This window comes from Vanessa cardui, chromosome 4, assembly GCF_905220365.1.
Source record: "Vanessa cardui chromosome 4, ilVanCard2.1, whole genome shotgun sequence".
Lineage (NCBI taxonomy): Eukaryota > Metazoa > Arthropoda > Insecta > Lepidoptera > Nymphalidae > Vanessa > Vanessa cardui.
In genome coordinates, this window is record NC_061126.1 from 15,170,589 (window position 1) to 15,242,169 (window position 71,581).

The 71,581-nt window shown below is 32.5% G+C and overlaps 9 protein-coding genes across 9 annotated transcripts in view; 4 read left to right on the plus strand and 5 right to left on the minus strand.

Moving 5' to 3' along the window:
• Positions 1-499, minus strand: part of LOC124544524 (FGFR1 oncogene partner 2 homolog) — a 4,779-nt gene extending 4,280 nt beyond the window's left edge. Inside the window, exons 1-2 of the mRNA XM_047123122.1 lie at positions 329-499; positions 121-255 (exon numbers count right to left, since the gene is read on the minus strand). Coding sequence (XP_046979078.1) covers positions 121-255 — 135 coding nt within the window. The 5' untranslated portion in view covers positions 329-499. The remainder of the gene's footprint in view (positions 1-120; positions 256-328) is intronic.
• A 2,048-nt stretch (positions 500-2,547) lies between these two features.
• Positions 2,548-15,442, minus strand: LOC124544389 (epoxide hydrolase 4-like). Its single transcript, XM_047122917.1, has 6 exons — positions 15,151-15,442; positions 8,023-8,147; positions 7,363-7,475; positions 7,032-7,200; positions 5,750-5,901; positions 2,548-2,941 (listed from the first exon to the last, which is right to left on the minus strand). Exons 1-6 carry the CDS (start codon positions 15,349-15,351, stop codon positions 2,676-2,678), a joined length of 1,026 nt encoding a protein of 341 aa, XP_046978873.1. The 5' UTR covers positions 15,352-15,442; the 3' UTR covers positions 2,548-2,675.
• A 466-nt stretch (positions 15,443-15,908) lies between these two features.
• LOC124544320 lies at positions 15,909-23,837 on the minus strand. The gene is made up of 10 exons (XM_047122816.1): positions 23,698-23,837; positions 23,500-23,620; positions 23,088-23,276; positions 22,521-22,669; positions 21,690-21,862; positions 21,193-21,319; positions 20,590-20,777; positions 20,055-20,168; positions 16,900-17,017; positions 15,909-16,622 (listed from the first exon to the last, which is right to left on the minus strand). Exons 1-10 carry the CDS (start codon positions 23,835-23,837, stop codon positions 16,301-16,303), a joined length of 1,641 nt encoding a protein of 546 aa, XP_046978772.1. The 3' UTR covers positions 15,909-16,300.
• Positions 23,838-24,861: 1,024 nt separating this feature from the next.
• LOC124544281 (thymidylate synthase) lies at positions 24,862-27,521 on the plus strand. The gene is made up of 5 exons (XM_047122757.1): positions 24,862-25,075; positions 25,175-25,432; positions 25,568-25,688; positions 26,794-27,019; positions 27,232-27,521. The coding sequence occupies exons 1-5, from the start codon at positions 25,003-25,005 to the stop codon at positions 27,439-27,441; spliced, it is 888 nt and encodes a 295-aa protein (XP_046978713.1). The 5' UTR covers positions 24,862-25,002; the 3' UTR covers positions 27,442-27,521.
• A 140-nt stretch (positions 27,522-27,661) lies between these two features.
• LOC124544282 (protein ILRUN) lies at positions 27,662-30,022 on the minus strand. Its single transcript, XM_047122758.1, has 5 exons — positions 29,566-30,022; positions 29,379-29,492; positions 29,001-29,227; positions 28,587-28,696; positions 27,662-28,076 (listed from the first exon to the last, which is right to left on the minus strand). The coding sequence occupies exons 1-5, from the start codon at positions 29,748-29,750 to the stop codon at positions 28,047-28,049; spliced, it is 666 nt and encodes a 221-aa protein (XP_046978714.1). The 5' UTR covers positions 29,751-30,022; the 3' UTR covers positions 27,662-28,046.
• A 549-nt stretch (positions 30,023-30,571) lies between these two features.
• On the plus strand, positions 30,572-33,103 carry LOC124544101 (gastrula zinc finger protein XlCGF8.2DB-like). The gene is made up of 8 exons (XM_047122537.1): positions 30,572-31,044; positions 31,250-31,362; positions 31,444-31,617; positions 31,697-31,848; positions 32,311-32,434; positions 32,532-32,631; positions 32,802-32,937; positions 32,980-33,103. The coding sequence occupies exons 1-8, from the start codon at positions 30,940-30,942 to the stop codon at positions 33,042-33,044; spliced, it is 969 nt and encodes a 322-aa protein (XP_046978493.1). The 5' UTR covers positions 30,572-30,939; the 3' UTR covers positions 33,045-33,103.
• Positions 33,104-33,683: 580 nt separating this feature from the next.
• On the plus strand, positions 33,684-43,553 carry LOC124544404 (putative neutral sphingomyelinase). The gene is made up of 7 exons (XM_047122936.1): positions 33,684-33,987; positions 34,067-34,240; positions 34,430-34,613; positions 37,727-37,881; positions 38,459-38,645; positions 39,365-40,047; positions 43,442-43,553. Exons 1-6 carry the CDS (start codon positions 33,950-33,952, stop codon positions 39,815-39,817), a joined length of 1,191 nt encoding a protein of 396 aa, XP_046978892.1. The 5' UTR covers positions 33,684-33,949; the 3' UTR covers positions 39,818-40,047; positions 43,442-43,553.
• Positions 43,554-45,500: 1,947 nt separating this feature from the next.
• On the minus strand, positions 45,501-49,042 carry LOC124544345 (transmembrane protein 184C). The gene is made up of 6 exons (XM_047122850.1): positions 48,543-49,042; positions 48,225-48,464; positions 47,430-47,711; positions 47,219-47,321; positions 46,662-46,836; positions 45,501-45,794 (listed from the first exon to the last, which is right to left on the minus strand). The coding sequence occupies exons 1-6, from the start codon at positions 48,800-48,802 to the stop codon at positions 45,535-45,537; spliced, it is 1,320 nt and encodes a 439-aa protein (XP_046978806.1). The 5' UTR covers positions 48,803-49,042; the 3' UTR covers positions 45,501-45,534.
• A 372-nt stretch (positions 49,043-49,414) lies between these two features.
• LOC124544049 (zinc finger protein ztf-16) lies at positions 49,415-58,919 on the plus strand. The gene is made up of 6 exons (XM_047122444.1): positions 49,415-49,721; positions 49,990-50,112; positions 51,066-51,577; positions 51,665-51,966; positions 52,057-52,184; positions 55,855-58,919. The coding sequence occupies exons 2-6, from the start codon at positions 50,038-50,040 to the stop codon at positions 56,233-56,235; spliced, it is 1,398 nt and encodes a 465-aa protein (XP_046978400.1). The 5' UTR covers positions 49,415-49,721; positions 49,990-50,037; the 3' UTR covers positions 56,236-58,919.
• The last annotated feature ends 12,662 nt before the right edge of the window (positions 58,920-71,581 follow it).

A 71,581-nucleotide genomic window follows, 5' to 3' on the forward strand; every position in this document is an offset into this window, starting at 1 on the left:
AATTACTTTAATTTACTTCCTTTAATATATCAATCATGATAAAACAAAACGAGGTAGCAACCAAAAATTGGTTCCAAAATATTATATCTGGTGACAGTAAGTACGTGCTCATATCCTCACCTGTTTTATTGTATAGATTTGTCTGTAAGCTGTTTGAGTTTCAGTCAACAGAGTATCGGCTTCTGTCTCACGTTCTTTGAGACGGCCAGCGAGTCTTTTAGCGTCCAAAATAATTTGTTGTATGGTCAGTGACATCTGAAAAGACCAACAATCTACAAAATGTTCGATTCTATGGATAATGTTTCTAATAAACCTTGAAAGCACAAACCCTGAATTCCACACAATGTAATGACTCGAGTAACGTTTCATCTAATAATTATTATTGAGTTTACTCGGTAAGGTCACTAAATGTAAGTAAAAACCCCAAACGATGCACATCAGCTGTTTCGTGAATAGAGTTCGGCAGCCATTAGCTTTCAATAGAAGCTGACTATTATGACTACAAATTTGATTGACCTTCAAATCCAAAGTGAAATTTCTTCTACGTAAGGCGTTACCTTAGTGTGATAAAGATAGAATGAGTTCACTGGTGTTTCATGTGTCAATTTTATTTATCCTGATAATATTTATGACATGACCTTGATAGCATTTACAAAGATTATAAAAAGTGAATGTAAGTTTCCTTATTTCAGAAACAGATAAAGAATTTTTAATAAAAAGAAATATTTATTGTAAATAGATTAAACATATTTTCATTAATAATTTCTAATGTCGAAAAATAAAATCAGTCATATTCGTGTTATATTGCACAGTGTCTCGCTCTTATTTATTTAATTAATAATCAGTGTATATTATCAGTTTAAAAATGGTTATTAACTATCGAAAGTTGTAAATAATACTTAATTTATTCAAATATCCATAAAGAAAAATGAATTTTTCAAACGTTTGTCACGTGACACAAAACGCTCCTGATTGGCCGGGCTTATGATGAAGTCATTTTCTTGTAACCTTGCTTTTCTACTATATGTACCACAGATTAAAATACAGGAAAGTGACGTCACCGACCCCATTGTAGCACCATATTGTCCAAGTAGCGTTTTCGCGCGTTATTTTATGGAATGTTTAATATTATGTTTTTCGGCAAATATGTACAAGAAATAAAAAAAGCAACTACTAGGTTCCTTAAATTCTACTAAATAATATAAAATTGATTTGATTTAAAAACCAGTCAAATAGCATATTATGTATATACAAGAGCTAGGTTATGGTTATTTGCAAAGTTTGAAAATATAGTTGCGTTTTTTAGTTTTTATTTTATTATTAATATTATTCCATTTCGTGACCAACGCTTCGATCAGATACTAAATTTAATATAATTATAGAAAACCTATACGTATTAGTAACTATACGATACGAATTATTGTACTAGTACGATCTAGTATTACCTACTATACATCATTTAATTAATTATTTATTATTTTTTCACATCACACATAAGCGTGACAATAACATGATAAATAAACAATTTTGACATCGCTTTGACGCGACATAATTTGTACCGGTAAGGTTTTTTGTATTTTAAATTTACTCATTTGATTGTAAACTAGAATAAGCAATGAAAGGAGGTACCCGAATTCGATGCAATATTTCAGTTGTACGGCAGAACGCTTACACAAATAATCTTTATTCTATATAGTCATAGCCATTCCGAATAATTATAACTGTTGTTATTGTCTTTGCGTAAATAATTTGGATAAATTTGTATTATAACACCATAAAACTATATACGTCATTTTCCCTCAGTATCGAGATCAACTAACGAATCGAATATTTTAAGTAGTTATAAGATTCGATGCCTATTCGTGCTTACATTTATTATTGTATTGTCTATGTTTTTGTTTTAATCCAATCAAATATTGATAAATAAATTATTGACTGTATTGAAATGTGCTTTCTAAAGAACTATAATCCATATTTAATGTAAGGATTACGCGATAGATCGAGCACATTACATTTGTTACTGTTTTGTTTAAAGTTGGTATGTTGATGGAGTTTATTATTTTATTTGGAAAATGCTTTCATACAATTTCCCTGTCGGTTAGGAGTGATCACACTTTGAAAATCAGTAGTATATTCTATGATATTTTATGACTGCTTCCGTTTTTTAAGCTCACCGCCGAGTCGCCTTGACTCCTAAACGGTTAACATCGTGACCTTCAAATGTGTAATATATTTTATTTTGATCCATAATAAATAACTCTACTTCTTTTAACATAATATTATAAAAACTTTCTATCTAATCTGGTGACCTTTGACTTTTATGCATCAGTGTTACATAAATAAGAATAATTGCAGAATTTCTATAGTAGATACATACTTTATCACCTTCAAGGTGTACTCAAAATTAAAATATTCTCTATTCAAGTACTTCTAGAAGTTTAGAATTAAATGTAAGGCTGAATTCAGAGTATCGTATATCTACAAAATTTGGTAACGTAACTGAGTACTTTTTCGTACTGGAAATTACTATAAAATAAATACAACGGAAAATAAAAAAATGCTTTATTTAAAAGCAATATTATAAAATCTCGATTTTATGAAGTTTTTTGTTACAGAATGATATAATATGACAATTAAATATATGTTGTAACTTTAATGAACTAGGTACACAACAATTAGAGATTGTACTTCTGTAGGAAATCTCGAACAAGTTTATTAACTTTTTCGGGTTCCTCTTGCTGCATGAAGTGTCCACTCTTTTCGACCGTTGCCGTTTCTATAGTTGTATATCTCGCCTTCATTAAATCATGACATGAATGACTTATGAACTTCTCATTCTCTCCGATGGCTAATAAAAACGGTATGTTTTCTTCATACAACTTTTCTTCCCAGGAGTAAGAAAAATTCGCTCGATAATAATTGAGAGGTGATGTTAAGCCCGCTAAAAACAGAGTAAAAATAGTTTATTAAAATGTAGAACAAATGTCATTAGCTACTATAAACTATTTAGTACGTAAACGTTAAAATTATACGATTACACTTGAGTGCAGAATCAAAAGGGCTACCCCTCTTGATGAATGGCAAGACAGTATATCCATTTTGGTTTTTTCCACACAGGAAATGCGCGTTACGTGTTTTCCCCACTCAAAGTATGGGAGAGAAGGTATGAGAGATTCACTGGTGCCCTGGATGCTTAGCACACCCTGGTAAACCTAATAGCCATTATAAAAACCAGCGGTGTCCTCTCCTTCTCTTCGCCCGGCGTCAGGGGATCGCTTTTGTATGCTACCGTCACGATGTCTATTTTGCCTATGCAATCATTAATTATTGCGGTTTGACGGTAGATTATAGAATTAACTACTAAATTTAGCTTTTACAAAAACCATCAAGTGACGTCATCCGTACAATCTTTACAAAGGAAAATTAACATAAACCAACTTTATATCGTTACAAAAATAGCTTATTTTTTATTAGATGTATTTTTTCAGTGGTATTCGTAATATTAGTTACTAAGAATAACAAAAATATGGCTAGTGATGATCAGCAAACATTGTTATATTATATTCGGTTCGAATGATTAAGCTAAACTACAATAAATGATCTCAGAGATAAGTAAATCTTACGACTCATGATTACTTACTAAAATCAAAGCGTATAATCGTAGCATCTGTGATTAATTGACGTGATTATCTATATTACTTACAAAATAACGGATCTTTATGCTTACAAGACAAAACTAGACATATTTAGTATTGTATTATCAGTCTACCGGAAGAAGGGGACGGCCAGAATAAGGATCTATAAAAAAGTTTGTAATACATACTACATATAAAATACATCTCTACTGCATTTATGTAGGTATTTTTTTTCATAGGTATTTGATTTACTGATAACTTCAACAATCATTTAACACGTTCACTGCCACCTAAATTTTTCCTATGCTCATAGCGATGCCGCCATACATAATGCCGCGAACACGCTAGGCGTGTCCCCGGCATCGCAAGATAAATTGTATGGACAAGCGTAGCGTGTCCACTGGCACAGGAACAAAAAAATGATTATTTTTTTGTTAAAACGGTCTTTGTTAGTTAATATTTCTTGTGTTATGCAATAATTAAGGTGTTTAGAATAATGTTGTCAGTGTTTTATCCTGGAATTATGACAAAAAACCGCTTTTATGGTAAGTAAACATCATAATGTAATCAGTGGTTGTAAAACTTTTTAATAAATTCCCACATATCATATTTATATTGGTGTCGAATTTGATATATACTTTTTATCGCGTTATGATTTAGTTCGTATTTCAATAAAAAAATTGTTCATGATATATACTTTTACCTGTTATCTACTGTTGTATCCCTGCAAAGGACGCGGGTCAGTTTGAAAGTAGCAAGGTATAATCAAATAAAATAAAATAGAACTTTCAATACAAATTAAAACAGAGTTTAAATTTGGCTGCATAAAGTGTCCATAAAAATCCACCTTCTTTTTTTGTTTTCTCAAATACATACTTATTAATTTCTAAAATCAATTTTTATCTCACTTGTTTCGTTCACTTTCTTATTAGTTGCTAGAAATGTTCAAAGGTCATAGGATATCGATTCGGTGCACATGTCTTGATATAATAATAAAGAACAATTAAATAAGTAATAATTAATAAACAAATAATTAAAAAATAATCAAGCTTCTTGTAAGCTAAACTCGTTTTATTGTTTCATTACTTCAATTCTTGTAACACGAATTTGAAGTTGACATGAGTTTACATTTTTAAGGTAAATTAGCCTTATTTAGTGTTTAATTTTATATATTTGGTGTATGTATGTGGTAGTTAATGATTAATCGAACTAACATATAGGTACTTGTAATACATAATCAGTATCAACATAACACAAAGTAAGACAATTTTGTATAAACTTTGTCATTAAATAGGAATGGCAGAATTACGGCTTATATAGTTTTCAACCGACTTCCAAAAGGAGGAGGTTATCAATTCGATTCAATAACTATAACTACATTATATAATCGTAAATCGACTTTTAAGTAGTCTAATATTTTTCATTTCATTTAACTTAGGAAGACTCTAAAAAATATGTTGAATACGCAATTATTTTTATTACTTTTTCGTGCATATTCATTTGTTTTAAAATAGTGTTTTGTTTGAAGTCGGTTTTTCTTTTTGTTAAAATTTTTATTTATACTACAAAGGTGTATAAATTTTTATAATAATAGATATTTGTACAAAAAAAAAATGTAACAAAGTTCCGCAAATTTGAGAAAACAATAACAAAATTAGTTCAATTTTCAACAAATTGGTAATAAGCCATAAATAAAATGTGGTTTGTTGAAAAAACAGTTTGACAATCTATGATTATCCTTAATAAGTGAACAAGCCTAGCGTGTCGCCGGCATTACGAAAGACATTTTTTTGTAAAATAAAAAAAATATATTATTTTTAACGGGCCACTTAAAAACTCAGTAGCTTATCGCTTGAAGATTGCACACAATTAGTTTGAATGAATAATTTAGCCTAGTTTTTAAGATATCACTGAAATTCTTAGAACAAGCCTAGCGTGTTCGCGGCGTGGCTATAGAAATTCGCATGAACACGCTAGGCGTGTCGCTGGCACTGAACGTGTTAAGCCAATTTGTACAAAATAAACAAATGATACATCTACAGCCTGTAAACCTTCCGCAATCATTACTAAAATTATAGTTTTTTAAGTACATTTACACTTACACACAAACTTACTTTGTTTTCCAAACCAGTACTTGTAGCATTCCATATCTTCTTTAGTGATAGTATCTTTGCCTTTAATTAGCATGAAACTGTCCAAAGATTGTAAATTATTCATCTGCAATAACAACTCTGGTATCATCGGTGTGCGAAACATGAACACGTATCTGGGAAAAAACTTTGACGTCAATTTTTGTACAATGTAAAGATTTTTATAAAAAATATGGAGTACCTATAATTACTTCCAATGACGAAATAAAGATAAACAAACAACCTTGACCTTCGACTGACATGACATCATTGGTCGACTTCTAACTGATGTGTGATATTCTTATTGATAAAGGGAAAGTATTTATATGTATTTATCGATTAGTTTATATATTATTTACATATTTATTGATTATATATGTATGTTTGCCTGTGTATATGTATCTATTTATTTTTGTATGTATATTATTGTATGCACAAATATACTCGTATGTATGTATATTGAATATTCCATTTAAAAATTGTACACTTGTGCCGTTAATAGACCATTTCCTCTGCCCCAGGGTTGCCTGGAAGAGATCGCTCTTCAGCGATAAGGCCGCCTTTTGTGCCATGCTTTATTTTGTTATATTTATTTCCTGTGTGTTATACTTATCTTGGTGTACAATAAAGAATATTATTATTATTATGTCTTATATGTGAGCAAAGTTGCTACCAGATATTTGAAAAAAATAAGGTAATGTCTCAAATAATTATTTCATCATCCTCCCGCCCTTATCCCAATTTTACTTGGGCTCGGCGCAACATCTTCTTCTTCCATACTTCTTTGTTGAACATCATCTCACAAGTAACATTTAACTGTCCAACCTTATCGTCTTTCACACAATCCATTCAATCAATCGTTTCTTTGGTTCTACCTTTATATCCATCCACATTCATGCTCAAGACCTTCCTCACAACATGCTCCTCATTCCTCCGCATAATATAAAAGAAGCTCAACAAGAAGAAGCTATGCTCCTACCATGAAAGAAGGTTTCCACGTAGCTTCTCGTAAATAATGATGTAAGTATTTTTCATAATTTGTCCGTGGTACATAATATGAGAAGCATGGCTAGGAGCAAATCGCACTGAGTATGTAAATGCGCAGGTTTCACATCTTCAGTGTGTGCATATATGTGATAGAACTATTCAGCAAAAGGTCGCTTCTAGCAATACTTTATTCAGAAACAAACTTATTTTACAAAGTAAATGAAGCCATATCATGTGTATTTAATTAAGTAAATTAATTTGATTATTAAAAAATTCTTACCCCGATTTCTTTCTCTGTTCCGTCGTTGACCAAATCTGACGAAACCAGACATCTTTAGATGCACTCGACAACACAATGAGAGCATGTAAAACTTCAGGATAAGTTTCACGGAGCTTGCAAGCGATCACACCGCCCCAGTCATGAGATACCAGGATACATTTTTCATGACCTGGAACAGTTACATATTAGAACAAGATAGTCGACAATAGCTTAAATGAATCAGAATCCAACATACGACATACATCGCATACAACATAATATCGCTAGGCAATTCATATACAGTGTGCTATTGCGAACAAAATGTATTATAAAATAACATGCAAAATATTACCCAATGCACGTATAAGTTCCTTGATGTCATCAACAAGATATTCTATTTTATATGAAGAAACTCCGTCGGGTTTCTCAGAATCGCCGTAGCCTCTCATGTCCACGGCAACAACTCTAAAAATTCCCAATTAATAAAATGCTTAATAGTTATTTGGTTTTTTACACAATAAACGATTATTAGTGCGATATTCGAATGTACAATTGAGATAATGAATAATGCTAAATGCATTTTGGCAAATTAATATTTATAATCTAAGTATTTTATGACATATCTAATGTAAGTGATATATGTAATACCTTCAACAAGAAATGCTATTCTTGCATACAACTACCATGATATTGTTAATAAAAAAATAATAAATTCTCATAATTTCGATGGTCTAAAGATGACAGTCGCAGGTTATTGATATCCTAAATCCTCAGCTTCACGCTTATCCCTAATCCATGGTTCCATTGTTACCAATCGGTAACAAATATTTTGTATTTAAAATTTGTAATCGACATGATAAGTGTAAAAATCTCTCATATCACCGATAAGTCTTGAAAACTGAGATTTTATGTCCTTTGTGCCTGTAGTTAATCTGATTCTCGAACAGTTTATGATTTTTTTCAATATCATTTTATTTAAATATATAAATGAGACATAAAAAAAATATATTACCGATAATCTTTATTGAAATGTACTATTTGATGCCGCCATGAATACCAAAACTCAGGAAAACCGTGTAAGAACAGCATCAACGGTTTGGAAACATCACCGCTTTCTACGTAATGCAATTTTATATTCTGAAAATAAAACATTGTTTAAATTGCAATAATCACTATATATTTTCACTCATGAAAAATCCCAAAAGGAAGTATAATTACAAATTCTACATAAATTTCAAATAATTCCCTGTTGTTCATAATGTTCAGTTTCCATATATTTGTTATATTAAACCTTTTTATTAGTAAAAAGCTTTCTTCATAAAATGCAAATTGGAATGTAAATGCCAGCCTGTAAATGGTGCACTGTTCATAAGTAAATTTTAATTCAACCACACTGCACCAATGCAATTCGCATTAATGGTCTATTAAAGAAGGTATTGGTATCGCGTTTCGTTCGAAATTAGCAGTAACTATAAATAGTATATAGTATAATATAAATACATAATATCCTTTTGATCATTAAATGAGGTCTAAGTCTGAGAACCCAGTAATATTTCGTATTTTCTTAGACAGCAACCTTTCTCTCTGAAAGTAGTTCGAATGCAGTCATAATGAGGTTATAAGGGATCTAGTTTTGCTGCGCTTATTAATAAATGTATAAAACACACTTTTTACTTTCTACATTATCTATTGCTCTAAATATAGTTTTTACGTTTATTTTTTTCGTCATATATCTAGGTAGGTCTACTGGCAAATGGGCCAACAGTTGTTAAGTGGTCACTACTATCTGTAGTTTCTACAAATAGGCCACTAACCTTAACTAAGATTTTATGTTCCTTGTGGCAATAATAACTCTGTTACGCTCAATCACCCACACGGAACACAACAATACTTAGCATTGCTGTTTGTGTAGAGAATATGTGATGTGTAGGTTGTACCGAACTAGACGGGTTTGCCTACCCTACCAAGCAAAGGTTACTTGCCTTTTAATATATAAAACAATAATATAATACATGTGATTGTATTTTCAATCGGAACTAAAAATAACTCGTTAGTCTGATGTTTGTGAAACCAGTCACATCCCGGGTAAGCAGTAGCAGCCAAGAATAAGGAAGATAACAGTATTACGCATACGTAATACAGTGACAGTGTTAGGAACTTCTTCTACCGCCTGACATTTGTCCCATCGCAGGCAGCGACAAATAGGACGACGGCAACTCCCGTCAAGCCAAAGGACCATCGGACAAGACACACCAGGACTAAACAAGAAATACCACTGGGCCAAATAGGCCCCAATCCTACGGATAAAAATTAAACGACATGGTAGCAGAGACCACCGAGGAGAATCAGCTTGGGGAAGGAGAGCAACCTCGAGAGGCTCATACTCGGCTTGACCAAGCAGGAAGACCAGCACTCATTGTCTTCCCATTGTACCATGAAAATGTAGGAATCAAGAATGCATCAGTGTAGCTTCGTAGCTCGCACACTTGTGCGCCACTATATATCTTTCACGGTTGGCTAGTATTCGAGATTGGTGGAATTCTGCCGTGCGAAAATCCTAATGAATATTTAAAAAAAATCACAATGATTAATCACAATTTGCTCTGTGAAATACATTCATAAATACTTATAAATGTGTAGGTATTTCAATCCTACTAAAAACTTAATACACAAACCGAATTGAGGTGATATAATTCGAGAGTACTCACTATGAATTTGCATAATATTTCGTCCGTTGAGGAAACTGTTATCGGTACTTTGAAACAAAGATTGAAGTTGATATAAGTTGTTAAGTGTAATAGTACTATATCATCATCATTATCATTACGTAGTATTAAACAAAGTCGCTTACTGCTGTCTGTCCCTATGTATATTTATATCTTTAAAATTACGCAGCGGATTTGGATGCGATTTTGTGATTTAAATAGATATAGTGATTCAAGAAGGTTTTTGATAAAGTTTTGATATACATAGACAATATAATAAAGAAACACTGATAATTTTAGAGCGCGTGATTTCGTAAAAAAACAAATTCTGTAGTATATTTAGTATCAGTATTGAACCCGTGTAAAGCCGGGCGGGTCGCTAGTTATAAATTAAGCTTTTAGTAATCCAAAACAGCTTAGCTATTAGCAGATTTGATGGTATGTATACAAAAAACTAAGTTTTATTTATATTAATTATTACTTAAATTGGAATAAGTATGTATAAAAAAGTCTGGCATATCATTTGATTTCGTTTTTTAAACCACTGGTTGTAAATGATCATCATCGTCTATAGTAGTTGGCGCATAAGATGTTATTTCTGTTGAGTCTGTAGTTACACTTTCACGGGCCCTTTAAACCGGAAAATAAAAATAATATATGTTTAGCTAACCCACTCATTAGAGCCCATTTACCAACATCTTTGTATTGTCATTATTTTTGTCCGAAAATGTTTTATTTTTACAATCAATGGAGTATTGTGAAGTTAATTTTTAAATTTGACTTTAAATAAGATTTTATTTTTATTTAACCGACTGAAACACTATCTGATAAAATAGGAAATTATCTGTAACTCTAATGACACATAATTTTATAATCAATAAATCTGCTATAATCTTTTTTTTTAAAGATACTTGATAGTCCAGACATCATTACGTAGGTATATAAAAAAATGACCTTCAGATTGTCTACGTCTGCTGGATTTTAATGATGTCACAAACGACTGTGACTCTCAAGTCTTGAATCTTAATTTTGTGTCGTATTTGGTCAGCGTTTTTACAGCAAAGTAACTATGTATAGAAGGTTATGTTTGAGTTGTCATTACGCGTTTCTGGATAAAATTAATGAGAAGAATGATAGATACTTATGTTGCGTAGTACATCGTTTCTGTCAAATGAGTCTCTGGGTACCAAACCTTCTGTGAGTTACTAGTAACTTACTGATTCCTTAAATTAAACATTGAATTAGCTTCCTAGTTCCAATTCTGTCACATGTATTAATTTTATAATTAAGTTTTAATTTTTTTTTAAATTCAATTTAAATTTTAAATATTTATTTATAAATTTAAAAAAATCTAATTGAAGCTCCCGAAACTTGACTAAATAGTCGTTTTTCTGGTTAGTAAGGTACCAGTTCAGTTTGGTGTGGATGTAATGATAAATAAAAATTTTAACAAAAAGAAAAACCGACTTCAAACAAAACACTATTTTAAAACAAATGAATATGCACGAAAAAGTAATAAAAATAATTGCGTATTCAACATATTTTTTAGAGTCTTCCTAAGTTAAATGAAATGAAAAATATTAGACTACTTAAAAGTCGATTAACGATTATATCATGTAGTTATAGTTATTGGTATATTTGGAGCCGGTGTCAGCCACGGTGCCCTTGCCCCAACAATCAAAAGAAAGAAGCGATACGAGCCCCTTGATTGATCCAGTATATTATTGTGTAAAAGGTAATTTGTAAAAAACATATTTGTTAAAGTGTTCTCGTATTGTTTTTTGATAGATATACTGTAGGGTTTTATTGGCTGACACCGACTCCAAATATAACAATAATTATAACTACATGATATAATCGTTAATCGACTTTTAAGTAGTCTAATATTTTTCATTTCATTTAACTTAGGAAGACTCTAAAAAATATGTTGAATACGCAATTATTTTTATTACTTTTTCGTGCATATTCATTTGTTTTAAAATAGTGTTTTGTTTGAAGTCGGTTTTTCTTTTTGTTAAAATTTTTATTTATTTTTTGTTTTTAAGTGAAGCTGATGTTGACTATTTTTTTTTTAATATGGATAGATTAAGCGTTCCGTTTATATGAGTCAGAAACTACTTCGAGGACAATTTCAAAGGAAACTTGCGAATAAAGCAAAAATAGACTTTCGAAAATGCGGATTTAATACGTCACGCGGCGTAAACTACAAGGATCCCTCGAAAGAGCTGTAATCGAACTCAGCAAAAAAACTTTGAAAAAGACCAACTATATTTCGGACATCATATGACATCACATACACAAAATTTGATTAAAGATAGTAAGAAATTCTGCCCCATATCGCACCCTAACTGCGAGCCGTATAGTAGTTCCATCACTACATAGTATAAAACAAAGTCGCTTTCTCTGTCCCTATATCTTTAAATCTACGCAACGGATTTTGATACGGTTTTTTTTAAAAGATAGTGTGATTCAAGGGGAAGGTTTGTGTATATAATACATGAACAATATAGTAAAGAAACACTGATAATTTTAGAAGTTTGCGATGTGATGTCGTAAATACACAAATTCTGTAGTATATTTAGTATCAGTATTGCACCCGTGCGAAGCCGGGGTGGGTAGCTAGTTGATAATAATATTCGACTATGATAATTACATAAATATAACCACATTACGGAAGGTGACTCAAATATCCAAATAACCTATAAATAAAAGATTCGACTGAGTATCGCTAACGTGCTCCTCAGAATTGTTCCGTTCCCTTCCGTTCCGTTACTTTGTCATGGATCCTGTGCTCAGAACCTTACCAAACTTTCACCAAATTACCCTTGAAGTATATATTTTATAATAAAAAAAGTATTATCAAAATTGGTTAACGTGATTTTCAGTTATTCACCTATTTGTCGCGCATATACATAATGCAAATTTAAGACTTATGTCGTTTTCATATGGATAGCATCATCCAAAAAAAATAAAAAAAAAATGGGACCCCACGGGAAGCACTACCTTTCAAACAAAAAAAAATTATCAAAATCGGTCCACCCAGTGAAAAGTTATGAGGTAACAAACATAAAAAAAAAAAAAAAAAAAAAAAAAAAAAAATACAGACGAATTGATAACCTCCTCCTTTTGGAAGTCGGTTGAAAACAAAAAATATAACTATTCAAGAACTACAAACGTTAATCAAATTACAATCAAAATTAACTTTATTCAAGGTGACTTATATGTAACTTGAACGCCGTTAGCCAATGTAGCCTTTTTGAATTTTGCCATGACGAATTTTCTTATTCATAATTGCAAGCACGTTCATTTTTATACACGCATTAAACATTTAGCGAACGCGTCTATTCGAGTGTGCAGTACAGAAATATTCAACTGAAACTAGAGACACGTAATTCGTTCCGCTTTCTGGAATTAGAACTCTTCCGGGGAGTGGGAATTGTGAACCTGCTTTTGCAACTGCCATTATACACTCTTGTAAAATTTTGGCCTAAACTCTAATTTGTAGGTAATATTATTTGCAAGCATTGTTACGTTAAATAACGTATCCAAAACATGCTATCTGTTATCACTATATAGTATAAAATAAAGTCGCTTTCTCTGACCCTATATCCCTATATTAAAACTACACATCGGATTTTGATGCTGTTTTTTTAATAAATAGACTGATTCGAGATGAAGGTTTTTGTATATAACACGTGGACAATATAGTAATGAAACACTGCTAATTTTAGAAGTTTCTAATGTGGTGTCGTAAATAAACAAATTGTGTAGTACATTTAGTATCTAAGCGACCTTTGCATCTAAGGGAAGCCGGGACGTGTCGCTAGTATAATATAGATTTATTTCTAAGATTGCTAGTCTAACTTATCAACCAGTTCAATTTTGAATGGACTTTGATCTTTTTATCATAATCATTTTATTTAACTATGCATTTTGTTACAATATTTATTTTAAGTAATTATTAAAATTCGACCTTATTTAGGTATGTTTAAACAAATATTACAACTGATGCTTGACTAACGAGGTTGTGTGGTCTATTATAGGTGTCACTGACCTCTACTTCAATATCACAAGCTGATGCTAAATATGAAAGATGCCCATAAATTGACAATACACCTAATGAGTCTTTTCTACTAAGTATCAGTTATATTCGATGAGAAAACTCTTACAAACAATAATGATGTGCTATTCTTGCAAAATTAACAACCATTTTATATAAATTCAACAAAAACATGCGGTTTCTTACTAATTATACATGATGCGCCTACAATAATTGGATTACAAAGAAGTTTGACAGGAGAATAATTTGATTTTTTTAAAACTTTTTAGAATGTTCAAAGGGTTTGTGTGTTAGTACGGATACGAATGATTAAAAAGTCGAGTCAAAAGACATTTTCAAAGCTATATGAAACAGAACAATACAAATTATAAATAGGTTACTTTTTAGGCTTAGGCTTAGGCTTTAAAGGCTTATTTTCTTTTTATTAAGGTTTTAGAATAAGTAGCCTACCGTAAAAAAAGCTGAATTCTTTATACACTTACGTCCGATAAAAATATTACTTATTTATACTAAGTATATTCGTAATAATTGGAAGACAATTATTTTTTATATTCAATTATATTCTTCTTTAAACGGTCATGTGTCTGTTTTGTATATTATATAAAATGAAGCTGGCGAGTATAGCTAACACATAATCTATGACATTCCAAAACAAGGAAAAGTATACATTTACTAACATGAATTAAACCCGTTGTCTTTGAAAATAAAAACATTTATATACAGGCCTAAGCCACAAGCTTATTAAATAAATACATGAAACTATAAATTATACCACAATACACACAATACACACTTATAGTTTCTTAAAATGCAAATATAAAACCGACTTAATAAAACAGAATATACATTAAAAATAAAAATAACCCACTTAGGTTTTTTATTACAATTTTTTACATATACTAATTTTGGAGTCGTGGTGTGTTCTCAGACCTTGGTACTAACAAATTATAATAGCGAACAACAGCTTCATATAATTATATTAATCAAAATCAAAATAAACTTTATTCGAGTAGGCTTTTACAAGCAATTTTGAATAGACATTAACAACATTATCTGTGAGTATATCACCATATACCAGTACCTTCTTTAAGATGTTTCACGTGTATTTTTAATGAAGATTGCGGGTTCACACCCGGTCTAGCATGACTGAATTTAAATTTACTAATTATTTATTTTACGGTTGAAGGGAACATCGTGAGAATGAAAATCTGACATCCCATTAGCGTAGCAAGGTGTAATAAGGACCACATCTTCTTCTTAAATGGAGACGAGGACTGCAATGGAATATTAACTGGCTCTTTCTTTTTTTTTCATCATATATTGGAATATATAGGACATATAACATGTATACTTTTATGCTATTTGAAATACTTACATTAACTTTGATATACTTGTGATCACCATATTTTGGATCCGTGAGATTCGACGGCGGTACCAAATTCAACTTTTTCGCCCATTGATTTTTAAACGGATTCATAAGAACATTGACAAGGATACCCAGCAGTGCTTGGGCTGTGTATAATAGAGTTAGCGCATTGGCTACAACGAAACGATTACATATTGTCAAGACACTCATGTTTGAATACACAACAGACAACCAGCTATTACGGAGTTGCGCTCCTAACTGACTAACACCAATGATAAAGTAATGAATGACGGTTGAGCGAAGACAATTGCGGATAGTAAATATTAATGAAACATTGTGATCTTTATCTTTAACGCACTCAATCAGAACTCAAACAATGTTTATTATACATGTATTAAATGTCTATGATACTAAAAACCTGTACACATGAAATTAACAAAAAATATCTGCCGAAGCGTGATAAATACATAATTATGAAATTCCACCGAGCATTCAATCTTTGCATTATTCACATAAATGTATATAATAGCCATATAAAAAAAACCTCGCAAAGTATAAAAAATACATTTTTTATTTGTATGCTTCTATAATAGCTAGTATCAGACATCATTTTGGTACAAAGTTTTTCAATAAATTACTTTGATAAATTTGGAAATATCACTTATAAACATCGGGAACAGAAAAGATAATATTTCCTAGACGAAATAAAAGTCAAATATGAAATTCTTACTTTATTATTATTATATTTATTTAAAACATAACAGCCATATATTTTTTAACAAATTATTCGATCAATTTTCCTGTATTAGAAATAACAATATAGTATATCTTGTTATATCTCTGTAAAAACGTAACTTAAATGGAATAACTAAAAAGCTTTTTTTGGAATTGACTCCATTAAGTAGTCCCTCAATGTTTTTTCAGTGTATTATTTAGAAAGTTCTTAAAAATATTTATGTGCGCCAAAATTTTAACTGTGATTGACAATAAATACTTATTTATTTTCTATTAAATCAACAAGGTCGTGTTATTTTAACAATTCGAAATTAGGTACGTCGTTACTACATGACAAAAGACAAAAATATAGTTTAAAGAATTATAAATCGCTTCACAATATCTCTTGATATACAAAGTATAACTCTAATATCCAGAAAACAATCTATTCTAGGGAATCATTATCAGATTCTCTTCTCCTTGGATTAATCGGAACTAAATTTTTAAACAAATCATCAACATTGTTCGGTGGATCACATGTTATCAAATCTTGCATCTCTTTCCATAATTCATAATCTCCAGAAATACCTCTAGAGAATATTCTAGAAGGATCTGACGTGAATGCATGCGTTGCATTTTGACCAAAATCGTCTGTGTCATTATTTAGTCTCTCCAGCGTTTCTCTTTCAATTCGCTCTAGGCGTTCGATAACTTTAGAGGGATCTGTCTCCTTCGGTCTCTCATTGAAGTCTATATCTATTTCAATTCTGTAATAAATCCTTATATGTCCAATTAATCAATCAAAAATACTTAAAAAATAAAAATAATTTAAATTGTCTTGGTTATTTTAATGACTATGAGCTCCACCAAATTAAAATAAAAAAAACATCCCGTTTTAAATACTTGTAGAATAGATTTTATAGATAAAATTTTAGTCAGTGAGTAAATTATTATCCCTGACCGACATTAAATCATTAGATAAATTAATGAACAAATCGTTATACAAGAGATCATAATAAATAAAATGTTAAAAACGAAAGTTACCCAGTTTCTTGTTTAAACTTGGCCCAGTCTTCGGAGTTGGGTGCGCACGGTATTTCCGCCGCGAGTGCGCGACATGCCTCTTCCATTGTCTTCTCGACCATTTCCAGTTCAGACTCCGCTTTAAGAAAAACATATCCTGCTAACTACACGTTACTTTAAACATCTGTGTCACTGTGTGAAACTATACGATTGGAATCTCAAAAAAACTTGTGAGGTTCAGAATACTGAGTTGTAGGTTAAAGAGAAATTAAACCATGTTAAAAAATGGTTAACCCTACATTGACACGGATATGTTGTAACTCATATATAAATATGTACATATTCATATATGAGTACGAGTATGATTATTCCACGAGTCGAGATGGCCCAGTGGTTAGAACGCGTGCTTCTTAACCGATGATTGCGGGTTCAAAACCAGGCAAGCACCGCTGATTCATGTGCTTAATTTGTCTTTATAATTCATCTTGTGCTCAGTGGTGAAGGAAAACATCGTGAGGAAACCTGCATGTGACAAATTTCATAGAAATTCTGCTACATGTGTATTCCACCAACCTGCATTAGAACAGCGTGGTGGAATATGTTCCACACCTTCTCCTCAAAGGGAGAGGAGGCCTTTAGCCCAGCAGTGGGAATTTACAGGCTGTTGTTGTTGTATGATTATTCCACAATAATACTTCCACTTAGTTGATAGTAAATATTCGTAAAAATTAACTAGACTTGTTTGACAAAATAAGAATTGTAAAATTAAATGATTACCCACGATGATAAAACAAGTAATTAAAACTTGGCGCTTCTGCTTGATATCTTAACATTATATTTTTAGTATTTTAATAAACATTTTTAAAAGAAAAGTCGCAGAAACTCTAAGGTATGGCAAAAATACGGGCTTCACCATTGGTTACCATACCATAAAGTTCGAAGTGTACCTAACCTACCTAAGCCAAACAAAGTATAAAAGAGAAATTTCTCTAAATATGACATGACACACCGTCTTAGAAACTTTTGTTAGGCCATTCATTCAATAGAGGCCATACGCATAACATTACATAAGTTATTTAATTTTTCCTTGTCTATTATGGTTCAATATAGAAATCATGCAGGCGTAACCAGTTTCTTATTTTTGGGAGGATCTGGAAAATTCTAAAATGTATGTCGATAAAAAGAATTCTTACATTAGAAAACAATAAAATAAACCGATAGTTGTTATAGAATCGGCTGTCTCTCGGCAATTTTCAGCCTTCTTACCTAGATGACTTACGAAATGTTAACTTATTAGGAGACAAAAATGAACAATAACTACCTTTCAACATGGAATAAAATATAGTTTTAGCCTCAAATTTACTAAGAAGAAGATTTATAACTTAACAAAAAAAAACACGTAATGTTGAACTAGACATCTTAATTTAAGAGCAAAATTAGATATCAATCTATAAAAATAGGGGCTGTTTTCATGTTAAATTATATAATATTAAGAAAAACGTATGAGAGATACATAAAAAAACAAACAAAAAAATGGCCTGTCTCTCTTAGTTCTGGGTAATCTTCAAGACTTGTATATAGCAAATACTACAGGGCCACAAGCTGCCAAAATAAAGTATAGGTGGGCCGCAGTCATGATATTAACCTTAGAAGCCCAATATACCTACGCATAATAGTGTTAATTAGTAAAAGAAATTTTCCATAGAAAAAAGAAAAATGCTATTGAAAATTGTTAAAAGATACAGAATTTAATTCGTACACATAATACTTACATTATGTTTATATGTTTGGGCTTAGAAAAACAAAAGAAAAATAAAGAAATAAAAACTAAATAGGAAACTGGCTTTACACAAATTTTATTGTGATGTCAGTTGCATTTGGGACGCTATTTCTTGTATGTATAATAAATTTGTCAACTTTTATACAAAACATTCACGGGCGGCAAGGAAGATGTTCGCGGGCCGCGTGTTGCCGATCGCTGCTTTGAAGAGTAACTTGGGCTAGTCTTATTTTCAAACGAATGGTTATACAGAAAAACTAATAAAAGATTTAGGCATATACAAAATGACTAGCTTTTACTAATATGTAATATTCCTCACAGTTATATGAAATGAGAAACTCATACTTATCAGGGACATACGGTATTTCACACGATTCGTAATGGCGAAGACACGATAGCAAGACTATTGTTATTAGTTTTTACTCAACAAACCATTGCTGATATAGGTAAATAGCTAACTGGATATTGTGTTTATACCTTTTACTTAAGTATACACATACTTCATGGCTATTGAAACAACATTTTATTACATACGTAGCTAGAAATCTTTTGTAATCGTCTTATTACTGAGTTTTCTCAGTTCGCATGTAGACAAAAAAGGTTTAAACAATGCAAAGCAATTTATTACCTTAAATACTTACAACTTTTTGTGAACTTACAATACCTACTAAAACTAAAATTAAAAATGAATAAAATTTATATTCAAATCATATCAAAAAGTGCTCATTGAGAATTACATTTGAATGATCTCCGAATCTTCGACTCGATAGGTGACAAAGCTTTACTCATCAATATTTTAGTTTCTTCACTTATGTTAGTAAATTCCTGCCTGCAATGTTCAAAGGGTCCCCCCTTTATCAACAGGAGGTGTTTACCCCATATAGGATAGCAATATTGGTAAAAAGACATACTCAGTAATTTTATGTTGCGGTTCAAAGATTTTGTAAAAATGGGCCAGCGTATCTTCAGACAAGGAATCCTGATTCCTTTTTTTGTTTAGCACACAATATACGTCTAATTTCAGATTACTTTAACTAGATGATTAAAAAAAAGATCACAGGCTCAATAGAAATAGTGCAGTTTTTATATAAAGATATCAGCCACCATTATAGTTTTTCGGAATTCCAGAAGATCAATCCCGTGCCTCGTCTAGTATGTAAATTGTCAAATAAGCAAAACATTAGTAGGCAAATCAGATACGAGTGCGTCTGAACTCTCTGTAACCTAACCAAACTATCGGTTCATTTGTGTAAGAAAACTTTAATATCTTTGTGCAAATAGAACTTATTAATTCTCTAAAACGCTAAATATTAAGTTAAGTTTAGAGCAAAATTTACCCAACTATTAGGTTTTTATTGTTAAATTAACGAGAATACATACTACTTAAGATACTTACTACTGGAGTTCAAATGTTTTGATATTCGTTTCGGTCGTCGTAATGCTCTCGCTAAATTCCCAGAAACAGCTCCATGTGAAGTCAGCTTGCTTCCACTACAACGCCATTCATCATCTTCAACAGATTTGACAACTATAAATCTTAGCGAATAAAATTTTTGACCAATAGCTTTCTATCGTCACATATTAATGTTCTGTGCAGTTAGATAATTATGAGCTGATTGATGATGATGAAGTAAACTTTCCTCCTATGCAAACTGACTTCTAGACGTTGATTTCCTTCACCGCCAATCATGAGACGAATATATTATAAAGACGTACTAAATACATGAAAATTCTATAAGTTACAGACTGTTTAGTCACTGGTTAAAAAAGAAACGATATAGCGCTAAAATACGACTTTTGGGAAATAGGGTTTACTAATTTAACCTCAAACTTCCCAAAAATACCATTTTAGCAATTAAGTGTTTCTTTCCCAGTGACGATATCATCAAGTGATATATACAAATGACGTATGTTTAAGAAATTAATTTTACCTAACAATGTGTTCATAATCTGCAGTCTCGTAGGGCCGTCGATGCTCCGCTCCAACGCTGTCTTAGGTCGCCTTGATATCTCGCATCGGGGCCGGATCCCAGCGCATTCAGTTGTCGCTGGACGCCGACGAGTTAGCTTGGAGCACTCATTAGAAGGTCTTTCGTCAGGAACTAGATCATTTTCCTCACACTGGGTAACAGTTACATATATTATAGTTATAAGATGTTGAAATCCTTCGGACCGTTTATGGCCAAGGTCTAGCTACTCTTTTGAATATGCCTTTAAAAGTGAAACTAGACACTTGCGCAGGACAAATTTAGAGCAAAAATATGTGCTCAAACACAAACGCAACCTAGTTGAAAATATTGATAATATGTATTATTAATAAATAATTAATAACTTGACACTCGTGTCTGTAATAACACTGATTATTTCAACTTTCTGGTAGAAAAGCAGCAGTTCAAAGTATTGCTATTTAATGAAGAAATATAGAATAACGAATTTTACTCACAACGGATGTTACTCACCAAATGTCTTGTCAAAAATTACGATCTCACGAAAGGTTCTACCATTAGCCTGTTTATAAATTAATAAAATACTTTACTTCAAACTTCGAAGGACCAGGTTGTGGCTCCTCTTTTTCTTGTGTATCAGTAATCCCTAGTTCACTTGTTTCAGAAAGACTTTCAACACTTTCTGAATCCGATGGAATTTCGTAATTCCAATCATCTGCAAACTCATAAATGATATCATATTCATTAAATTACCATTTTATATTTTCTAAGGATTAGAATGGTAACCAACGTCGTATGGATGAGACCCTTAATTCCTTACCATAGGATCAATATAATATTCTTTTTATACTTTTGATTACATTGCGTGTATTCCGATTAGCCTTCATACGTCTAATGAATGGTTGCTTAAATCATTTTGTCACAGATCCATATGCTGAACTTTACATTTGATCAAACGATAGTGAAGTTTGATGTTTGAGTTTTTGTTTTATTAATTATAGCTTAACATATGTAACAATATAATGGAGTTATTACATATAATGGAGATAACTATTGTTAACAACATTAGAGATGCTAAAACAAACCTTCATTCGAGTTCAGCGGTCTGTCGTCCAAAGTAACCAGCATAGGCAATGCAGATGCAACAAGTGAACGATAGTTCATAGAATCAGCGATCGGAGTCCCGCTTAGAGTCAGCTTCCTTAATGAACAGCATACGCCCAATGTCCAAATGCGACTTGACTCTTCAATTGGGTTACTGCAATATTTCTCGGTAATCATTTAATATCCTGTAAATTTCCCACAGCTGGGCTAAGGCCTTTTCTCCCTTTTAGGAGAAGTTTAAGAACATATTACACCACGCTGCTCCAATGCGGGTTGGTTGGTTGGATTCACATGTGATAGAATTTCGTTGAAATACATATACAGATTTCCTCACGATGGTTTCCTTAACCGACTTACCCGAGATGAATTTTAAACACAAATTAAGCACAAAGAAATTCATTAGTGCTTGCCTGGGTTTGAACTGGCAATCAAACCCAGGCCATCTCACGAACATGATATATTTAAACAATAGTTTTATGAACAGCAGTAAATCAGATTAAACTTTGTTGATTCATTTGACTACAATATGACGGATAAAAAAATAATTATTACGCACAGCCAACCATGCAATTTGAATCATCATTTACAAGATTAGATTTTTCCTTATATTTCTAACAAGTTATACATACACAGTGGGCTAGGTTTTAACAATTAATTGCATTCACAAAAACCTGACTACCAGCCTAGTAGTAGCCTTTAATAATTGACCGGCAGTAATGCTGCCAGAGGCTAACCCACCTAGTACAATTCCAATATTTATTATTATTATCGCATATTACAAAAAGTTACTTATTTAAAATACTTATACTCACTTAGCCAAGTTAAGAGTATGTAATTTTTGTAGGGCCGCTAAAGCATGTAAGTCATGAAGTCGATTTCCGGCAGCATACAGTTCTCGCAGAGCGCCGAGACCCCAAACTCCGTCCAACGAGTTCAAACCACATCGATTAACGCTGAGACTCTATTAAAATTATTTAAGAAACATCCGTTTTAAGTAACTTTAAAAAAAAATTTAACACTTGTGTGTATTTACACTTTTAGCAACCATAGCCTCTTTTGGCACAAAAAAGTTTTTAATATGGCTATATTTTTACAAATTTCAATAATAATTTTTCGTTCCTCGTTCAAAGTTCAAATATATTCAATTATATTAAAGTGAAAAAACAGTTTCCATTATTTGAATGAAGTTTTTGGGTTTGTGGTAATGGGCATTCCCCACGGTAGAACAATGGCGAATGCAAATTTTAGGACCATTTTTATTTTTTATGTATCAATTCATTATTTTCTTATATTACACTCAGGTGCTAGTAATATTGTATTGTTTGCTGTTATAAATTAGGTGCTTTGGTGTTGCCGACGATAACTCTGCATGTACCTACTTTTAGCTTAGTCAACCCAATGCCAAGATCACGCAGCGATGACATAGCGCTTCCATCAAGTACTAAAGTTCTCAAATGGGGCGCGAGAACATGTAACCTTCGCAGACCAACGCGTTCCGCAACAACCCGTAATTTTGCTTCTCGAATCCTCAACACTTCATCATCAGTTGTTACACCACTGCTTTGTTTCTTTAAAGATATATTTTAATTGTTATTATGAAAGACGAATGTTTATTTATAATTTTGAAATTAGCCAATATTCAATACAATAATAATTCTAACGTTTTATTATTTAAGGTATCGATTAATTTCATATTTTAATAACTAATAATAGAGAATAGTTATAGAAGAAATGCTTATAATGTAGGTTTAACATTGCACATAATTTTGAGTAAACTGAATGAAACCTTACCAATAGTTCAATGAGTGTTAATTCACGCGGAATCACAATACGTCTATAGCCAGGTAATCTACGCTCTAACTCATCCTGGCCAGGTGGTTGTTCTGGTTCGGGTGGTGGCAACGCTAAAACTCTTAAAAAAGTGATAAATATTACAAGTTCCCCTTGAAGATAAAAAGAAAAAACAAATGTAAATAAAACCTTTTCTACCTGAAAAGAGGAGTAGCTTGCACATTTTGTATTTCTAAGGAGCTAGCACTCGAAACCTCTGATGGTGATGGTGACATTATAACACTTGGAGTACGAGGAGCAGAACCAAGTTCTACACATGGTGCTTCTAAATTAGGCATTTTAAATCGTTCCCTTAAATCATACAATTTGTTTGAGCAAGTATTAATTTATTATGTCATGCAACATATATTATTTCTTTGTAAATATAAATATTAATGTTATAATAAAAATCTTAATAAAGTTATAATTTTATATCAATGTTTTTAATAAAATTATTTGCCACGAAATATACAGAATGTCATTCAATAAATAACAAAACATTAGTTGCTATAGTTATTATTTCAGTTACGCTCAATCGCTGTAGGCTTTATTTTACGTCTAAAAATCAAACTTTCCTAAAAATATCATGTTTAAATTGTCGAAAGTACAAGAGTTAGAAAATTATTATTCCATAAAATATTTAGGTATCAAACTAACCAAATCAAACCTAATCCAAACTAAAATTATCTATTTAAAGTCGAAATCATATTCTAATATGGAATTGAAATCATTAAATTCCTCAGCATCATCTGATCATTCTTCATAATGGAATAAGCTTCAGCCGTTCTGCTCAAGTTCAAATAAAACGCGCCTATTATGCGGGCTAGTATGTAGAGACTAGACATAATTATGTAGCAGAATTTCATCTGATACTTGGAGGTTTTTTAAGCGTCGGGCTAATAGTATTAATGCAAATTAAGTGTAGCTAATTAAAACTATACATATTCCTCCATAAAAAACGCGTGAGAATTACAACCAATAATTTTTTTCCCATACCTACAATAAATAAATATTTTTAATTGAATATGTTGTTTTAAAAGAGATATTATTCTAAAATTAATTATGTACACCAAATTATAAATCTAAATATATATAAAGTACGTAATTCGTTTTATATATATTTTTTTTATATAAAACTATCTACTTATCTCTACAATCTGCCTATACAAGTATATATATATATGATTTTTACATTTATATTCTTTATCTAAAAAAAATATTTACAACAAATTTAATTATTATGAATATGTTGACTTCAGTCAATTTATAAACAATTTGAGGCTGTATAGTTCTTTTCGATATCCTACTATCTAATGACAGATTAAAAAATCAATTTACGCGGTTAACGTAAAAGTATTTCGCATTCATTTCCCTCCTTTTTATTCTTTGTTTTCGTTTCGACTCAGCTATAAAATAATTCATATTATTTAGGATTAGGAATAAATAATAAAGTACTATACCAAGATGGAAAACGGAACTACAGTACCCCACGATGAATATCAGTATTTAAATCTCGTAAAGAAAATAATTGAAACAGGTTATTTGTATTTATTTGTATTATGAAATAAATATGTAAAAATTGAATATTGTATACATTTTGTCAGAATGTTTATAATGTGAAAATAACACATTACAGGCGAGAAGAGAATCGATAGAACCGGTGTTGGTACTCTGTCTATTTTCGGTGCCATGCAAAGATATTCCTTGGAAAATAATACGTTACCATTACTGACTACGAAAAGGGTATTTGTGAGAGGTGTGCTAGAAGAACTGCTTTGGATGATATCTGGAAACACCGACAGTAAGGTACTAGCAAACAAAGGAGTACATATTTGGGATGCGAATGGTTCGAGAGCATTTCTAGATAATTTAGGTTTTACTGATAGAGAAGAAGGTAAGTAAAAATTAAAGTAGAGAAAATTAATTTAAATAAACAACTTACTATTCAATCCTTATAAATGAGAAGTTTATATTACTGTGCTGTAAATAAAGTTACATCATATTACCTATAACTAAATAACATTTTAAGGGGATCTTGGTCCTGTATATGGGTTCCAGTGGAGGCATAGCGGAGCTGAATATGTGGATTCTAAAACAGACTACAAATCACAGGGCATCGACCAACTTCAAAATGTTATAAACACAATCAAGTAAATTTTTTCAGTCTGTTTCTAAAACTTTTGTTCTTGTTAATTATTTATATATTATCGATAGACTAAGATGTAAGAAAAATTCTATATATATTCCAATATTACTACTGTAATTCAAATATCACTCTCATTTACATGGTAATAATTTCATTCATATCTTTTAACTTTTATTTGTAATGCCTGAAATATTAAACAAAATTTATTAATTTTATTCAAATACATGGATGGTATTGAGGTAATTTTCCTATACATCAATACTAGCATTGAAATTATAGCAACCTAAATGTTATTTTCCTTTAAAGCAGCGTTTCTTAACCTCCGGTCGCGACCCAAATGCGGGTTGCGTGCGGTATTGGGATGGGTCACAGAAAATTTTGAAAAGACATAGTGAAAACCGTAATCAATGTAATTCTTGACTCAGGTCGGAACACAATATGTATTATAGGGAGATGTAGCGTGCCACAGCAAATTCGCGGGGCACATATTATAGATATAGTTTTAAAAGAAAGATTTTCCACAATGAGTGATACAAAGTTTTGGACAGAATTAACTGGGAAGTCTATTCTCAATTTCTCAGCAATGATACTGAAAAGGCCCTGCTGCCATTTCCAAGCAGGATTTTCATGTCTTGCTTTTTTTAAAAACCAAGCACAGAAATAATACAAATAATATACTCCTAATATTTGAATTTCACTGGAACATAAATAACAGTCAGGGTCACAGCCCTAAAATATATTTACATCTTGGGTCACCAGCCAAAAAGGTTAAAAACCACTGCTTTAAAGAGTAGTTATATTTCCATATAATTTTATTGTCCTACAAATGTTGACTCATGCAATAGTCTTAGCTATTTCAATCTTAGTGTCACTTATTAATTCTACCACTGAATAAAATTATGTCTCATTAATGTAAGCATCATTCACATTTGTTAAACACAGGTGTTAAACTTATTGATGAGAAATAAAATCATATTACTATATACCTATATATTTCAATAATAAAACACTATAGGCAATAATCGTTAAGTTTAAAAGTTTGAATGTCCCTTATACCAATTCTAATGTCACTATTTTGTTGAGATATATAATGTAGCTTTTTATTTCAGAAATAATCCCAATGACAGAAGAATGTTGATGTGCGCCTGGAATCCCTCAGACCTGAGCAAAATGGCACTCCCTCCCTGTCACTGCTTAGCGCAGTTCTATGTAGCCAATGGAAAACTGTCTTGTCTTCTGTATCAGAGAAGCGCTGATATGGGCTTAGGCGTCCCATTCAACATTGCAAGCTATGCTTTCTTAACCCATATGATTGCTCATGTTACAAACCTGCAGGTTGGTGTATATATATGAGAAAAATCAAATAAAATTTTTACAGTAGTAGCAGTAGTATAAATTTGATAAAAAGAAAATAAACAAGAAATTTCTACAAAATTAAGTTTAGCAAAGTCATATTTGAGATTTATCACTTATGTTTTCAATAAACTAAAACTCTCGATAATGATAATATGAATTATGCATGTTACATATTTCTTTTTTTTTTTAAGGCTCATGAGTTCGTGCATACAACTGGTGACACCCATGTGTACTTAAATCACATTGAGCCTTTGAAGATACAAATAGAAAGACAACCAAGACCTTTCCCAACATTGGAGCTTGCTCGCAAAATTGAATCTATAGATGATTTCAAATATGAAGATTTTGTGATAAAAAATTATAATCCATATCCAAAGATTGAGATGGAAATGGCTGTATAGATATTTTTATTTCATTTTATTGCTTGTTATGTAATTAGGATTTGATGTAATTCTCTTTTAATAAAAGTATTATTCTCTTATGTCTCTTATTTATTATCAGTTTGAATTTACAATATCATAAAAAAAAACGAAATAGTGATGGTAGCCTTAAATCAAGTGATTCTGTCAAACCAATTCATTTTATAAAAAATATTGGGAAAAAATAGATAAAACAGACATATCAAATATTAATTTTATTTAAAATTAAAGGAAAATCGTACTACAAAATAAAACCCCCATAATTATTATTAAATAATGGCAATTCATACCTAAAACTAAGTGATGCTAATAAATTTGTTTTCCTTATACAATTTGTAAACTTCTCAACAATAACAAATTCATATTTCTCATCTTATAGTTATTCTATAAGTATTATAGCATTTGTACATTATTTCATTGTTCTTAAGTCTTAGTAAATTGTGAGATGACTATTATTATTGCATTTCTGTACAACTAGTTTGTGAGATGTCCAATGTAGTTTGTATATAATGCTGAAGACAAACTTTTATGGAGGAAGTAAGTTGACAACTTATTGGTCAATAATAGAGAAGTGATTATTACTACTATCAACACATCTGGTCATCATGTGGTGGTACCTGTAACAGGAGAGAAAAAATGTACAAATATATGTATAAATAATACTCGTCGTTCAGTAGGGTAGATATGTCTATAGTAACAAAAATATTATGAGTATAACACACATGCCTTTTTTTTTGTTTGATTTCAAGCTTTCTAGAGTCTAAACTCTAAAGAACAGACAAGGAGCAAGGGTTATATGGCGTATGATATGTTCAGGATCTATGGTGATTCAATCAATGAAGATTGAAGATTCATCTTTCATGTTACTTGAAGCATCATAGTAGCATGCCTCAAGTAACATGTCAAATTCCCAAAGGGAAATATATTGGTTAGGTCTATACTGTGTAGGTGTTACTTTAAATATGACAATTATAATTTAACACATAATTTTAAGGCTAATTTTGAATATGGCAAGGTATTTAATACAAAAAAGTACTCTAATTTATAGTGCATGTGATAATAATAAATAAAAGTTTAAGATTTAGGTGCAACAAAATAAGTTTAATGATTAAATAAAATATCAGTACCTGAGAAACCGAATCATCCAATCTACTACTTGGTACTGGTAAGGCAGCTAGTTGCTCTGCCAGTGCCATTGTCACTTCCGATTCTACTGTAATTTCTACCCATAAAGTATCTGTAATAGAAATTAAGCAATTTTCACATTAAATCTAATTAAAAGTTATGTATAATTAAAATTCAACCAATATTGAACTATTTAAAGTTAGTTATAACTTTACTTTTACTGTTACTTTATATTATTTTAAAAATAATTATATTCACTTTTTAATAATCTTTACTAATCATTAAAATACAATTTTTAATTAAACTTATAAAAACATAATTATGCCTAATCTTATATGTTGGCAGACAAAATAAAGTAAATTATTTGAAAAATATTTTTTGACATTAATAAAACATTAGTATTGCACAATATTTACCTCCTATTTGTTCGCCTTTATCTGTAACCAAATGGAAATAGCCTCTGTGTACACCCGCAACACTCGGAGCCAAAAGTTTCATGCTAACATTTGTTGTATGTCCAGGGGGCAAAGGTGGTACATAAACAGGTACTGCTTCCAAAGGTTCACCGCCTGCTTGTATTAACCTGCAGCTACCCGGCCATGCTTCAGTTCCTGTGTTGGCAATACTCCAATTTTGTTCAAAACTGTAATCAAATACTGATAAATTATATTAATTTTACAAAAAACTAAAAGTCATTCTACTATCTGTATGAACATTATCTATTAATACAATATACAATTATAATTGTCATAAAAAGTTCAACAGATTTAACTTAAAAACACAAAATATCATACTAAGTTGCCGGTCCTACTGCTGACTCTTGACTTTGAGCTGCCTTCAAAGACATGGATGGAAGCTTTGCAGGTAAACTATAATCTAAATAACAACATATTGCTGCTTGCAAATTCCTGAAACAATATAAACATATAAAACAAATGTCATAGACGATAAAGAAAATAAATAAACAAAATATTCATTTACCAATTGCTCATATCCAAGAAAAAACTTGCTGTATTATAACTCAAAGTGGGACCTAATAGTCTTTGCATTTGACCTATGAGCTCTTCCCTATCAGTAGTATTCATACAACTGAACTGCAATAGGAGATTTTGATCTATCTCTCCATGATTCTGACTAATCTCACCAGCTGTACCGTCAACATCCATTATGCTTAAAACTAAATCACAGGCACTTTTACAGCTTTTAACACTTAACTATTGACATTCCCTTTGTTTATATTCGTCAGCTGACTTCATTCGAAAGAATTAATCTTATTATGAATGTAATGTTACTATTGGCACTTTCGGTTAAATTTTAATAAATGTAACACTGTTAGCAATAAATTAATGATCCAAAATGTCGCATTATTTATTTTGAAAAATGAACGAATGAATAATGGTCACTGAACATCTGGATCTGTCAACTCAGCCTTCATTATTATTATTTCGATCTAATATAATGTTGCCTTACTCAATACATATTTTTTACAAACGTTCTCAGTTCTCAGGTAGAAGAATTATTTTCACTAACTGATTGATATTCATTATTCAGTGATAATTCAATAAGTTCATAAACATTTATTTTCTTGTTGTTGTGGTAAATGTCTGTGCTGGTTAAGAAGTAAATATAAATTTGATAAGATCGATACATAGGAAAGGAGCGGTTTTTAATTATTCGTAATCGTAATCGTAAATGCAAAACATACTTTATTATCAATAATCATTTGCGATTCAACGGCGTAATGCTGCTAGTATTCTTGCCACCATTCAAGCGGTCAAAATTTATTCAGTAACTATTTTTAATTCATTTTTGTATATATTGTAATGTAAATATATTATTAATACCATTACATACCATTAAACACATATACTTGCTATATAACTGACTGAATTAATATTAATAGAGACTAGAGTTCATTTTAAATATTCAAGTTAGTTTACTTGTCTATTAAAATGTAATTTATGGTCTACTTTTGACAGGCGCTGCAATATGCATCAAAAAATAGTAGCACCTGGGTGGCAAAAGTCATAATATTAAAGAAGATTTAACCTACAACAATTTTAACTTTTAAGTTGTAACAGAAATTTGTGACAAATATTGATAGTAACATTATTTACATGAATTAATTAATTCTAATACAATAAATAAATTAAAATAACAACTAAACGAATCATGACCGCGTGGAAATGTGGCAAAGATGCTAAAAGCACATCGCAGTTGAAGTGCAATTTAAATTTTCAATTATTTGTTCGAGAAACGAACTGGCCAATAAGTTATATCTATTAACGTTGTGATTTAACTCTTAAAGTCCTGCCGATTAATGACTTAAGAAAGAAAAGATAAACTCTTCTTAAAATGGATTCACAAGTCAAAAAATATGCTTGCCTGTTCGCTGGATGTACTTCTGTATTCAATAGGCCTTATAGATTAGCACAGCATCAATTGGTCCACATCGATGTCGTAAGTTTAAAGTATTTTAAAAACAGTCACTGTACCGATAAGAGGACCTATAACTTAATCCTCTTATGCATATGACTAAAATATTATCTCTTTTTTATTATAACTACATATATCTTTAATTTACAATTTTCTTAGTATATATAATTTATCTATAGAATGAGTTAAACTCTGGAAATGTAATTAAAATATTCTTTGTTCCTTTTAGAAACCTTTTGCATGCAATCAGCCAAACTGTACTAAAGTATATACAAACAAAAGCCACTTAGATCGACACATCAACAGTGTACATAAAGAAAGTGTAAATGATTTCCTTTATTGGTATGTGACTGTATGAATATTATTATAAAAGTAGATAATATTTTTAAAATAAATCAATTAAAATTAAATTGTCAATTTCAGTTGCCCAAAATGTATGAAAAGATATGCAAACCGACAAAATTTAAAGCGACATATAAAAGTAAGTCACACAAGTAACAAGAAGCAATTTTTATGTGACATGTGCAAATTGTATTTCAAAAAAAAACATCAACTCCGTAGTCACATGCATGTACACAATGGAATAAAACCATTCAGGTTTGTGCATAAAATTTTATTGCTTTATCAGATATATTTTTTAAATGTTAACTTTTTTATACATATAATTGTTTTACAGATGCCTTCTTTGTGAAAAGGAATTTATCACGCTGTATGAGAAAAAGAAGCATATGAAAAATCACAAAACATATGGGTGTGAACAGTGCAACACGAAATTTAATCGCTGGTCAGCTTTAATAACACATAAAAAATTGGTCCATCGATCACGAGGTTAGTTTCCTTCTAATAAACAATTATTATTATTTTACATTAAATCTTGCATGGTGTAAGGTTTTATACATCCCCATCTGAGTAGGTGTCATCACTCATCTTGTATTCAGCCCCATAGCATTAGCAATAGTTACTATTCTTGTATTCCAGTTCATAGGATAAGTGAGCCAGAAAATGCACAAGAGGCATATCATCTTTGTTCTTATGATGTTCTACCAGCACATTAATTATGTAAGAAATGGTTAAATTTATTTACCCCACCAAAGGTTGATTTACATGTCCACCTTCATAAAAACATTAAATCAAATAAGAATTTAATAAAATGACAATTGTTTTATACTGTTATTATACACAAAAATTATTTTACACATAATGTTAATTAATTAGTATGTATTCCTAAGCCATAACAAATTTTATAATTAATTCATTTGTAGAATTTATTTAATCGAGTTTCTTTTTTAGAATTCATATGTGACGACTGTGGTAAAGTTTTTAAGGAACGATCACACATAATACGACATATTAGAAAACACAAACCAAATGCACTGAAGTCAATATATTATTGCCCATACGAAAACTGTCATAGGTAAATAATATTATGTCATTAAATATAAATTATTTATCATTCATTAGCTTTAGTTTTAAATAAATCACTATAATGTTATATATTTTTTCTTTTTCAGACATTATTCACGTAACAGTAATTTAAAACAACATATAAGGGTAAAACATGAAGGTCAAACATTTGACTGTTCAATTTGTGAAGCTAAATTATCTACAAAGGTAATGTGTGATGTTTTTTTAACATTCATTATGAAAATAAACCTATTAAATATTTTCTTAAATATGTTATATGCTTGCTATTTCTTAAGACATTAAATTTTAATGAGAGTTTAATATTTTTTAATTGTGCTTTGTATAAAATTGTTTTAAAGACTGTTATTTATTTTCAGGCAAAGTTAAAGAAACACATGGAACAACATTCTCGACCTGAATTAATGATAAGAATTCAAAAAACATTGGAAACAGGTAGGAAAAAAAGGAAAGACGAAAATCTTTTTAAAACTTCATCTGCACTTAAACTTGCTGGTATTATCGGCAAAGAGATTGAAGAAGTTACCTTACCTGCTGGTATTATCGGCAAAGAGATTGAAGAAGTTACCTTACCTAGTGTAAATGCTATTGTGAAATGTTAAATGTTGTATTATTTAAGATAACATAAGATTACAAATATTAACTAAAAAATAAATTGATTGTTATGAAAGAGTTATTTATTCATCATCAGGGTAGTTTTTAAAAAACATTAAACTTATATGATCTTGTAAGTGCTTACATAGTAACTATTCAAATAAATCAGTGAGTAGACCACTATTTTTAATGTAATGGTTGGGGATTAAAAAACTCATATAAATACACTATATTTAAATAGAAATATTTATAAATAAAAAAAAATATAAAATGATATGATATAAAAAAGTATGTAACATTGTTCTTGATTTCAAATTAGTTAGTAAAGGTTGGGAGTAATAAAAAAAATCATATAAATACACTTTATTGAAATAGAAATATTTATAAATACGATAAAAATATCAAATGATATGATATTAAAAAGTATGAAACATCGCTCTTTATTTCAAATTAGGTTCCAGAACTATTATATTGTCCTGCAAAAGTATGCCATCTTAATAAACACATACATTTTCATAGGAAAAGATTTATAAGGTCGATGGATTTCATTAAATAAAATCTATTATTATTTATATCGAATATAAAAATTTATATTTAGGCAATTATTGGTAACATCTGAGTCAAAAATCGAAATAGTCAATGCCTAAATTGACAATGACATTGACAGGTGTTATCACAAATATTATCAATTTATATTTTTTTGTTCATTGTAAATAATTATTTTTCTAATCATTGTTTACTTATTAGTATGGGTATGTTGTTGATAACATAATAATAGCTATTCTTGTACTATTTTCAAGTAAATAACCAACAAGAATATTGATATAAACTTATTCGAATAATACTTTTAATAAAGTCTTTGTTCATTCCTTTCCACGAAGTGTAAGAAATTGACTGTAAAGATTTCGAAACAATGACGTTAAATTTAAAGATATTTACTTTGAACTGTTGGTAAGTAATCCGCATTGTACAATCAAAACTTTGTATAAGCCTAATTATATTTAAAAAATAAGCACTAATTATTTTTAAGGGGCATTCCGATAGTTTCAAAAGACCGCAAAAGAAGGATAGAAGCAATAGCTGAATATTTGCTTAATTCACCTCATAACATAGTTTGTCTACAGGAGATATGGAGTGAAAAAGATTATTTATATTTAAAGGATCGGCTACAGAGCTACCTTCCATATAGTTACTATTTTTACAGGTTAGTTCAAATATAAGTAATAAAATAATTCCTTATAATAAAACAATACTCTAACAGAAATTGGTAATATTAGTTTAATTTCTAATTATTTATTTCATTTATGGTATTGTATGGCTTAAAATACTAATTGAAAATGTATGTATTTGAAAATGTTATACACATGTAATTTAATTAAATATATTATTTTAGTGGTGTTGTTGGTTCCGGTCTATGTGTGTTCTCGAAGTGGATAATACAAGATGTTTTCTTTCACCAATGGCCATTAAATGGGTACATTCATAAGATACACCATGGGGACTGGTTTGGAGGGAAAGGCGTTGGACTATGCCGTATTCAATGCAACAATAGACTTATTAACGTCTATTGTACACATGTAAGTGTTTTTATACAAATATAATTAAAAGTGACTTCAGAAACAACATATTATATTTATGAAAATAAAATTATGATCACCTTTGGTCAATATACAAAAAAAAAGATAAAAACAAAATATTATTAATTGCTTTATAATCCTAACAAATATGATAAATTTTAATTTCGTTTGTTAGATAGTAGTTTGTTTGTTAGTCGTAACTGCTTAACTAAGTATCATGCAATTTTATATACACTTATCACTGGAAAAGAACGTAGGCCTTATATTTTCGGCATCCACAGATGAAATCCACTTATATGAGGGTAAAAGATAGTAAGAAAAAAAATTACCCTCTAGGGCTGATCTGGACTATTGGGAGAGTGTTTCAATTCATTGAAGTTTCTAGCAAGTACTGTCTCGCAAATAGCTGGCTCATTGCCTGGCAGTAACAAAATTCCTTTACCTATTTTGCGAAATTCTTTCAAAAGCCCAGAAAAATACTCTGCATTAATTATAGTGTTTTCTTTGGAAGATTATCACTTTGCAAAAAAAGGTAGTCATCGAAATTCATCGGCGGCTTTACTCTTTTCTGTACTCACAAATACTTCTAATTTGATCCTGAGTCATGTTTTGACAAGGGTGATAATGAGAGAGCAAATTGCTTTCAAATTGTCCAAGCACGAGTATAAATTCTTCAGCAATTTCATCGCAGCTTGTTAAGTGGTGTGAGCTTTTTCAGCTCCAAAGGCTGAGTTCATAAGTAAATTATTGCCCATATACTCTCTAACTCGATACCGGTGATCAGCTCTTCTGCTATCTGCTCTAATTTTATTTGGCGGTCATATTAGATATAATTTTTTTTTATTGAAACGATGTTTACACCAGCGACTGCGGTGTTTGGGGATTGTCTCGCAAAGTCTCTCAGGGTCGTAGGAAAAGACGCATCTACCGTGTAACCGTTAGCTCTTTAACTAATGCGAATCTGGATATTCGCAGCATACATTGAGTTATATATTGGAGATGGTGTTTAATTGACCATCAATAAGTAAGTGTAACGCATCCATATTGAATAAAGGAGTTTGAGTTGAGTGTGGCTTAAAGACGACGCGATGTTTTAACTTCGTTAACGACAGCGATTATTCAGGCACATTGGTATTGTGACATGAAAGTTCTCTTATATAATGTTGCTCAATTCTCAACTGTTTGAGTAAATAGCACAAGTGCAAGTACGTTACGCTCAGAACTACCGAAGAAACGAACTTTGAGAGGCGAATTACGTTTTTTACAGCGGTAAGACTAAAAAAAACAAAGATTTCATAATGACTTTAATTAAACTAAATTTACACTAATTTGAGAAAATAGTGAACAATGTTAAGTTCAGGCATTGAATGATGAATGTTACTTTATAATCAATTACGAAAAACTATTTTCTGCTGATGAGGATTCGTTGATCTGTGTCGTAAATGGAACTGGCGGCTCGCAGCATCAGCGTTTTGTCTACAGCCATCGTCATTCAATAGGTTCCTCATATATATACATATATTTGTTTATTAGCAACTATAGGGTGAGTTAAAAGCATATTATTCGATACAAGATTTTATAGATGATAAATAACCGACTTCAAAAAAAGGAGGAGGTTCTCAATTCGTCGGGGCCTTTTTTTTTTATTTTTTTATTTTTTATGTATGTTACCGAATTACTCGAAGATGGCTGGGCCGATTTTGACAATTCTTTTTTTGTTTGAAAACATGCCCTATGTTTTACAGGTGGTCCCATTGGCAGGAGATCAGGATCTGATGATGGGATCCTGGAGAAATCGAGGGAACTCCTCAAATTTTATAGGCACACCTATAGTGATTTCGGTTTTATTCAAAGTGCCTTGGTCATATGCTCAGGAAAAGTGACATTTGATGAAGTAGAACTGATGATGAAGACCACAACTGGTAATCAGAACCTATTAGTAAGTAACTATTTTACGGGTTTAGTTCTATTTCTTTAAGATAGTCGTCAAGCAATTGATGTTAGTAAACATGCCTATGATGAAGTCTAGCTGATGGTGGACTACCAGGAGAACTCCTCAATGATTAACGGTATTGCATCGGAAAAAATGGTATTGTCTAATTGGCGATGAGCAGTTAGCATTAGGCTATTGTAACTTAGGTAACGCTTAATTTGAGTTGCAGTCCACATCGTATTGAAACGGCGTTGAGTTATGTTTAGAGTCGAAAGCCGAAATGTACTGAGTATAATAAAGTGAATGACAAACACTACCAATTGTAATTATAAATAAAAAAACAACACTGAAAGCAGTAAATAAATTTTTATAAATAAAAAAAAACCGCCTTCAAAAATGAACTAAAAAGAAAAAAATAATCAGTTACATCCATATCCAATTTACGATTTTCCCGATGCAATACCGTTAATCATTGAGGAGTTCTCCTGGTAGTCCACCATCAGCTAGACTTCATCATAGGCATGTTTACTAACATCAATTGCTTGACGACTATCTTAAAGAAATAGAACTAAACCCGTAAAATAGTTACTTACTAATAGGTTCTGATTACCAGTTGTGGTCTTCATCATCAGTTCTACTTCATCAAATGTCACTTTTCCTGAGCATATGACCAAGGCACTTTGAATAAAACCGAAATCACTATAGGTGTGCCTATAAAATTTGAGGAGTTCCCTCGATTTCTCCAGGATCCCATCATCAGATCCTGATCTCCTGACAATGGGACCACCTGTAAAACATACCCTTTCAAACAAAAAAAGAATTGTCAAAATCGGCCCAGCCATCTTCGAGTAATTCGGTAACATACATAAAAAATAAAAAAAAAATAAAAAGGCCCCGACGAATTGAGAACCTCCTCCTTTTTTTGAAGTCGGTTAAAAAGCGTGGAGTTAATACCTGTTGACTTCCAAGCAGGATATATTTAAATAATTGTATTTAACTAAAATGACTTTGTATTTTTTAAATGTTAAAAAATAGTAACTACTGCGTTTCCTGCCGGTTCCTCTCGGCAGAATCTACTTTCAGAACCGGTGGTAACTTCACTTAATTGTAAAATGATTCAAAAGTGCTTGTAAAAGCCTACTTGAATAAAGTTTATTTTCATTTGTTAATGTTGTTTCAGCTCCATGCAGAGTATAACGAGGACGACATGTACCTAGCGCATAGAGTATTACAAGCATACTCTACTGCGGAGTTTGTCAGCCTTACGACGTCCCCTGCAGATGTGTCCATACTGGCTGGCGATTTGAATACTGCGCCAGGAGATTTATCATTTAGGTAAAAATCAAACTAGTTCATTAAATCCTCTGTAGCTGAGGTTGGTATTTTTAATCTACTTTGGAAAGATTAATTAAACAGATTCCGCGTAAAAAGTTTGGAAATAGGCTTGACGACCTGAGAACCAACCCCTAAAATGAGAGCAAATCTGTTGACAACTTGTTATAAACATATATAATTAATTAAGAATGTTAATTGACATTCAATGATATTTGTTTTAGCTTTTAACAATGATATTCTAACAAACAGATATGTTATGTCCATACTAAACAACAGAAAATAGTGTGCCGCGCCGGGGACCGTTTATTTTAATTTATTTCACATTTCGTTAAAAGTAAAAAGGATAGCTTGATAAAAACAATAAGTAAAAGGGATAACTAAATGTTTTAATTACGCAAAACGTATTACTACGTAATTATGATGTGTTATAACGTATTACTACGTAAAACAACTTAAGGCAAACGTCCCAATTAGGACGCTTTCTAGTCTTCACATTTTGCGCGTTAATAACATATCTGTGTACTACAACATCATTGGCTTTTAAAGTAACCTTTGATTAAACTTCTATTTTTTTCAGATTGATAACTCAACTACCCGCTCTCATTGATCCCTGCTCGGAAAGTATTGTTCATAAAAACATTGAGAAACCGCCAGGAACATGTGACAACATCAACAACAGTTATTCAGACCCGAAGCTTGTGAAGGTTTGTCCCGAGGGGAAGAGGATCGACCACATACTGTATCATGTTAATAGTTCTCTGGAGGTAATAATTAGACTATTTTTAATATGTCCCCAAAAAACGGTCCATGTCAGTGTTTAGTTCAATGGGTTTATGAAATTTTATAATATGACGCAAATGGTCGCTTAAATTAAAAAAAAACGGATTTCATATTTTATAAGGAAGTTCCACATAAATAGATATAACTTAAACTTTCTCTATAGCACTCAAAAATAATATAGATATCTAATAGTATCATTTTTCTTAGAATAGGATTATTAATTCTAGATAATTTCCCTACAAAAAAAAATCTTTATTTACTCATATATTAGTTTAGACATCTTAAAATATTTTTTGTAAAGCGACCTAATCTTGTTTAAAGTTTTAGTTTAAGATATGACATCATTTTTGATGACCTTGATTTCCATATATATTTTTATACAACAACAACAGCCTGTAAATTCCCACTGCTGGGCTAAAGGTCTCCTCTCCCTTTGAGGAGAGGGTTTGGAACATATTCCACCACGCTGTTCCAATGCGGGTTGGTGGAATGCACATGTGGCAGAATTTCTATGAAATTTGTCACATGCAGGTTTCCTCACTATGTTTTCCTTCAGCGCTGAGCACGAGATGAATTATAAAGACAAATTAAGCACATGAATCAGCGGTGCTTGCCTGGGCTTGAACCCGCAATCATCGGTTAAGATGCACGCGTTCTAACCACTGGGCCATCTCGTCAATAAACTGAAATTTTATTATTTTAGGCTGAGATAGTTAATTTCGGTAACCCGCTGGAAGATCGGGTGCCAGGCGAACAGTTTTCATATTCCGACCACAACGCGGTCTCCTTGGAGCTGAAGCTGACGCCCACGGGTAATAAATCGAAGCGAAGACAACTGAGCGAAGAGGAACGCTTCCAGGAAACCGTCGAAGAAGCGATCAAGGTCTGCAAAGAGGCAACCCTCACAATCGCTAAGTCGAAGAAGATATTCCTCACAACCGGCGGTCTCCTCTTCACGTTCCTCCTGGGTTCCGTGGGCTTCTGGCCGAATAACATCCTCTCTGACGTTTGCAAAATAGTTATCACAGGTATATGCTTCTATTATATAATAATGGGCACGCTGTGGAACAGGATCGAAATGAACAGTTTGAAGGCTGGTCTGACCGCTCTTGAAAATTTCACCAAAAGTAGACGTGAGATTAAAATCATTGATTGATTATTTATTTTGTGTTCGTTTTTCAGCAAAAGCTACTTAAATTTAAAATGCAAGCATTTATTTAAAAAAAAATTACTTATATAAATGTATAATTACTTCTTAAGATCAACAGAGGCTTTAATTCATGATGTGCTAGAATCGAAATGTATCAGTATTTATATACTTAATCAGTGTATAACATATCATATATTGTATAGAAATTGTTATTTATTTTTAATCTATCATCTAAGGTGTCATTTTAAAGTGGTAGTGCCACGCTGTATACCTTCGGGTTACAGCCGAATGGGCCGGCACGCCCGGGGAAGTACCACTCTCTCACTTAAAATCGGCGTAAAGTGGTAGTTATGCTACCGCGTTTCGTCCGGTAAGTGAGAGTTCCGGAGGCCCAATCCCCCTCCCCCCCAAAACTTGATGGTTGTGCAGAATTTGGTTAAATTACCCCAGGAGGGTACCATCAGCGACAGCGGTGGAGAATCCCTCTCTGGGCATCCATGCTCAGGACATACACCACCTGAGCAGGGATGCCCAGGCTGCCCTCCGAATTCTGGGGGGGGCAATTTTGCGCTCGCCACTGTTCGGGGCAAGCGGAGCAGGCATCATAAGGCAACCCCTACCACCCTCGCTGTGGACTTCTGCAACATAAGGGGACTCAACTCCAACCTCAACGCCGTTCACTACCATCTGGAAACGGCGAAGCCGGCCTTGCTCTTTCTAACCGAGACCCAGATATCTTCTCCTGCTGATACGACTTTTCTCTCGTACCCTGGGTACAAATTGGAACATTCCTTTATACCACGAGCTGGGGTATGCGTTTACGTCAGAGATGATATCTGTTCTCGACGCCTCGGCAGCCTTGAAGGACAGGACCTATCGATTATCTGGCTGCGTGTAGACTGCGATGACCATCCGCGAATCTATGCGTGCCTTTATAGGTCCCATAGCGGTAATGCCGAAACCGACCGACTGGTTGAGCACGTCCAAATGGCTACAGATTCCGTGCTTCAGCAGGTTCCATCCGCAGAGATCATTATTCTGGGTGACTTTAATGCTCACCACGCAGAATGGCTCGGCTCACGCACCACCGATCATGCGGGTAGATCTGTTCTGGACTTCGCTCTAGCATATGATCTGACACAACTGGTCAACTCGCCAACGCGAATACCGGATGTGGAGGATCATACACCTTCCCTGTTGGACCTTCTGCTGACTTCGCATCCGGATGGCTATCAGGTTACCGTCGATCCCCCTCTGGGCTCGTCGGACCACTGTCTCGTCCGGAGTACAGTGCCGGTTGTGCGGTACTCACGGCCTCGCTTTGTTGGGTGCCGCCGAGTATGGCACTACAAGTCAGCAGATTGGGATGGGATGCGGTCTTTTTTTGCATCTTACCCATGGGGGCAGATTTGTTTCTCGCCGGATGATCCGAACGCTGCTGCTGACTCTGTTGCCGATGTGGTGCTTCAGGGTATGGAACTATTCATTCCTTACTCTGCAGTACCCATCGGTGGCAAGTCCCAGCCTTGGTTTGGTCGCTTCTGCAAAACGGCATCACGCCGAAAGTGGGAACGCTATCAAACCTGGGCTAATGCATCTGCGTCTCGTGATGTAAATACCAGCGCATTTAAAAAGGAATACAACTCTGCCTCTAGGTCCCTCAAAAACGTGATTGCTAGGGCGAAGACGGAGTACATTGGCAGAATTGGCGAGAGACTGGTGCGTCTCCCTTCAGGAACACGAGCGTTCTGGTCTCTCGCTAAGGCTGTCTTAGGGAATTTCTGTCAGCCATCTTTTCCATCTCTGCACAGAGACGGTGAGTCATTGGCCCATACCGCGAAAGAGAAAGCTGATCTTTTAGGCTCTCTCTTCGCGTCGAACTCGACTCTGGATGACCAAGGAAAGTCTCCACCAACAATTCCGCGGTGTGATACCACGATGCCGGAGGTTAAATTCCGGCAAAGTGCAGTTCGTAAAGCACTTCTTTCCTTGGACATTCATAAGTCGAGCGGACCCGATGGTATCCCTCCAATCGTGCTACGGACATGTGCTCCCGAGTTGGCACCGGTCTTAACGCGTCTTTTCCGGCAATCCTACACATTAGGCGTCGTCCCGAATTCCTGGAAGACAGCTTTGGTGCATCCGATCCCTAAAAAAGGCAACCGCTCAGACCCGTCCAATTATAGGCCTATAGCCATCACCTCCTTGCTCTCCAAGGTAATGGAGTCCCTTATTAACTGCCAGCTCCTGCGGTACCTAGAGGAGAATCAGCTGATTAGTGACCGCCAGTACGGTTTCCGTCGGGGTCGCTCAGCCGGTGATCTTCTAGTTTACCTTACTCACAGGTGGGCTGAAGCAGTTGAGAGCAAGGGGGAGGCATTAGCAGCCAGCTTGGACATAGCGAAGGCCTTCGATCGTGTATGGCACAAAGCGCTTCTTTCGAAGCTTCCTTCCTATGGGCTTCCCGGGAAATTATGCAATTGGATTACCAGCTTTTTGGCAGATCGGAGCATCAAGGTCGTTGTCGACGGTGCATGCTCTGACTTAAAATACGTCAATGCTGGTGTTCCACAAGGCTGCGTTCTATCACCCACTCTGTTTCTTCTGCATATCAATGATTTGTTGCAAATCGAGAACATTCATTGCTATGCAGACGACAGTACCGTTGACACCTTATACACCGGCCGCGCTAATATTTCTCGGGAAAACGTCGAAGAGAACCGGAACAAACTTGTGTCTGAAATCGAGTCTTCATTAAACGAAGTCTCGAATTGGGGCCGGCTAAATCTAGTCCATTTCAACCCCAAAAAGACGCAAGTTTGCGCGTTAACCGCTAAAAAAACACCATTTGTCGTATCTTCACGATTTGAGAACATTCCGATAGCCGCTACAGGTAGTATCGGAATACTTGGCGTTGATATTTCGAGCCTCGTTCAGTTCCGCGGTCAATTGGAAGGCAAAGCCAAATTGGCTTCAAAAAAGCTGGGCGTGCTCAGCAAGGCGAGGCAGTATTTCACGTCGGCCCATCGCTTTAAACTTTACAAGGCGCAAATTCGGCCTCACATGGAGTACTGCTCTCACCTCTGGGCGGGTGCTCCCCAGTACCAGCTCCTTCCATTTGACCGCATCCAACGTAGAGCGGCTCGAGTTATCGACGATCAAGCTCTTTCCGATCTCCTTGATCCTTTGGCTTTGCGTAGAGATGTCGGATCACTCTGCATCTTCTACCGAATTTTCCACGGGGAATGTTCCGAGGAATTGTTCGGATTAATCCCGGCTGCTGAATTTCACCTTCGGACATCTCGCCAAAATTCTAAGTTTCACCCGCACCACCTTGATGTCCGAAAATCCACAACAGCGCGATTTCTCAGACATTTTCTGCCTCGCACAACCACTTTGTGGAACCAGCTTTCGCCGGCGGTTTTTCCGAACCGATACGACATGGGAACCTTCAAGAAAAGAGCGTACTCCTTTTTGAAAGGCCGGCAACGCACCTGCAAGTCCCCTGGTGTTGCAGGTGTCCATGGGCGGTGGTAGTCACTTTCCATCAGGTGAGCCTCCTGCTCGTTTGCCACCTATGCCATAAAAAAAAAAAAATAAAAAAAAAAAAAAAAAAAAAAAAAATCTAAGGTAAACATTCCTTTGTATAAAATAAGGTTCACAGATAATTCCGGTTTTTTTTTCCAATATGAAGTTCCATAATAATAATATAAATTGCACTGGACGCATATTTTGGTAAATTATATTTAATTTGATATGGAAACTATTATTAATAAATAATAAATAGTATAATGTCTCGAGAACAAAAAAATTAGCATCTTTTGTTGGCAACAAAAATCAGAATGTGGACAAAATGAAAACCAAAACATTTTGAGAAAATTCAAAGAAAAAGCAAAAAATAAAAATATAAAAAAAGGCAATTTCTTTTCCGTTATATAATTTGGATTTGGAACCTCTATCAAAGATTTAGTCTTGTATACGGTACCTACTGTTATAAGGTATAGAGATGGTGTTATAATATCTATAGTACTTAAGGCTATTTTTATAATGTTATAAAATGCTCAGCAAATGTAATGCAATAAATATAAATGCCATTTGAATTTTATGTCAAATAAATTGTAATAATTTTTATATTTATCTTTTCATTCGATCATGGACCCAGGTATACATAGATGATCATCTATTAAAGTTATATATACCTACTTTTACTATCAAAACAAAATGATATAACTACAAATAATTCAGCCACCGGGATTAATCAACAATTGAGTTAGTTTAAAAATATATTACAGTCTTATATTTGATACTTTATATATTTGGTTGGTCTGGGCAAAGAAGATTAATAACTGCATTAATAAGAAATATCATTTATTTACGAAACTTAACAAGTACAATAATTATAAATCAATATCACATTTCATGATTAATATTTACGATAAGTGCCTTTTATACTATACATACATACTTATGTTTATTTAATAAGTGGAAGTAATATAGTTTCACTATTTTTCAGTGTTGTCCGAATCGGGTTTCGAATGTTTGTCATATAAAATAATGTAATATAAGATAACACTACTTAAAAACAAATTAAGAGAAAAAAAATAGATTCAATACTTTTTTTTTTTAATTTTCAATTAAAAAGATCAAAAAATAATACATTTTAATGGGCAAACTGGAAGAATATGGGACTATCGAGGTGGCACGTAATTAAGCTGGCAACATTTACCAGAGACCTAACTGGAATTATCACATACTCTATATAATAATTAATATCTCATTATGTAAAACACTGGATATCAGATATAATCGGTGACAAAGATACACAATATAATATATACAAAATAAATAATATAATGCTTCAATACAAATTAGTCTATTCAAGCTAATTTGTCCATTATATTATGTAATATACACAGAGTTATAATAAATCTAAACTTAAATGTCGCTTATAATGCACTTTAATGGTACCAAATTGTTTTTGTACTGATTGTTTAAGGCTAAATAGTGATGAGTTAAAATATTTGTGATGAAAATATTTATATGTAAGTATTTATTATTTACAAAACACAATAGGCTATTTGACTGTTTTTTAAAATCCATTTTATATTATTTAGTAGAAGTTAAAGAACCCAGTAAAAGTTGTGTTTTTTATTTCTAGTACATATTTGCCGAAAAATATCATATTAAAAATTCCATAATTAAAAAGCGCGCAAAAACGCTACTTGGACAATATGGCGCTGCAATGGGGTTGATAACGTCACTGTCCTGTATTTTAATCTGTGGTACATATAGAAGAAAAGCAAAGTTTACAAAAAAGTGACTTCATCATAAGCCCGGCCAATCAGGAACGTTTTGTATCACGTGACAAACGTTTGAAAAAATGCATTTTCATTTATGGATTTTTGAATAAATTAAGTATTACTTTCAACTTTCGTTAGTAAGTAACCATTTTTAAACTCATAATATACACTGATTACAATAATTCACAATTTATTTTTCACATTGTCAAATAGCCAATTGTACCATAGATTATTAATAATATATATTATTGAATAGCAACATCAACCTTTTGGTTAAGTACAATAAATAATACAACTTCTTTACTATTACAAATGCAACAAATTTACTTTAAATTATCCAGATATATTATGAACTTAATTGAATATCGTTTATATATTATATTATATGTAAATATAAATCATTTTCAGTATCACAAACATAGTTCATACCTTTGGATCTATGTTGCTATCGTTTGTATTGATTAAAGGTTCCGTTTCAGAACTTATCGATCCACCCATAGTGTTCTCTATGGAACCATAGACGGATGGTCGCACTTCTACTGGTGGTGGTTCGGTCGCTTCGATGGTCAAGTTCGGCGCTGAACTGGAAGGTACGGGCTCGCCCACTAGCCTCGAACTCTCGTCGTAGCCTCTCGCCATGTGGTACATGGACTTACCACGCAGTCGTCTGCTAAATGAGCTCCCTATATGAAAAATATTATTTATTAGCATTTTATTGTTATAGAACATACGTAAAGAGCTCCTTAAAATATAATTAAACGGTGGCAATTATTGATGGTAGGGCTTTGTGCTAACCTGGGTAGGTACCACCCATTCATCAGATATTCTACCGCTAAACAACAGTACGCAGTATTGTTGTGTTCCGGTTTGAAGGGTGAGTGAGCCAGTGTAACTACAGGCACAAGGGACATAGCATCTTAGTTCCCAAGGTTGGTGGCACATTGACGATGTAAGGAATAGTTAATATTTCTTTCAGCGTCATTGTCTATGGTTGATGGTGACTACTTACCATCAGGTGGCCCATATGCCCGCCTATTCAATAAAAAGAAAATTCATCACTGTTATTATACCACTAATCTTATCCTGGGTATTTTTCATTTATGAACAAACAAACAGCAACAATATATTATGTCCCAACTATTTTCTCCCTCGGAATTGGGCGATGAATGGTCATTATGCTATATTTTTGTAATTTATATAAAACAGATTACTTTGACCTTTTCTTGATAAATAAATTAAAAAGATAAAAAGACAGACAGACATTGTTAACAAAATAAAACATTTGATGATGCGTGACGGTTATCAGTCTTTTGTCATTTTTTGTGCTATCACAAATTAAATTACAAACAATAAATCTTTATCTCCTGGCAAAGTTCTACAAACAACAGGAATGACTATTCTTAGTCCGAATTAATACAAACAAGTAAAGGCCACTACCATTTAAAAAGAAAAGTTATAAATATATACATCCAAGTATTTACCTTTTTAATATGAAATTATGAGCATAAAACAACTATCAAACTGATAAAGACGAAATACTGTCAACATACCAACTACTCCAAGATGCTCGGATATATCTCTCTTCACATCAGATACATCCCACATAGCCAAGAATGAGCCGAGACATGATGGTGACGGGTCAAGTGGTGACACAAACGGCTTATAGGAGAAACTATAGTGGTGTGCAATGGCCGCTAAAAACATCTCTATGCATATAAGGAAATCCTAAAAAAGAACAATAACACATTAGAAAATTTTTTCATGAAAAAACAAATTTCGTTTATTATTGTTCTAATAATATCTATATATAATTAAGAGAATAATAAATGAATATTAAATCATCTTTACATACGATATGTTATAATTAAAAGAATTTACCAGAGCTGTAAAAGATCAAAAAATAAAAAAATAATACAAAAGGAACTTAAAGTTTTCACTTAATTAACTTTTAAAAAGCAATAGATACAAGTTTTATTTACTTATACAATGCACATTTTGAATTAAGAAAAGAGAAAAAAGCTTAAAAGAGTTTTAAATTTTTTTTTTTATATTCATGTAACACAATAAATTTATAAAATAATAGCATCTAAAAAGAAATTTCATTCACCTGTAGCTTGGAAGATATTATCTTTATTTTATCTTTGTCCGAAATATCAAATATTGTTGATATGACTCCGCAGTATACCAAAATATTGATAAGAACTCCTTGACTGCAAATAAGCAATTAACCATTACAATATACTATATTCAGCTGTTACAAATATATACAAAAACACAAAGTGAATATATAAGTGATAGAAACAAATAAGTTCACTTACAAGAACGAAAAGAAGACAACAGCCTTGATACACAGAAATTTTCCAATAGGTTTCATTGGCATCAACTCTGTTCTGTTTGCTTTATAAAAGAGCACCAAGCAATACATTGCTACAAACTGGGATAAATTATTGATAGCTATCATGTAAGGGAAAGCCACATTGGGACTGAAGTCACTCTCTCCATAAACTCCACAGAGGTCACATATCATTGATATAACAGTTGTAACGGGCCTCACTAATGTATATTGAAGTATACCATGTTTGCAATTGTGTACAAATTCACTGAAAAAAAAATTTTATACATTATAGTCTTTAATAAAAGAATAAACAAATGATCAGAAATAAGACAAAAACTACAAAAGAAATATTAAAATTATTAGCATTACATATTTCTACAGCTATTAACTACTCACTTTTTTCAACTTTAATACCACTCATTAACCTTCTATATAAATAAAAATAAATGTTTGTATGTTTCCTTTCAATACAAATATTCTTTGTAGTTCTACCCATGCAAAGCATTTGCAAAGCTTACTACTCTATTCCAACCAAATAGGTGAAAAGCCAAATACACAGCTTGAATGACCTTTGATATTCACTATGGCCTTGCAAAATAATTAACAGAGATATACCTATTATTCATAAACTCTTAGTAATGCACAATGTGGCTGCCTGAGTTGTTAACAAAACCCATGAAATATGTAAATCTGAAGTTTATTTGTCTTTTTTCCTACTTCTGTTGGAATATATTATAGATAGTTAGTAAAATATTTATTATTAATGTATATGACTTACCTCCCCATATCCCAAGGAGTTAAACAACAGAGTGGAAATATATGATACACTTGTGGTTTTGTTTCCAGCACTGCTTCCAGGTCATTATCTGCATTCAGATAATTGAGAAGGTACTTCATAAAGTTATAAATCACATATGCTTCATAGCATTCTCTCAATGAATCCATGTAAATTGATTGCTCTGGAAACTCTAAGCCTATCCATGCATTCAGTGCATAAATGGGAACCATCCATAGTATCCTGAATAAAATATTAAGAGTATAAAGTAATAGACATTTAATACAAATTAATTTTATTAATATATAAGATTTTATCTACCTTATTATATGTTTTTGCAATGATGGCTTAGTATAATGTACAATATGTTGAGTGATTTGCCATATAGAAATTGGGACCGCTAGAAGAACAAAACCTCCTCCTACTAAAGTACCTTGGTCTGATTTTGTAAATCCATTGTTAATTGAATGGATTAAAAGCAATGGTACGAGTATTATGATTAACAAAACATAACTTGCTATAAAAAATGGACGAATCCATAACCTCCATTGGCTGAAAAACGTTATCGGTCTTGTACACATTTTAATATTATAAATTCTTTATTGCACATTTATTCAGCAGATGTTTCCTTTATTGCAACAAAAGTCAAATCGAATCTCGGCCTAATGGTGATTCATACGTCATGGAAATCCCACAAAATATAATATACTGTAGTATGTTAAAAAATAGAAATCAAGAATAAATAATTCATTGACTATAACATCATTTCTTGTGCAACAAAACTTGTTTTTGTGAATTGTATATTTTTAACAATTTAACTAATCAGCTGTCAACACACAGATTAAATTAACAAATGTTAAATTGGTAACTACTTTTAATTAAAAGTCTATAATATAAACATATTGATGTTTTTTTTTATTTGCAGAGAATACTCTTGCTTAAGCATGCATTATCAGATTATTTTTAAAAATTAAGAAAGGGAAATTATTATCAACAATTTAATTACGACTGATAATAAAGTTGCTTCGTTTAAAAAACTCGATTTAAATCTATTTTTCAGATGTATCCGATTATTATTATCATCTCTTTTACTCATACTGCAAAATTATGACGTGGAAAAGAGACAATATACAAAATTAGGTTATTTGTGTTGCAAGGTGTAAAAAATTATGGAAAAAATCTTCGGTTCATACTTTATTTATCCGAACCAAACCATCGTAGATGAACGAGTAGTGTAACAGAATGGGTATAGGTTTCTTATAAATGTTAGTGATTTCATTTTAGGTATAGGAATTTCTTAGGATAAATAAAAAGTGTTAAACGTTATTAAATGTCCAATTAACATAACCTAATGGTGGGGACCCACTTATTTGTGCATTTACAGTTATTCGTGTAACACGTATTTTGTGCATAGAGTTCAAGCATTGAATTAGGCCACATAGCGATCTCTCCCTAAAATACCGCTGTTCTGGCTGTCGACGTATCAAGACAGGCTATCAAGTGAGTGTGATGTTTTCTCATTTATTGCTGAAAAGCATATTATATTACTTAATTTTATCGTTGTGAGAAGTGCAAAGGATGCAATAGATAAACTTTATAAATAGTTAATCGTAAGTCGATAATTCGTATGTTTTCGTAAATGGGTCACCTCGCCATTCTTTTCAGAATAAGTTATAATGTCATGTTTTGTTTTTCGGAGTCAATAATACGTTATTATTTTTATTTATAGTGGAAATAAAGTACATCTTGAAGTGTGTTTATATTTTAGTTATACGAGGCGGGAGAGTAATGATCAGATAGATCGCGACCTAATGTGATGTCATCAAAAGGGGAAACAGAGGCCGATTCTGGCACCGTGTCGCCGAATTTGTCAGCTGTTAAAAATGAACCGGTTAGTATCCCTAATCTAACATAAAATAATTGTTTTGCTGTCTGTTTATTGAGGCCCAGCACTAAACCATTTAAATGTGTATCATGTTTTAAGTGTCCTTACATGAAAAAATATTACATTTCATGTATAATAAACATTTTTATATATTTTTGATTTTTTAAGTTATCATTTAAGCTTTTATACATTTTTGGTCTATTATATGTTAATAACCATAAACATAGAATTGTTGAAGTTTTGCTAATTATGATTACCAATTTAAGTAGTATGAAATAAAACTATTTTGATTTATGATGGGTCCAGCAAGTATATTAATAATTTTGCTCTTTCAATATAATTTCTGACTACACTGTAGTTCTGTAGTTTGTGTTAATATAGAAGAAGTATTATTATACTTCACTGTTTGTCAGAATTCATAATGACAATTTGATGAAATAAATTTGTTAAATAGTTTTATAAAAACCTATACACAATGTATATCTATTTTTTAATGATTTTTATAAATTCCTTTTACTACTATCATTAATGTGCTCATAGTATTAAAACTTTTTTATTGTTAAATATGTTATTAATAATATATAAAAGCAAAAAGGTGTTGCTTAATGATTTTGGTAAAATAAGAAATAAAATAGAGTGTTGTTAGTAATTGTTCTTAATAATATCATTGTTTTATTAAATTTTATGACAATTTTACATATTATTGAGTGCTAATAAAATTGTAATTTATTAATTTAATTCTTATTTTTCATCATCTTGCTACTGACTTTACAATATATTATTAGATCGCTGTTTTAGCGATAAGACCGCCTATTGTACATTTTTCTTTTCTTTGTTAGAGAGTATATAAATAAAGAGTTTAAAGAGTGTATAAATAAATAAATAAAATATAATTTTTTTTTGCTTATAACCTTATACATTAGTAATGTATGTTTAACTTCTCATTATCTGATTTTCAGGCACCTACAGTCAGTAAGGAAACTCCAAAAAGGGGCAGTGGTACATTGTTAAAGTGTACTACATGCAACAGCTTTAGCACATTAAGTAGTCGTGCCCTGACGACACACATGGCACAGTGTTCACCCGATAACAACAATGTTGCAGCCACACAAAATGCAGATGCAAGACCGCACAGGAAATTATTTGAGTGTGATGTGTGTAATATGAAATTTTCAAATGGCGCGAATATGCGTCGACATAAAATGCGGCACACGGGGGTCAAACCTTACGAGTGCCGCGTTTGCCAAAAAAGATTCTTCAGAAAAGATCACTTAGCAGAACACTTCACGACTCACACAAAAAGCTTGCCGTACCATTGCCCTATCTGTAACCGAGGATTCCAGCGACAAATTGCCATGCGCGCACACTTTCAAAATGAACATGTTGGACAGCATGATCTTGTTAAGACTTGCCCACTTTGTAGTTACCGTGCGCCGACTATGAAGAGCCTCAGGGTCCACTTTTTCAATAGGTAACTGTTAATAATGATAATACATTAGGTATGCGTATAATTACTTTTCAGTACATTTTATTTATGTATTATTTGTGTTTTCGACAGACACGGAATCGACTTGGATAACCCGGGGCCCGGCAATAACTCTGTATCCCTCCTCGCTGCTGGCATTGCAAATGCTGCTTATGCAGATGGCACGATGGATCCAAGTGCAATATCTGCATTGAGTGCATTAGGTTCAGGTCTATCTGTATCAATGGCTGCCGCATATTCAGACAGCGGTGACAGTAATGGAGCTCGCTCAGTGGACAATGCTACACCTCCCATGCACTACTTAACACCACACGTTGAAATATCTATGGCTGATAATAACGAGACCTTTTCCCCGGGGCAGACAAATAATCAAGGTATATCGGTTATAATTTATTATTCATATTACAGTATTCTAAAATGATAAAGCATTTCATCACCTAATAATGTGCTTTGCTTTGTTTTAGAATCACGAATGAATGGCGAGGGTCCCAGCTCACCGCAATCAGGCGACAGTGCCGTACCCAGTAGTTCACTTTCTGCTGGTCTTCCCACCAATATCACACCTTCTATAACGCTCATACCCATTAAACAGGTAATTGATTTATTCAAAAACAATATTTTCAAAAAAGGTCATGGACTAATTAAAAAATTCTATATTCTAAATTTGAATTAAGCATTTTATGGGAAAATGATTTTATTCATCCCCCACAAGCGATACAAAGATTAAATCTCAAAATGAAATTTCAAAAACATGAGTGATGTCACATTGTTGACAAGACACTTAGGCATTATTTAGAAAATGTAATAGCTCAAAGAACACCTGTCTCAATTTGCGAATGCTTTAAATTTATAACACTTATTCGTTGTAAAGATAAAACTTCGTCTACAGTATGATAATGAATTGACCAAATTTTTTTATTGCTTGCTGTGGACATATCGAAGAAATAAATGAAAGTATAGTTTATTGGATCAAAAAGAAATAACTAAAACAGGATATTTAGAAGATTTTTTTTAAAAAAATTCTTAATATGATACTTTCATTTTAAGTTAGAAAATTATTAGTAACATGAATATTGTACATGATAATTATGCAATATAAATTGTTTGCGAATATGTTTTGGTTTTGTGATAAGAGTTTGGTATATATAAGCTGAGGTAGATGTGGTCCCAATTGCCCTTGGTTCTAAACATTATACTTTGATAAAATTACACAAACAAAGCTGTTTACAAATGGCTCATTGCAATAGCATTTAATTATGACAATTAAATAAAAGCCAAAGAATATAGTACCGAATGCAAAAAAAAAAGAATATTTCTAGTGTAGTACTGTTTTAAAGCAAGCAGCTACCAATTATTCTTTATTTATTATTTTATATAAGTACTTATTAAAAATTTTCATAATAAAAATTAAATGTAGGATTCTTTTCATTTTTGTGGCTTTTAAATATTTGTCTATTACTACTACCGAAATTCATTGAAGTCTATGATTTATGATAACGGTGTTAACAGCAAAAAAGGACGTATTTTTAATTATTGGAATAAAATTGCCATCAGAATTAATAAGGAAATTGTGATTGATGGTTGAATTATTAACAAGATTGCATCTTTGATAGAATGCATAATCCGCTTTGTATTTTTGTAGTGTTGCATATAAAGCAAATGTTTTGTCGTCATAATAAGTAATTAAGAAGAAAACCAAAATAAAGTATTTTAAAAAACTTAAATTATATCAGTACTATAATAATTAATGATTTGAAATTACACATGATAACAATTTTGTGGTACACGTGCTGATCGAATCGTTTCCGGTTTGAGACATTCAAATTTTTCAGTGTTGCCATACGTAGGGCACTATGATCGTACATTTTGGAACGCGTTGTAATAACAGTACTACAGTATAGCAAATATTACAGAATTATAAGACAAATGCATTTACGTGTCAATTTTGAAGACTAACGCTATAATTGATACTCTGTTGTAAATTACTGCACTTGGACTAGGATGTCTGTGTGCGGCCATGACTGTGTTCAGCGTTGATAATTAGTTCCGTTTGAACGATTCAAAGATTGATTAGGAGATTCTACCTCAGTTTATATATTCTTATCATTGTGATCCTCTTATTGTGAGCATATCTTTAAGTTATCCATCAAGATATTTCCATTCTGTTATTTTTTTTTTTGACGTAAATAATATATTCTTTTTTTAATTTTATGTGCTAATATTTACGTTCAATATCTGGACGAGGTATCTCATACTATGGACCTGATATTTGTAATATAGAATTCTCCCAACTAAAATACAGGATGTTTTGTAGAAGGTCCGACAAATCAAGTGGGTGTGTTTGGGGGCCAATTTTGAAAATACAAGTTGGCCAAAAAAGGTCAAAACCCTTCCATTTTTTTTGTTATTTCGATTTTCACCGAAATTTTACCTTCCTACCTCCATAACATTTTTAAAATATGTTTTAGACTGGATATTTTTATTTTAACTTGGTCTCTGATCAGGACTGTTACTTTGAATTTTATATTTTCTCAACAAGCTGATAAGTATCATAGCAGTTGTGTATGACGTTGTAACAAGTGATAAACAGAGAAGTTTTTGGATGCATTTTACCACCAGAATTGACTAGGTTTTTTTTAAGTCATCGTCAAATTTGAATTTTGATGTGATTTTTTATTTTATTTTTTTACTTGATGACCTCTACGTAAGAAGGTAAAATTTCGGTGAAAATCGAAAAATTAACAAAAAAATTCTTTAAAAAAAAATGGATGGGAATTTTGGTATGTATATGTATTTTGGTACGCTGATAATGAATATGATAACCAAAATACCCGCAAATTTCATTCAATCTCAAATTCTTCATTCATCAAGGTCAAATACAGAAATAAAGGGTGTTTTTCAAGGTTATAATAAAAATATTAATCTTACAAAAAAAGTTTCCTACAAAAGTTGTAGATAGTAAAAATATGAATATTTTTTGTTCTATATACTTTTCTCCTAGAGCCAGTCGTTTGTGAAAAAAATGGGATAATGTTTCAAAACGAAAAAATGCATGTTTTTCAAGATTATTGTAAAAACTATTGGTCAAAGAATAAAATGTTTCCTACAAAAGTTGTAGATGATAAAAATATTAATATTTTTTGTTACATATACTTTTATCCTAGAACCAGTCGTTTTTGCGAAAATTGCGATAATGCTTCAAAATGCGTATATTTCGCTTTAAATTTATTACTTATCTGTCAATTTTTTTTTTTAAATAAAAACTCGTTTTGAACGTCTCCGGCGCTGCGGGATGAGCAACCTCACCGCCTTAGCGTAACAAAGCACAGGCATCCATGCTCACCTCCGCACGCTGCCTGCGCTTCGTTACGGCAGGCGAAGGCTGCTCCCCCTCCGCGCCTCCGGCTTACAAAAACACTCTAGGGGTGTCACAGACAAGTATCACGTAAAGTCGGAGTTTACTTATTCGGTTTTTCCTAAGAAATCGTTTATGGTTAGACTTTATCTGGTTTTAGGCGAAATTTATGCAATTTCAAGCATTTTCCTACTTTTCTCAAAAACGGCTGGCTCTAGAAGAAAAGTCTATAGGACAAAAAATATTCATCTTTTTATTATCTACAACTTTTGTAGGAAACATTTTTTTCTATGACGAATACTTTTTATAATATGCTTGAAAAACATAAATCCATTTTTTTGTATTTCTTTAGATTTGATCTTGAAAATGAAATTTGCGGGCACTTTGGCTATCATTTTCGTTATCAGGACATCGAAATACATATCCATACAAAAATTCAAGTCGATCAGAGGTATGGGCTTTTCGGAACTACACCCGGATGGGTTTTGACTTTTTTTGGCCAACTTGTATTCTCAAAATAGGCTGCCAAACACGCCCATTTGATTTGTCGGACCCTCGACAAAACACCCTGTATATAGAAAAAAAATCCTAAAAATAACCTATTTCAACTTCGAAATAGATCAACAAAAATCATATAAATGCTTCGAATATTATATATAATATAAATAACTCTTACTATTTACGATCAAAGCTATCTCTGTATTTGTAAATTTTTATCCCTACTGGGAGGCAAAAATCAATATCAGAGATGTAGTCGCTGGAGACCTAGGGAAGTAAGTACGAAAGTACAGCGTGTGCGGCCTGCAGGAGCGCCAAAAATCAATAAATATCACAGAGATGTAGTCGATGGAGGCCTAGGGAAGTAGCCCCCCACTAAGTACTCAAGTACAGCGTGTGCGGCCCGCAGGAGCCCAGCGCGGCGGAGGAGGGCGGGGCGGGCGCGGGCGAGGCGGGCGGCGAGGCGCGCGACGTGTCGTCCAGCCTGTCGGCGCTCATCAAGGTGTCGCCGCTGAAGAGCCTGCTGCGCGAGGACCTGCGGCGTCGCATCTCGGCGCGCGGCCGCCGCGCCGCCCGCGCCGCGCCCGCCGACGCGCTCGCCATCTCGTCCAGCGAGCCCGCCTCGCTCGTGTGCGCCTTCTGCGCCATCACCTTCCCCGACTCCACGCTCTACTTCCTGCACAAGGGCTGCCACTGCGACTCCAACCCCTGGAAGTGCAACATCTGCGGCGAGCAGTGCTGCAACGTCTACGAGTTCAACTCGCACCTGCTCAGCAAGAGTCACCAATGACTGTTCGCGGGGGGGACGCCGCGCGCGCCGGCCGACCCCCCGGGGCCTATTCACTGAAGTGCAAATTATTTGAGGTTAACTAGTGGTAGTTAGGCGTAGGTGGTCGAGCGAGGATGCGAGTGTGGATATTTTAGCTTAAGTCGCGTCGATGGGGATTCGATGCGTCCGTCGTCCAGAAGTTGACATTCCAGATTGTATCGATGCATTCCATTTTATACTGAGATTGACTCTGACGAGAGACTGGAGGAGGTCGGTCGGGTGGCCGATGAAGTGATACTTAAAAAATATTATTGTCTTGTAAAGATTTTATTTATTATTTAATTTTTCTGTACTTAAACGTACGTGGGTGGTTACTCGAAACGATATAGAATATTTTTTGGTGCGATAGTGAATTTTACAAATTTTTTATTGAAACATGTGAAGAGTGTACAAATTAATATATTTTTACATTTCGCTCTTGAGATGAATGTTTACGGAGGCCTAGCCTCGAGATTCCCCGATCGCTCGGCGACCGCGATCGACGAGCCGACCGGAAATTTAAATTCTACATTCCGTTATTAATTTATATTGTCTACTTTATGCATGTAATGCGAGTCCACGACTAATACTTATGTACAAGTTTTGTTTTGTTGTTATTATTTATTTCCTAAATTATAAAGATGTAGCGATACATCGTGTACGTACTTAAAGGTTTATTTAGCGGTTAGGTTGCGCCCGTAGCGGAACGAGCAACCAGTGTAAGGTGAACGCACTTGCTCAAAGAATCCAAGGCGGCGACGGGTCAGCGCGCCGGCCAGCACGAATGCGTCGTTTCTCGCACAAATATCCCCGGCCGGTGCTTGCTTAATTCGCGAAATTCCTCATCGGAGGAAGTGAGATTGTCAGGAGATGACTATATCGAAGTAATAAATTATATTTTTCTGTGTAGTATTTATTATATTTTCATATCGTAAGCTAGGCGAAACGTGCTCAATGTTGGTGAACTATTTTAACATATGTATCGTGCGAATCGACTCCGACTGGGTTACTGGTTACTAACGAAAGTATTTTATTGGAAATTTTTATATTATTAAACTCGATGACATGTTTTACTTTAACGCGGTACTTAAAGTGTTTTTTTGAATCGATTCGTTTGCTTTGTGCGTAGTACTTTGTTATAACTCGACCTGAGATTTACATTCCTGTAGCTGATAAGTACTTAATATCGGTTGTGGTCTTGCCTGCTAAGTTCGGCGACGAGGCGAGTCGGTCCGTCCGAGGCCGCGGGGCCTAGAGAGTTACCTGAACGAGAAACACATATTTATTTATAGATATTCTTATATTATATTACATTGTTGTTTTTATTTTTTATTATTTTTGTTTAGACTTGGATAATTATTTGGTCCCAACCGCTGCGCCGAGAGCTAGCGTTAAGTTTAGATTTACTTAATAAGAGCTATTAATATTATTAATCGGTAACCCCATTGGGCGCCTTTAATTAATCCGTCCATATCTAACGATAGATATTGCCTTTAATATTTAATAGAGATAATATATTTATAGATTATAGTATAAAGAGTTAAGGAGAGATCTTAATTATAAAAATGTTTCAGAGTAACAGAGGTTTACAGAGTAGTTAAATTTATTGTCTTAGGTATGTCTAAGGATCAATGTTATATTAATAGCGCGCGAAGCGGGAGTCTTATTAATTACCATTGATTTGTTGTTGCAATTGAATGTTCTATTTTTGTGTGGTATTAGATAATATATATTTCGAAGACGATTGTAATTGTTTTCGAAGCAATCCGTGCAAGGAAACGTCAATTGTGTAGTTAATTCTTAGCAGTATTTCAAGATACGATCATCAAAGTCTTGACGTGATATTGATTATGAGAATATTCGTAGAATTGTATTCGACGCAACGGAGCCTGGGTTACGGCTAACGTGACCGACGTGGAAGTAGATAGCGACAACACTGGCACGCCATTCGTGTACACAGTCTATTCGATGTTAAATTATTATTAGTTGATAAATTATATTATGTTGAGTGCCAATAGCATATGATCACACATCTGTAACGGAGCGCCGTTAAGCGAGTTACACATTGCCAGCAACAAGTGCTCTAGTGTAGCATCCTCACCTTAATACCAAAACACAGCTTACCAACATTTTATTTCGTTTTAAGTTGTTACGTGTCTAATGTATAGTGTAAGTATATTGTTTTAAAATCAATAATTTTGTAACGGTAGGCAAGATGAGATCATAGTTGATATTGCTGTTAAATTTATTATGTTATCATTATTAATAGTAATAATAACATATTTTTACTAATGTTTAATAAAGAATGAACTATTTATGATCAACCAGTTTTAAAAAAATTGAGTGATAGTAAATGATATCAATTTTTAGCAGATTGTGCCTTAGATCAGTAATAAAAGGAGAATATTAGTAACGTGTTTTCGAAATCTATTCAAACTTATAGAGGTGTGTGCATTTTTAACCGTTTGTCACATATAATTATATATTTACACAAAAAGTATTATAATAAATAAAATGAAATGTTATTTATTTATATATTTAGTGAAATATTTGCAATACGGCTGTTTTGCTTGTTTTTTATAATGGAAAAGTTTATTTGCAGTTGAAATTATATTATCGTATTGTTACGATTGTCTAGAAATATAATGAATGGTACTTATTACCGAGTATGTAGTTCTATTTATTTACTTATAATAATTTGGTAAAGGGTCTAATGAAACATTAATAAATAAACTATGAGATAAAGTAAGAAAACGTTTTTTTGTGTACCTCCTACGTTATAAATAAAATTATGTTTGTATTTATGTCCTGTATTGTTAACCAATTTTCCAAATATCCTTCTTCCTATGGATGTCTTTCAATAAAAGTTATATGCGTAGTTTTAAAATCTTATTAAACTGCGCGAAGCCCGAACCAATAGCTTGTGTTTATGTATTTATGAATTAAAACCAAAAGTAATTAATAAGTTAAAAAATACCAGCTTTATTAATAACCCTTTCTTGTAATTATTTGCGGAGATAAACTTTGAAGTTCACATTGCTTATACTAATATAAGAATTAACAACATTAAAAGCTTAAATATATATATATATATATATATATATATATATATATATATATATATATATATATATATATACAAATATGAACTAAAACTAGTTACTGTATAAATCTTGAACTCGTGGAATGGTGGCAAGAATGCTAGCAGCATTTCCCCGTTGAATCGCAATTCCGATCCTCCGGGCAAAAAACGAACCAGCCCTCCTGTCACCAGTGGAGGCAATGAGGCGAGATAAATTGATTATTATTACTTTTTTATGGAATAGGTTGGCGGACGAGCATATGAACCACCTGATGGTAAGTGGTCACCATCACCCATAGACATTGACGCTGTAAGAATTATTAACTATTCCTTACATCGTCAATGTGCCACCAACCTTGGGAACTAAGATGTTATGTCCCTTGTGCCTGTAGTTACACTGGCTCACTCACCCTTTAAACCGGAACACGACAATACTAAGTACTGTTATTTGGCAGTAGAATAACTGATGAGTGAGTGGTACCTACCCAGACGGGCTTGCACCTACCACCAAGTGAAGTAAAGTGATTATTCTCTTTTACTAAAACTAAGTAGATCATACTACGTATATGCCATACAAGCAAATGAAAACAATAATTAAATCAATTGTAAAAATTATACAGGTTTAAAAAAGTGGAATATCAATTTATCAACTATTCATATTTAACTGACTGCTCCGAATTGAGATATTTTGGTTATAATCAGTTTTTAGCAGTATTATAATACTGTTAAAAACCGAATATACATAAATAAAAAGCTGTAGCTTTACGTATTTTTCCCTTCTTTCTGCACCTGCACTTGTCATGGTAGCAGCACTACAAGAAGTATAAACTCCTTAAAAGCACGTGCCTGGATTTATTTCTTATGCGATTAATGATACCTTGCATTTCCCGCCTTTGCCTGTTTCGAATTTTGCGTCAGTATTAAACCTTTTCACTGTCAAAACTTGTGCCTATATTTTTAATCGATATTATTGTTATATTTATATAGAAGAAAGTCCCAAAAGTGAGCAATAGGAAATCTTAAGTGATTGAAATTGCATAATAGAATATTACTTAATCGTTTTATTAGTCATCATTACCTTTATAGGCTTTATATAGCACAATTATATATTTTACGAGGTTGATGCCACTATAATAGAATATAATGATAAAAATTATATAAGCTTATGAGTATTTTTTGTTTTATTTAATTCTCATTTAAATATTTTTTTTCATAACATTTATGTAAAATATACATTCTTTAGTCTTTTTAAACATTGTTACCTTTCTTTAGGCTGAATACGACATGATCTAAATCATAGACAGTGATTAAAAAAGAAAGTCATTTGAGTGACGACTGACAACAACTGTCAACAAGCAAGTTTGGTTGTCAAAGTTTTGTTGACCTAAACTTTTTAGATTTCTAAGATAACTTTTTCTTTTTATTTTGTTTGGGTTAATTTCGATTTATTTATTTAATTAATAACAGAAGATAATTGTGATAGTGTAATGGGTAAGACGACGCAAGTTGATGGCGATAACAATCCAACTTCGCCTGAATCGGATCCCGCAAAGTTGTTGGAGGCTGCTCTGCTGCAGATGGACGGAATTATAGCCGGTATGTGGCAATTAAATTATATAATTAGTATAGCTAGTAATATTCAAATCTCCCATTCACTTAGTACCAAGTTCAGCATGCTTGACTGAGCATTGAGGCCTTCATTTCCTGATTGCCAAAACTTATCAATATGATTTAAATAAAAACAGTATCATAAAATAAGTTTTATCACAACTCTGAAAAGATAATCAATGATTTTTTTGTATCTCATATTAACAATTTGTATGAGTACCTACTGCATTTATTACATATAAACATGAATTTCACTGCCTTTCAATTTTGTTATTCATGTTTTCATTAATAACTAATATCGAAATTTATACTGAATGTGTTTGCTTGTGTCATAATCAATGTATTGATACAAATAAATCCAACGATTATATTAACAAATTATTTCCATAGTGCATTATTATCATTTTAATTTTAAAACAACTTAATTTCTCTGACTGATATAAGGAAAAGCTGAAAAAACTTAAAATAAGAAAACTTATTATTTATTGAATTGTTGAAGACTTTGGATAGAAGAAAAATTATCATTTACGAATAAGATTATTTTTTGCATTGAAAATCTAATCAATCAGGTCAAAGATATTGTCAATGATATATGAAATAAAGTTTATAAAATAAAAATATATATAGTAAAAAACATATATATATATAGTAAATTAATTGATTTTTTATATTTCATACAACATTTTTTTTCTCCATTGATTAGATATTAGCTTTGCATATATTTGAAGTCCAAAAAGACTGAGACTGTTACAATAAATGTATTCAGGGAAAATATTTGACAATTGGAATTTATAATAAATAAAGGAAATATTATATATATATATTACGTACAGACATTTTACAATACACACAGATATTAGTACAAAAATAAAAATTTTATATATACCTACATAAGTTGTAATTTTGTCTGTGTTAATAATTTGGAAACAATGATTTACAACGAAAAAAATAAGATTGTTATCTATCGCTGAAATATATTCATGGTATTAGGGGTGTAAGGGAGGGTGCAAACTGTTGAACGAGGGGTGTTGGCGCCAGTCGGCCGCTGTTCGCCGCCCGTATGGACGTATTCAGTCCCGACGTTTTCGCGGCAGAAACGCCACGTGCGTTTTTAAACGCGTTTAAAACCCGCGCGACTAAACCGCTGCCCTGTATAGTGTATAAGCCTTGCACGTGACATTACACATTATTTATTCAATTATTGTAAATTAAACGACAAATTATAAAATTATTAATTTACTAATTAGAAAAATACTTTTGAGTAAACCAGTTGTTATATAACATAATATCTATAATAAAATAGTAATATACAATTAAAAAAGTCTGATAAATGCTTTTGCGTTAGTAAGGTAATTAAAAATAAATTATAATATAAAAATGCTTAGTTAATATTTAGAATAAAAAAGTGTGATTACGGTGTACCATAAACGATGTAAATTATTGGTATATTACGCACTGCAATGTAAACCCGTCAGGAATGCGAAGATAAACGATTTCGGTGATTTTATCGTGAGATCTTACGCTTTAAATATTTACGCATGACGCTAGTAAAAGCCGAAAAAAAGTGTATTTAATTATTCTCAATATAAAGATAAGAAATGACTAAGGACGGGAATGTAATTATGAATTATGTTTATTGTTAAAGTTGAAAGATTAATCATAATATAAAATTAGTTTAGAACACTGTCTCCGGTCAATATATCCAAGTGAGGAATATTATTTAGAGCACGATATCTGCATTGTATTCGTAAAGGACTATAAATCGATGCTGTAGTAAATTCGGTAAAATTTCAATGCGGTTCGATATTATTACTGTCTGAAGATTTTTTTTTTTTTTCACGCGGCATCAAGCTAAACAAGTATATTTTAAAGTTATACAAACAAACAGATCAGTTATAGATTTCAAAATGTATATTATTAACGAGGCGTAAATGCTCGATGATTTCAGCATCTGTATTTTCCAAATGAAACTAATTTGAAACGTCTCCTTTGGGGTTATAAAAGTTAAAAGTCATTATTCTAAATAAGTTTCAACATTTCGTAAATCATAATCAGTACGATGGATTTAATAGTGTCTATTTGGCTCTTTTGGTACAGTTAACAGCTGTTAAATAACAAAATTTATATGGAACGTTGAGTTTGGGGTCATTTTTAATTGTGATACGTTTGTTAAAACTACGATACTCACATGTACAATATGCACGATTGAATTTTCCGGCATAGAAAGCCCCGTCGACACATTCGCATATAAACTATAAAATTTTAAAATGTCAATATGATCTCTTTTTTTATTTATTCGTGTCTCCAATCTGAGCTACATCTCTGTTGTTCCTAAAAAATATTAAAAGTGCCCACGCGCTCTGTACGAGGCCACTCCTGTGTAGGAGACACTCTCAGGATGTAAGTCATTCGGAGCCCGAGATGGCCCAAATTTCAATGTAGTCTAGTACTTGACCCCCGGCGATGCTGTAAATGCATGCACTGTCAAAAGCAATAAGAAAATTTCTGACATCCCGACGTAGACTAGTTGCTTAACTGGTCGTGTAGTCTCTTATATAACAATATAACTTATTTAAGTTCACGGGCGTCGCGTTGATTGACTTTAAACTTATACCGGCGTTAGAGGAAACTTGCCTGCAGTACAAAGGTTTTTTTTGGGGTCTATGGTTTGGTCTTAGGTTTATACTCTCGCAATTTTGTCTAAATTTGTTCAGTTAATTTTCGTTGAAAGAATCGTCCCTCTAACAGCGTGTACGTGTATAATGTTGCTGTTATATGTTAATGTTTTGTATTGTTAGTATTGGTCTTACATTTTGTTTATTAGTCCTTGTTAACGTCGCATAATAAAGAGCAAAAAAATTAGTTTTAAAAATGGAATAGGTATGTCAGGTTAACTCTCTTGTGTGTAGGTTATTAAATTTATAGGATTAATGTGGGAGCCACCTCTTGAAAGTCCGTGTTGAGATGTCATGAACGATGTTGTACGATAATTATAGTTTTTATTTAAAACAGAGTATATATTGCTAATATTATGAAATAGATATAATGGTTGAATTAAAAAAAATAATCGTAACAAAATTTTAAATTCTATCAAGTCTGTATAATTAGTTCATACATAGTTGCATTTGTAATTAAACTCGTTAACAAACGTGTTGTTCATCAATATATATGATAAAATAATTAAAAAATACAATTCGATAGGCTTTTCATCAATTGTTTTATAAGGACATAAACAATGTATAATCTATTACGATACATAATAACTAGACTAGAAGTTTACGCTCAAACGCATCCTGTAGTGACGTATAACTAAACTCATCACGTTCGTAACATGAGTGCAAATTGTTAATAGGAATGGAAACGGAAGGGACTCTTTAAACAATACCTTTATACGTTCAAGGAACTTCTGATTACAAGATAAACCAATAATCCCTAAAAGTTATGCGGACATGTTTGTTTTGTATAAGGAGTTCTTATATCTGTATTTATTTATTTTTAAACACTTTTATATATAAAATTTTTTAGGCACAGACTGGAATTGATTTATTAATGCGTTAAAAATAATTAAAAAAAACTCAGTAAATGAAATATATTTAAATATAACAAGCTAAAGATTAAACTTATCTTTAGTCAAAACTTTAATCAAAAAACAATAGCTTATAGCATATTTAAAAAAAAAAGTAATTACGTGTTTGTCTGTACGTTATCATTTTTACTAGCTCCTGATTACAGAGGCTGACCCAGAATCCTTTGTCCGTTGAACTATAAAGTATCCGGATAATTCCCATATTATCTCCGGAATTTCCAATACAAAAACGGATACATTTAATTCAGTTTATATAACAACACAGTATTTTATATGTGCCAGTGAATCAAAACCGAAGTGATCACTCAATAGAGATGATGTTTTCATTACGAATTCTCTCTATTTGAGACAGTGCAGTGTTATTGTGTAGTGTTGTTGTGTGTGTATGTGATTATGTCGCTGTGAGCGTGCCGCGATGCCCGGATGTTGGCAGTGGCCTGACCATGTCACCCGCTGGTGGCTGTTCGACGCGTGCAGTCGACGCATATTCAACGACGTCGACACTGAATCTCAAATACCACAACGTATGTCAATCAAATATCTGGATTGTACGTTACTATTGTCCATTTGACGCTATACTATCTAAGCTTTGTCTCGCAGTTTTACTCCGCGTTTTGATTACTTGTTATATCTAAGATGCCTATTTCGTACAGTGTGCTACATAATTCTGATTTAGGGTTTATTTTTTTACTCGTTGGGGTCGTATAGTGAATTTATTCATTATATTAAGTTATCCAGTATTATTTAAATATGAGCTGAAGCTTCTAAGACTAGCACGTTCTGAAATACAAACTTTGATACAAAGAGTAGCGGGTTAAAAAATATGAGCTTAAAATATTTGCAACAAAAAAGATACAGGCATGAAATGAAAAGTGAAGACAATATTTAAATTGTTAACACAATTCTCAGGCAAATATATTAGTTACCTTTTGCATTAGTGATTTATTGAAATCTGATGTATATTATTATTGTGTATTTTCAATCTTTTATAACCTTTTTTGCTTATACAAAAAATAATGTTTTAATAATTTAGAATCTAGCATGTCGAAGGCTCGGGTTCAGTGATCTTCGCATGTCTTGACCAAATATCCTCCATTTTTTAATAACAAATTAAATGTCAATAACATCTGTCCATCTCGTATCCCACAGTTGCCTCCCTGTTATCATTTTTTCTTTCAAATATGGTTTGCAATCTCTTGTCATATGCCATGTATCTGTATCTCTTTCGAACTGTATTATTATCTTTATTCTTTACAATATTTCCCTTAATTACGTCATGTTGTTGTTTTTTAAATATAATACACTATTCATTCGATGTAAAAAAAAAAATGAAAATATCGCGCTCTAATTACGCCTTAAATAATGTATTGCCTTCATTCTTCGAGCCAAATGAGAAGAAATAGGTTAAATGATTGCCGCTCAGGAAAATTGTATAGGAACGCTCAAACTCATGGAAACAGCAACTAATGGCTTGTGAAAATGTAAAAAGGCGTAATGAATTAAAATAATTGAAATTCTCGCTATCACTCGTATATTACATAGAATTTATAATATTTTATTTAACTTTAATTGTTTGTGTGTGTTAGTGTGGACTGTAGTGATTGCTTACCATCAGATGAGCAATTTCCTCGTCAACTATTGCTATAATATGGATAGATATATTGCAATTGAATCTGGATATACTGTTTGATGTGAAATGCACACATTTTTAGGTTTGAGGCTGGTAGAAGTATAAATTATATTTTTTAATCGTTTAAATGGAATTACTTTTTTTAAATTAATCTATACCCACTTTTCCAATCTGTGTGGCAAGTATCAAGAGATCTTTGGCCCACGCCTTATGCATGTGTTCTTATTCTCATATACATAAAATATACAATATAATAGAAATAAAATATATATTTGACATATATATTTTATGATATTAAACAAGCTAAAGCGGACACAACAGGAATATATTTATTTATTTCAACTGTAATGGTTAAAACGTGCCCGAATATGTATATGAATCTATGCGTATGTGTATACTTTATATACAAATTCTTTAAAAATAAACAGAAATTATGTTATTTAAAAATTGAAAGGATTGAAGTTACTGTTATGTGTAAGGTAGATAATATGCAATAGCTACATAAATCAGTAAATATTTTCTGGAAGATCGAACAAGAACATGGTCGTGGCGTGAAATTTTTAAAAAAGAGAATTTTGACTATATTGATTGCAATATATATGTATATGTACGAAACATATATCACATGCACGTCACAAGTGATGGGAAACGAGGAGAAGTTAGTTCTTATATAAGAGAGTTGCAGATAGAATATGTTACGTGAATTCGAAAAATGAATCTAAATGATCTATTTCTTTTAATTCATTGTTATAGCTTCTATAACTCGACGGTAAACTGGCTATCTTACGTTATGAAAAACGCAGGTACGAATTTTGACCTTTTCTGAAATCGATGTATCTAAAATATAAACAAAAAAGAAAATTAAAGTAATACTTTAATTAAATATATTGTGACTAAATTGTAACCCATAAGAAATTTACAAACTTTTGAAACTTATGGATGTTACTTTTTTTTCAAATATAAATTTGACTAAACGATTATAAAATACAGCCTCTAAAAAAATCAAAGTTGTAAGATATAAAAATAAAAAAATGGAAACTCCTTATTTTGAAGATGGCTAAAAAGAAGTTAATTATAGAAATATTGGTGAAACAGCATTAAAATAATTTTACCTATAATTAACTAATTAAGAACATAGCCCTGTACTGATTCACTTCAGAAGATACGGTAAACTCATTATCTATTCTGTCTCAAAACAATAATTAATTATTGGAACACATAAATAACGAATTGGAGTGTGTATTGTATCATTGTGAGACGTCGAAAGACTACTGTGACACAATTATTAATAAGACAATACAATACTAAAACATGTAAAGTCGAATTATACACAGGGGTCCGAATAATTTAACATAATATTGCAGTAGCTGTTTTTAGAAAGGAATTATTTTATAGGTATACTAGCGATCCGCCCCGGCTGCGCACGTGTGTAATACGGATACTAAATATACTACAGAATTTGTTTATTTTCGACATCACATTAGAAACTTCTAAAATTATCAGTGTTTCTTTACTATATTGTACATGTATTATATAGAAAAACCTTCCTCTCGAATCTCTCTAAAAAAAACGCATCAAGATCTGTTGCGTAGTTTTAATGATTTAAGCATACAAAGATACATGAAAGCGAGATTTTTCTGTACTATGTAGTGATTGTAATTTCACAAATATTAACTTTGTTACTTAAATAAATGAAGGATTTGGTCTTTGTTAATTTTTAAACAAAAAAAGTAAATTAATTCGTAAATGAGATTAATATAATATGTATTATAATAACTATTATTTCCGGTTAATTTCACTTATCAGGGACGACCTGAATGAAAAAGATTTTATTGTTAAAAATGATGTTTAGAACAACGTTTTATTTACTTTAATTAGTTGCTTTAAGTTGTAATTCTCACAAGCATTTTGCTAACGAGAGGAAAAACAACCCGATATAGTCCGTAAACATCGGATTGGAGGCTTTTCTCTCTCCCAGACCTTTTATATTAGGCCGGTCTCTCACCAAGAGCAGCATTGTAATAGATCAAATTCGAGTATTACATTAGTGAATGAAAGAACTGAGCATTATACTGCGCAACCTGTACCGATACAATTGGTCTGACATTGTAAAATCAGTTGACTTGATTGCAGGCGTGTGCTCATAATTCAATCTCTTTTTGTTACTTTACTAGCCAATTATTGTCAGACTCAAACTCAAATAACTTTATTCAATATAGAAGTACACTTTCTTATTGATGATCAATGAAACACTACCACCGGTTCGGAATAGAAGATACTCTGACCTGAGAAGAACCGGCGAAAGAAACTCAGCGGGTTTATATTTATTTATTTTTTGTCTCATATATTATATAAAAAATTTAATATGAAGCCAGGAGGCGATCGTTTCATTCCCAAGGTGTGCTATCGATCATAAACTCATTAAAGATCTCAGATCTGTTCACTTAACGAAGGAGCACCCATCCACGTTAAAATATCGGCGTGCATTTACAAATATAATTTAATTTGTACCTGTCTCCTCACGTACTCTAGACATCATATAATTGAGCCTTGCTCATGCTAATTGTACTGTAACGTAATTTTCGAAATTGAATCCCAGATGCTATATTACAGGCGAGTGCCGGTGAGAGACAGCCTTTACAGCATGTAGACGTACATAGGTATATACCGTTGTCTAATATACATTGTCGCGACAGGATGTTGTTTAAATCCACTAGCTCTAAAGAGCCGGTCTACATCACCATAATACTTGAAGCACTCCCGTTTTGTACACACGGTGAACATTTATTTTTACCTTGAAATTGTATCTGTTTGTCAATTGATCTGTAATATTCCGAAAGTCAAAAAAATCAGGACATATTTGTGGAGTACGTTTAATCCATTTCACACGTGCTCAGTTCATGAACGTCTATACTGTTTTCAATATGCTGTTTTATATAGTACAGAGTATTATACGAATGTAAAAATGATGGAGAAGTCTTTTTTGTTATCGTGCCTGCAGCTAAAGCGTCATTGTTCCTAGACGGATGCAATTCAGTTTTTTTCCCGCATAATTTGCGCGAGTGGAGTTACTTCGAAGAGAATTTGAATTGCACCGCGTAATGAATGAACTTTTATTTGTTGTACTTTTAATATCACTAGCCCAAAACCCTAATGGACTAGTTACGAGTGCTGGAAATCGGAGACGAAAATTAAGCACGAGTTTTATGTAATCTATGTTTTTTTAACGTCGATGTTTCCAAAAGTAATTTTTATTGTCATTCTGTTCTGAAAATAATGGATGAGGAAATAAATGATTTATAAGCAAGAACTAAGACGATATAACATTGTTTGCCTGAGTTATTTTAGTTCCAACCTTACTTATCTAATATTTCATTGAATAACACATATGCTGTGTAGCTTTCTTAAACTGGAACAGACAGAGCCAAGTATAACCCACCTTATCCCTAGACAAAACTTTTCTGTTTAGTGTTTACCAATAACTATAGAGTAAAGTTAATCCTTACGGTGGCGGGAGCCTATCCCATCAGCTTTTCTGTTCACTGGTTCACAGGCAGGTTGCCAAATCGGTTTTCTTCTAGTGTTATCAAACAAACTAAATATTTCAAGTATGGCATATGGGAACTGTCATATTTTGCCCTGTTATTGTGTTCAAAAACCGATTCACATCGCTTTAATTTTTATGCATCAATAGCTCAATAGTTTACAGGGCGCCCATTAAAATTCTTATAGCCCAAGCTATAGGCTTAATTTCAGTTGACTATGAATATTAGTGCGATTAACACTATTACTATTTAAATGACATAATAAAAGAACGGATTTTTAATCAAATTTTAGAAAACACTACAGTTTTCAAATCAAATTATAATACATCATACACTTAATAAGAATATGCGGGATAATATAATGCATTCAATTTCATTTTAATTAAACACAAACTCGTTTGTTATAACGAAATGCAACGCCGTTGTAAAGCGAGTTACCGACAACTGTTCCTCGGAACAACAGACGATGTCAAAATTTATAGCAAGGGATCTGTGCTTGTGACTTAAAATGTTAACCCGTCTGGGTATGTACCCCTCTCGATAAACGTTTTACCGATAAACATTTACTTAACCTAAAGGTACTTCTTATACCAGATATCTGCCAGTGAAAGTCCTGTCAAAATCGATCCAGCCGTTCCAGAAATTAGCCGGAATAAACAGACAGACAGAAAAAAATACAATATTCTTATTTTGGTTTATGCACATGCAAAAGTGGTTATTTTAAAATTACAAATAGACGCTCCAATTTTATTATATGTATAGATGTTGAAGGGTAAACGAGCCAATGTTGCAAGGCACAAGGGACATAACATCTTATCAGTAGCGGCTTAAGGCGTGGGCTCATGACACGACCTCGCGGTGAAAATTTAAGGGGCCTCGCGGTTCCAAATTTAAAAGAAAATCACCCTTATTGGATATTTTGACTCGGTTTATAAAAGTAGAAAAGTAGTAGAAAAAAAAAACATATCATATAATTATAGACCGGGAGAAGATAATGACAAAAAACAGCTACGACCATCATTTTCCTTTTTGCCTTTACGTAATTAGACCCCTGAAGAACCGCCAAACTGGTACAAATGACCAAATATTTTGTCATTCCCGGTTCATCATCTCCCGGTCTATTATGAAAAGAATGACAAAAAGGATTCTTACATGCTATAAATAAAAAAAAAAACACAATATAGAGTTCCGAAATGGCTAAAACACCACTGCATTTAAGTTTCCTAAGTGCTAATATTATAAATACGGAAGTAAACTCTTCACGCTTACGCTCTAGTTGAAATTTAGTATGGAAGTAGTCGGGAGTCCTGGGGAATGGTGTAGGCAATTTTTTTTAATTCACCCCTTGAGAGGGTAAAATTATCTTTGTAAAGTTTTATATATTTCACGCAAGTAAAGCTGCAGATTCAGATAGTAATTAATATTTCTTACAGTTAATATCTATAAGCGCTGTTGGACATACACCATCAGGTGACCAAAAAAGTAAGCCGAGGTGACCCAGTGGTTAGAATGCGTGCATTAACCGATGATTGCGGGTTCAAATCCAGGCAAGCATCACTGAATATTCATATGCTTAATATTAATATGTGTTTATAATTCATCTCGTGGTCGGCGGTGAAGGAAAAAATCGTGAGGAGACCTGCATGTATATAATTTCATAGAGATTCTGTCACTTGTGTACTTCGCCAACCCGCATTAAGAACAGCTTGGTGGATTATGTTCTAAAACCTTATCCTCGAAGGGAGAAAGGAGGTGGGATATTTACAGGCTGCTGTTGACCAATAAAATATTCTAATGAATGGTTACTGAAAAAAAATATCGATTCGTTGTTAAAAGGATGTAATAAATTCATAATATAAGCGCTTTAAAATGTATGC

Bases quoted from the DNA above. Each gene is read 5' to 3' on its own strand.
- LOC124544389 (XM_047122917.1), bottom strand. From the start codon at position 15,351: ATGAGTGTCTTGACAATATGTAATCGTTTCGTTGTAGCCAATGCGCTA. The intron at 7,476-8,022 runs GTAATATATTTT...GGGAATTTTTAG, and splicing joins CATTTCAATAAAGATTATCG to AGTTGTTGCCGTGGACATGA. The intron at 7,201-7,362 runs GTAATATTTTGC...TAACTGTTCCAG, and splicing joins GGAACTTATACGTGCATTGG to GTCATGAAAAATGTATCCTG.
- LOC124544320 (XM_047122816.1), bottom strand. From the start codon at position 23,837: ATGCCTAATTTAGAAGCACCATGTGTAGAACTTGGTTCTGCTCCTCGT. The intron at 23,621-23,697 runs GTAGAAAAGGTT...CACTTTTTTAAG, and splicing joins CAAGCTACTCCTCTTTTCAG to AGTTTTAGCGTTGCCACCAC. The intron at 21,320-21,689 runs GTTTGTTTTAGC...ATGAGTTTGCAG, and splicing joins ACCGCTGAACTCGAATGAAG to ATGATTGGAATTACGAAATT.
- LOC124544281 (XM_047122757.1), top strand. From the start codon at position 25,003: ATGGAAAACGGAACTACAGTACCCCACGATGAATATCAGTATTTAAAT. The intron at 25,689-26,793 runs GTAAATTTTTTC...TTTTTATTTCAG, and splicing joins AATGTTATAAACACAATCAA to AAATAATCCCAATGACAGAA. The intron at 27,020-27,231 runs GTTGGTGTATAT...TTTTTTTTTAAG, and splicing joins CTCATGTTACAAACCTGCAG to GCTCATGAGTTCGTGCATAC.
- LOC124544282 (XM_047122758.1), bottom strand. From the start codon at position 29,750: ATGGATGTTGACGGTACAGCTGGTGAGATTAGTCAGAATCATGGAGAG. The intron at 29,493-29,565 runs GTAAATGAATAT...ATATTGTTTCAG, and splicing joins TTCTTGGATATGAGCAATTG to GAATTTGCAAGCAGCAATAT. The intron at 28,077-28,586 runs GTACTGATATTT...CTCCTGTTACAG, and splicing joins TGGATGATTCGGTTTCTCAG to GTACCACCACATGATGACCA.
- LOC124544101 (XM_047122537.1), top strand. From the start codon at position 30,940: ATGGATTCACAAGTCAAAAAATATGCTTGCCTGTTCGCTGGATGTACT. The intron at 31,363-31,443 runs GTATGTGACTGT...TGTCAATTTCAG, and splicing joins GTAAATGATTTCCTTTATTG to TTGCCCAAAATGTATGAAAA. The intron at 31,849-32,310 runs GTTAGTTTCCTT...TTTCTTTTTTAG, and splicing joins ATTGGTCCATCGATCACGAG to AATTCATATGTGACGACTGT.
- LOC124544404 (XM_047122936.1), top strand. From the start codon at position 33,950: ATGACGTTAAATTTAAAGATATTTACTTTGAACTGTTG. The intron at 34,241-34,429 runs GTTAGTTCAAAT...ATATTATTTTAG, and splicing joins TATAGTTACTATTTTTACAG to TGGTGTTGTTGGTTCCGGTC. The intron at 38,646-39,364 runs GTAATAATTAGA...TTATTATTTTAG, and splicing joins ATGTTAATAGTTCTCTGGAG to GCTGAGATAGTTAATTTCGG.
- LOC124544345 (XM_047122850.1), bottom strand. From the start codon at position 48,802: ATGTGTACAAGACCGATAACGTTTTTCAGCCAATGGAGGTTATGGATT. The intron at 47,322-47,429 runs GTAAGTGAACTT...GCTTATTTGCAG, and splicing joins GTTGTCTTCTTTTCGTTCTT to TCAAGGAGTTCTTATCAATA. The intron at 45,795-46,661 runs GTATGTTGACAG...TTTTTCATATAG, and splicing joins CGAGCATCTTGGAGTAGTTG to GGAGCTCATTTAGCAGACGA.
- LOC124544049 (XM_047122444.1), top strand. From the start codon at position 50,038: ATGTCATCAAAAGGGGAAACAGAGGCCGATTCTGGCACCGTGTCGCCG. The intron at 51,578-51,664 runs GTAACTGTTAAT...TGTTTTCGACAG, and splicing joins AGGGTCCACTTTTTCAATAG to ACACGGAATCGACTTGGATA. The intron at 52,185-55,854 runs GTAATTGATTTA...TGCGGCCCGCAG, and splicing joins CGCTCATACCCATTAAACAG to GAGCCCAGCGCGGCGGAGGA.